Raw genomic sequence first — 64,157 nt, forward strand, 5'->3', positions numbered from 1 at the left:
TACCTTCCCTCCAAATAAAACATTATTAAGTAATGATTACATTCCTAGTTTTTAGGTAGTCAAAGATTCATCTAACACTTCTGATCAGCATGAAATAACCAGTTGCTATGCCGAAGGCAAAGAAACTTGATGCTTCATTTTCTGTAAGACCCCATGCATGATTTTAAGTTATCACAATAGCTTTAGGTCCCCCTTACAATGGAAAACACTTTAGATATCATGTCATCCAGTCCCCTCATTTTTTAGACAAGAAAACGCTCATGATACAAGGTTACACAGTGGAAGCTCTCAGGACAGCTGATGCATTGTTTTTCAGAGTTGGGGTCGGGGAGGAGCTATGAGTGGGTCAGGGTCCATCCTGCAGGGCCAGCTGAGGTCTGGGCTATGCCTGAGGCTCTCACAGACCCTTCCCCTGCCTGGCTTCCCAGGCCTGCTGTGCCCTGGCCCTAGGTCTCTGGGAACTGGGCTGCAGACCCACAGCATTGCTATCTTCTCCCATCCCAGCTTGATGACTGAATGCCGCTTTTTTCCCCAATGGGGTGGATTTTTCTCCTAAAACCCAAGGAGGTGACTTCCTTCCTTAATCTGAGTTGTTGGCATTGTGTTCTCTACTGCTGACCTGCCTTCTGGTCTCTCAGTCTGAATTTCCAATTGACCGTGGTGTCACTGATGTGGTAAAGTTACTGTACCAGGGGAGGCGGGGAGGAACCCTAACTTTCTGAAAGTGACACCTGTGTCCCAGACATGTGTATGCAGGGGTTCCCCAGTTTCTTCTAACAGGCCCTGCTTCACAGGTGACTCGGCGCTTTGGGATCCCCGGGCTGAAGAAGACCATGGACTGGTTTGGCTACTATGGAGGCCCCTGCCGAGCCCCCTTGCAGGAGCTGAGCCCCACGGATGAGGAGGAGCTGCGTATGGATTTCAGCAGTAATGGCTGGCTCTGAGGGCAAGGAGAGGACCCGAGCCCATCTCAGCTTCCTGCCTTGTACCTGCAGTCGAAGAGGCACATGGTGGTACGAGGCTTCAAAGCCTGTTTCCCTACTTCAGTCCTCCAGGTAGCCTCTCCCAGGCTCTGCCATGCATCCCCATTTCCTATTCTCACAGCCCCGTGACTGCTGGCATTTGTATCCTAAACTGCTCTCTAGAGACCTTCAGTCTGGGAAGGAGCAATTGCTTGTCCTTCTACTGTGCCTTCCTGTGCCCTGGGACGTGACCAGGAGCTAGAGGGCAAGAGCAGGGGGTACTGGGCACAAGTAAGGTCATGTATTTTACTGATGGGACGGCCGCTTAGACTTGGGAGTACACACCTGAGCCCAGCACAGTGCAGCGGGGAGCCAGAGCTATTCCTAAGAACCTGACTCCTTCCAGGGAAAGCAGTGGGTTCGGAAACCTAATCAGAAGTGTCACTGGCCTTTGAAAGGCCCCCAAGCTGCATTCCAGACACAGTGCCCTTTCCTAAATCCATTTTGATTATCTCATATTCTCATCTCTAGCCTTGATCTCAACCGTAGAGAGCACAGAGCCGATCCAGGGGCTTGCCAGAGTTGGTAAATAATGACCCCTGGTGGATAAATGTTACATTCAAGGAGACTTCTAGCCAACCTAGGTCTGAGACATTAGGGAAGGAGACTTGGTCTAAGACCTGGCCATCCTCTTGCCTTAGGCACTGTGCTTTCATTGTTAAAAATAATACTTTGTTCTTGCAATAAAGCTGAGTAAGTGAAAACAGTGTGGCCATGTACAAATTGACACCTCGCTGCCATGTCGTCTTAGGTTTCCTGCCTAGATGTCAAGAACCTTCCTAGAGGCAATTTAACCTTCAAGGTCTGCTTTCTCCCAGCTCTGAGAGAGGCCCTAAGAGTCCACAGCAAACGAGGTATTAGATCCGTGGTGGCCTAGGGGAAAGGCTTATTGAAGTTCGGACTGGGAGGTAGAGGCAAAAAGATTCAACTGAGATATCTGGAAACACCTCAGCACATTAACCAAAAGGGCTGCTTTCTCAAAAAATGTTTAACCTTACTCAGTGATACTTGACTAGTGGCAGTAAACCACTGCCACTAGTCAGGTATTTTAAAACATTCAAGATGAATGTTTTAAAAATTACCCTGGCTAAAAAGAAAGGTAAACAGATCCTTGTTTAGGACAAAGCCTAGAGGAGAGACTATAAAAGGTATCAATCTTCAACCGAAATTGGCCATCTGGATGGTACTGAAGCTTGGGGCTTAGCACCTGGGCTCTTCTCACAAGGCAACGTCCAGAAGATCTGGGCTCAGAGGAGAATCCAGCTTAGTTATGGGGCAGAATTTAGGGTTCGGGAGGCTGGTCGGTGTACTGGTAAAGCACTCAGCCTCTGGGCTTAAATTAAGCAGGCCTGGGTTTAAGTTCTTAGATCTGCCCCTTAGGGTCGATGGGACCTTGGGCAACTACTTAAGTAAGTGCCTGATCCGATCTGTAATTTGGGGATAGTAACAGTTCCTTTCTCTCAGGGCTCCATAAGATCACACATGTGAAGGGGTTAGCGTGGCAGGTGAACACTGCACATTAGCTCAGTTGGGGAAGTACTATTGCAGAAAAAGGGAAACCCAGGCAGGAGTTGACTTGCCCAAGGTTGCCTAGGAGGTGTGACAATAACTGGTCTCAGGATGTGGGCACTCTGGACGCTCAGGACAAAAGAAGTACAGTGGCAAGTGATTTGGAATCAGAAAAACCCAGATACAAATCCCACCCAGCTCTGCCACTTCCTAGTTTGGGCAACCTGAGCCTGTCTGATTTAAAAGGAAAAAAAAAAAAAAAAAAGCTCCTGCCTTGCAGAGATTTCGAGAATTAGGTACTACATAGTAAAGTGTGCAGTGTCAGTTGCAAGCCCCCATCTGTGATGAACTTTTAGAAACAGCAATCCATGATGAGGATGCAGAGCAAGAGTCAAGAAATGAAGTACAGGCAGTTCTGGTGATTTGTTTATTCCTCATAAACACTTGTTTCTACAGTACAACTCAGAGAATAAATAGAGGCACACGGCTGTAATTTCCACCACAATCTGCTGTTGAGGAGACATTCAGTGTGAGGATAAGGGGCTGGGAGTGGAGTGGGCATGTCTGGGTTCTGGGATAACTGGAGGCCTCTGTGATGAACTACGCAGGGATCCTATCCATCCAGATCTGACCCCCAGGCCTGAAGGCCAAGCTCGTGGTGGAAGAGTTAACAGGAAACCAAATGTAAGGAGCCAAACTCTCTTTTGGTTCACTTCGGTCCTAGGATGGGTCCAATTCTCCCCAAGCTCCAAGGGGTTGAGGTGGGTCTGACCTACAGGTCCGCTGGGAAGGGGCTGTGTCAGCCCAACCCACCCCTAAGAATTCAGTCACTCCATCGTAGGGCCTTAAGTGGCCCAGAGATGTTTGTCCTCTGCCCCGGAGTAAGTAACAAATACACGTTATGAGATGACTCCTTGTATCAGTTTCTTGACTAGCCCCAAAAGGGATCCTGTCCTGTGTCTAAGGAAGGAGAGAGGCACAAATGGGGCAAAAATTAGCTGCTGGACCTCGGGTAAGGAACGCAGCTTGTACAGTCAGGGGAGAGGGAAATCGCACTCTTACCATACCCTTCACAGGGGGACAAGCAGACACAAATACCAGCTTGGGGAGACAAAGTGGAAGTCCCGGAGCCATGAAGCCAACCAGCAGCCAGTGAAGGGGTGACACACGGAAACGCTCTGGCTTTGACTTTCACAGGCCTGCGGAGCTGTCTAAGCCACCCCTGTGTTTCTCCCTGTTTCTCCAGGGTAGCACAAAGCACTAGCCCTAACCTGGGGCCAGGATCATCTGCCCCCAGTACAGGCAGAATGAAGAGATCCTGCCTCCGTTGGCAGGAAATCGAGTAGAAGCAGGTCTGCACTGGGTGACCCGAGGCATTAGGGACAAAGAATACCAACCAGGGAGAGAGGCAGAGACGGAACTGGTGACCCTGCTGTGGGCCGGGGGTCAGAATCCTCACGACCTTCGTCATTGAATCCCCACCGGGCAGGTGAGGGGGCATGTCTCCAGGCCTCTGCTCCGTAGGCATTCTCATCTCCTCTCCCATCTGGTTCATGGATTCGCCTCGAGGGCGCCACGGGGCCTGTGCTTTGGCCCGTGCTTGGGAGCGGGTGCCCGACGTCCATCAGGCGGTGAGACTTCTGGCCGACTTGGAGGCGCTCTGGGCCCGCTGCACGACTGCGGAGCACTTCTCACGCCGCAGCAGCTTGTTGTTCTCAAACAGCCCTTCGTTGCGGGGTATTCCGTGAGAACCATCAGGGAAGGTCAGCAGGCCTTTGAGGGGGACCGAGGAAATACGGGATTGACAAGGGCGTGTGACTCAGAAAGCAGCTAGGTACCACGGGGCGGCAGGAAGGAAAACCTGCAGCTCTTACTCCTGAGAGCGGGAGCACTGGACGGGCAAGTTCGACAGACCGGCATCAGGGCCCGGTCGCTAGGGATTGGTAGACATCCCCGAAAGCATCCAAGCTAACAAGGTGTACTCCCCCCCCCCCCCAGTATGCTCCCCCCCGGTCGCCTGTCCTGCGGGGCTGTGACTTACCAAAACCGTCTACTCTGCCATTTTTAAATTCCCCTTCAAATGTCATGTTGTCATGTCGAATGAAGACTCCGACGCCATTAAACTTGCCCTGGGCGAACTCCCCCTCATACCTGCAGAAACATGAGATGGGAGCGGCAGGGTGGGTAGCGAGCTATGGAGGTTCACTGTGAAGCAGCTACCAGTGAGTGTTACTTATTAACGCAAAGGAGCTGAGCGCATTCTGCTTCTGTCAGAATCCCTGCCCCCACCCACCCACTCCCAACCGGCAGACGAGGGCCAGAGAGCATGTGTGATATGGGGCTCTAATCTCAAGGAGGTGACACAAGAGAATGGCAGTCGGGTGGAAGGTCACTCGGCTCCTTGCCATTTCAAATTTTAGATCTACTTATAAAGTAACTAATAAAAGAACTGCTTACTTCTTGCCTGTTTTCAGAGGGCCTGGGCCAAGCTCAGGTCTGACCAGCTATTTATCACTATCAAAGCTGAGAAAGGAATGACCCAGGACTTACCTTGAGCCATCGGAGAAGGTCAGTACCCCGAAGCCATTAAAGAGCCCATTCTCAAAATGACCCAGGTAGATGCCACCATCTGCAAACATCAGTTGACCAAAACCATGTCTGCGGCCTGAGCAAAGAGAAAGACAGTTGTCAGGATGGGATGGGGCAGCTTCAGGGACCCCCTCGCTGCCTAACATCCCTTGTCTTTCGTCACCCGACGCGCAAAGCAAAGAAGAGAAGCAGTGATGTCAGCTGGGCAGAGAACTACTACCCAGAGTCAGGCACCAGGAAAACCCGGCTCCTGGGACCTTCCCACCTGTCACAAGCATCAGCTGTGGAGCAGGTCTCTGTCGGTATGAATAAGAGAGCGCTGAAAAGTAACACTAGCTACCAGAGTGCCCTCACTATGTGTCAGGCACTCTTCTGAGCACTTTGTACTGATCATCCTATCTAATCCTCACGACGTTAAGAGGTAGGCACAGTACTATTATTATTCCCGTTTCACAGATGCAGAAAGCAAGGCTAGGAGAAGCTAAATCACTTACGACCACTGTTGAGTGGCAGAGCAAGAATGAAAAACGCAGCAGGCATCCTGGCCGGAGAGCCCTCACCACTTACTTCCGTTGCCTCTCTGCGAGAAAACAGTGCCACATGGAACTGTGCAGCTAGGGAGCAAACCTACCAGGCTGCCTGGCAACACTGATTCGGGCTTTGTTCCATCAGTAGGGCTGTGCTTACCCGTCGAACTGATCAGAAAACAGCAAGACGCGGGAGGAGCAATCATGTCTTTCTAACAGAGTATGAGGGAGTTCTTCCTGGGGATAGAGACCCCCTGGCAGAATGGCACCTCTAACTGGCCAGATTTGAGGGGACAGCAGGTGTTGGGGAGGCAGGAGAAAGGCAGGGGAGGTACCGAGCAAGGTCACATCCCATCTGCCCAGTTTCTCCTCTCAGGGCTCAAGAATTCATGAGCTGTAGGGATCTAACATGAAAAGAATGGGGTGAATGTCAAAATGGTCTAAACTTCTCTTCACTGGCACAATGGTAGGAAGTCAAGGCGCCTCGGGGCAGTTTGTGGCTTGCTAGGATTGGCCCCACGAGGCTTTTAAGTGGTCAGACTGTGTTTCTCAGGCTCTGAAGAATTTCACCAATCCTGTGACTAGATACTTCCAAATGCAATGAGCTGTCACAGGAAATTCAAGGCAATGACTGTCATTTGCTCTTGAGTATCTATCTGTCCTAATTTCCAGATCTTCCTTAACTTTTTAAATTCATTGGAACCAAGTCATTGCAATGAATTCTGTACTTTCCAGTTTGTAGGCACTCAAAATAATTCATTTTACTCTGCCTGGTACATGAGTATTTATAAAAAACAATTCCCAAATAATAACACAAAAGGATAAGAAGATGTTAAGACACTTCATATTCTGAAGCAGAAAGATTTAACTCATTGCTGGAGATTGGGCAACCAATGGCATTTTCTAATTCTATTTAATCCTAAAATCAAAGAAAAGGAAAGGCACTATTACTATTCAGATTAAATCCTAGAATTAGACATGAAGACTCATCCAGTTGAATTCTATAGCCTGATGTATTTGTCCTACAGCCAAATGATCCCCGGTTGAGGGGGGGGGGTTCTCTCACCTTCCTTCCACTCGCCTCGATATTCTTCCCCACTGGAGTAGGTGAAGGAACCTTTTGTCAGGGTCATGGTGACAGCGTACAGAAGAAAAGGATAACAACTGCAGGAAACAGGGGAGAGAACCAGAGTCACAGGATGGCTGGAGGAAAGGCCTGCAAACCAATTTTGCTGATACAGTCTATCAACTAACCAGCCCAGTAAGTATATATTACCTTGGATACATTTAACAAAGATACTCACTTCTCCAATCCCCCACCCCCACCCTCATCATCACCACCTCTGTTCAAGCAGTCTTATCCTCCTACTGGTTTTAAAAGTTCTCAGCCTGGGGCGCCTGGGTGGCACAGCCGGTTAAGCGTCCGACTCTTGGTTTTAGCTCAGGTCGTGAGCTCAGGGTCTTGGGATCGCTCAGCACAGAGTCTGCTTGGGATTCTCTCTCTCCTTCTGCCCACCCCCCCAACTCATGCTGTTTCTATCTTTCTCAAATAAATAAATAAAATCTTAAAAAAAAAAAGTTATCAGCTAGTTCCAATTCTCTATGACGTGGGATAGAAACTGAGGATTAATCTACAAATATTTGCTTGATAGCTACTATGTGTTTAGTTGATGTATAAAATATAGTCTCTTCCTTCAATGAGTTTACAGTCTAGCTGGTAAGACTAATAATGGAAAGACAGAACAATATGAGAGATAATGTCATTAAGTGCCAAACTGGATGGCAGAGATGAACAGAGACAAGGGCTGGGCACAACTGAAAACAAGCGGTCAAGAAAGCAAAAGGCAGTTACCTGTGGAGAAAACCTGGGGAATGAAAGCACAAAGAGCTATGTAAGCTGGATGTTCAGTGGGAAACTAATAAGCTGGGTTTTACTGCAGTGGAAGGTTTATTTAAGGAGTAATAGGAATTAAGTTTGTCTAGGTACTCAGCAGAAATCTGAAATCTGAAAAAAAACCTCTCAGATTTAAATCCAAATTCCGTCATTTCATAAACGGAGAAAGAGAAGTGAAGAGCTAGTCTGTGGCCGGGCTGGACTAGTGTCCCGGCCTCCTCTGACTGCTGCTAGTTCTTTCTCTCTTGTATTGTACGCTCTGCTTTTTGGGTCCAGCTACTCTAAGGAGACCTTGGAAAGCTAGGCAGAAGAGTTTACAGCTAATAAGGAGGGGGAAAGATGAAGGCTCTGGGGGCTTATGAACAGGCACATAATATGAAAGCAGTGCTTATGGAAAATGAACGTGGCAGCAGGAAACAGGATGCTTTGTAGCGGCAAAGCCCACAGCCAGAAAAGCTTGCAAGGCAGGAGATGTGATCATTCAGGAGACTGTGAAAATGAGCACAAATCGCTCTCCCTCTGCTCGTGCCCTTGTGATGACACGGCAGCACCTCCATTAACAGTCACTTTATTCCCCCACCCGCTGGGTCTGGGTGGGTAGAGGTTTGGAAAATGCTCGTCCACACGGGGCTTGCCCTCTCACTGCACTTGGAACTGTCCTGCCCCGCTGTGAACAAGCCCAGGCGAGTTGGCTGGTGACGAGGGGTCATGTGGAGCTGCTGTCCTAACTGCCCACAGATGCATGGGTGAGCTCAGGCATGACCAGCAGAGCTGCTCCTGAGCCCAGGTCCAAATTACTGAGCCACAGAATGACGGACTAAATACATGGTGGTTGTTTTAAGCCACTATGTTTTGAGGTGGTGTGTTATTACCCAGCAAAAGCTAACTGATAGACCCAGGTACAAGGTCGTGAGGCCTGAACTAAGGGGATAACAGCATAATGGGAGCAGAAGGAAGGAGTGGTGATGACAGAGATATTATAGAAAAACAAACACCCAGTAACATTTGGAGACTGGCTAGGTATGGCTTCACGTGTGCAGTAAAAGAATGCTTGTATTCAAAGATATCCTAGGGGCGCCTGGATGGCTCAGTCGTTAAGCGTCTGCCTTCAGCTCAGGTCATGATCCCAGGGTCCTGGGATCGAGCCCCGCATCGGGCTCCCTGCTCCGCGGGAAGCCTGCTTCTCCCTCTCCCACTCCCCCTGCTTGTGTTGCCTCTCTCGCTGTGTCTCTCTCTGTCAAATAAATAAAATCTTAAAAAAAAAAAAAGATATCCTGTAAGAAGGGGGTTAAGATACCTAAAATATCATTAAATACGAACAGAGACAAATAAGCATTTGACATATTTTTACAAGTGCAATCCCTACTTCTTATTTAATTTCTAGGTCTGTTTACTCACCTCTTCATCTTTTCCAGATCTAAGCAATACAACATTTTTGCAAGTGACTGTGACAACGCAGAGTCCTAGGCCCACACCCAGATCTACTGAATCAGATTCTGTAAGTTAGAGCCGGGGAATCTGCAGTTTTAACAAGCACATCGTTGGATTGCTACACACTTGAAAGCGTGGGGACTACTACTCCAATAAACAGATAAACTATGTGTGAAAGTTCTCTGATCTATAAATCACTATTGAAAGGTCCCCTGTTATTAATAATGAACCTAGAGGGGGGCGCCTGGGTGGCTCAGTGGGTTAAGCATCTGCCTTCAGCTCAGGTCGTGATCCCAGGACCCTGGAACCATGACCTGAGCTGAAGGCAGACGCTTAACGACTGAGTCACCCAGGCGCCCCAAATAACTAACATCTTAAAAAAAAATGAACCTAGAGGGGTGCCTAGGTGGCTCAGTCGATTAAGCATCTGCCTTTGACTCAGATCATGATCCCAGGGTCCTGGGATGGAACCCTGCATCTGGGCTCCCTGCTCATCCATCCGGGAGTCTGCTTCTCCCTCTCCCTCTGCCCCTCCCCGCTCCCTTGTGCACTCTCTCTCTCTCAAATAAATAAATAAAATCTTAAAAAAAAAAAATGAACCTAGAGTCTAACCCTCAAGCATCTGATTGAGTTCCAATAGGACAAGTGCACCTCTTCTTCAGAGCATGTGGGCCAGGCCTGGAGGACCAAACAGGAGTGGATTTTTAAATCCCTGCGGCCTGATGCCAACAGCCAGCTTTCTTCAAGTCCCAGAGAAGCCCAAATCACACACAATGTTAACGGTTGTATTGCTGTTTCCGTTATGGAACAACAAGATGGGCTTACAAAGAGTAGGTTCCTCAGTACAAGAGGGATCTGGCACATTTGATACTAAAATGATGCTTTAAATGTTCAACTAAAACAAGATGTACATTAGTTTGTATTCTCCAAATTGTGATGGTAGATGGGGCTGGGTTATTTATACTCCAGGTCAGCCAACACAACGCTCTGGAATCAACTGAGCTAACCCCAGAGAAGCTATTTGAAGTATCTTTACAACAGCAACTAACAGGAATTGACTCCTTACTGTGTGCTATAAGTGTTTTTTAAATACATAATCTAATTTCAGCTCACAACTTTATGAGGTGGGTAGTACTATCATTTCCACTTTACGGATGAGGGAACTGAGGAGTAGAGAGGGTAAGTAAGTTCACCAAGGAACCCTAGCTAACACGTGCAAGTTAGAAGCAGAGACTTGGGGGTTGGCCTCTGGGGCCCATGCTCCTAAACCCCGTCCTGTCTTCCTATCCCACATGCCTTCCAGTGTAATACAGTGGCATGTGGGCCCAGGAGCGCCAATACCGGGGCTCCCACCCCAGTGCACTGTGTAACTTCGGGAAGGTTACTTAAATGCCTCTAAACCTTGGTCTCCTCCCCTGTAAAGTACAGAAAATATACCTACTTCAGAGAATTGGCATGGATTAAATTAAATAAGATACACTGGGGTGCCTGGATCACTCAGTTGGTTAAGTGTCTGCCTTGGCTCTGGTCATGATCTCAGGGTCCTGGGATCGAGCCCCACTTCAGGCTCCCTGCTCAGTGGAAGCCTGCTTCTCCCTCTCCCTTTGCTGCTCCCTCTGCTTGTTCTCTCTGTCAGTTAAATAAATAAAATCTTAAAAAATAAATTAAATAAGATACATGAAAGTACCTAGAACACCACCAGGCCCTGTCTCTTAAATATTATTCTTTTCCTCCTTCCAAAATAGACACCTCAACTCACACATTCACTTACTGTAATGGAAATTTCTCTAAAGTCTCAGTATAAAAATGCTACCAATATAATTAAAATAACATTTGGAAAAAAATTCAGCAATTTTGCCTGAGGTAAATTCTAAGGTGAGAAAAAGTAAACTGCAATTGCCACTTGTCTGTTTTTTATGGCCATCCCATGGGATATTTTAATTTTGGCCTATGCCATGATGCTTTTGGATATAGATGCTGTAAGCCCAGAAATGGTCTGATGTGCAAACAGCTGGCCCTGAACAGAGCGGGGCTCAATCACATCTTCTGGGCCCTGGCCCTGTCTCAAAGCTCTCGTTTCCTCCCAGCTTTGAGGACAGATGAATCCTGAGAATCCCTGGCTCTCACCCAAACAGGGAGCAACATTCGTTTCTACCCCCATAATGAGGCCAGCTTGGGAAGCTCTTCCAGTGATGTCTGGGAGCCCCTCCCACAGCTCCACCAGGGATTTTCTCGCTGTTGCTACTCGGGAGCTCCATGCCCAGGCTCTCTCACATAGCAGAAGATGTCCCGAGGTAGGGATCATTTTCTTCTTGTCTTAAAGCCCCTAGAAAGCTCTGGGGCTATGTTCTCTGATGGGTGACGCTGGTACCTGGTGTGCCATCTCTGCTCCACCAATGTTCCACAAGGTCAGCATCCAAGTTCAGGCTCAAGCCTCTTGTTGTCAGCCCAGCATCAGTGTGCCTGGGGTAGAGGTCAGCATGACTCCACTGCAAATACAACATTAATGAGGGGAAGAGAAGCAGTTTTCCATCGAAACTGCAGAGGAAAACTCTTTCCAGTCCAGAGAAGCTTTGACAACTACAGGCCGTCTTCAGCTCTTTCCAGAACTAATGAAGTCGGCGTACTAAAAGTCAGCTTATGGAACAAATCTGAAATATTTCATTCCTTCAAAACAAGTCAGAATCTTAAAGGCGGTGTCTTATAATAAATCTTATCACTAAACAACCATTCCGAAACATAAATACAGAATCATGATTTATGCAGGGAGATGATAAGATAAGGGCATTTCCTTTTGATGTCTGGCAGCTGTAAACTTGTCTTCACTCCGAGGTCTGGAAGGAGTTACTGTGGTGCCTTGTGAGGAGTCAGTCTGACTGCCCAGGGGCTCAGAGGCAGCAGACTCCAGCATCTGTTTACTTTTTCTCAAGGCTATGTGAAACTTCCACACAGTGGTATCCCACTTGTTTCAGAGGGACCAACAGAAGGTCCCTGAAAGAAAGGGAATGGCGTTTCTCCAGTTTGAAGACTATCTTTGGACAAAGTACTAGTCAGCCCCTCAAACTGTAAACCTAGCCACTCTTTTGGTATGCTGTTACTCTGAGGGAATAGATCCTAAAGTTTTTAAAGAGGCCAATGAACCTGAAAAGATCATCCTCTAATTACCAAATGTGGCGGATTGTAATTTCCAAAGACATTTGCAGTCTTACCTCCGGTATTACGCGGTCTATAATTTGATCTTGCCATTGCCCCATCAAAAGGTGGAGTCTAACTCCTCTTCTTTGAATCGGGGCAGGCTTGTGATTGCTTCAACCGATAGAACACGATGGAAGAGATGGTGTGTTCTGAGGTCAGATCAGAAAAGGTGATGCATCTTCCCTCTTGCTCACTGGTACGCTTGCACTTGGAGACCTGAGCCACCACAGAAGAAGTCTTACTACAGTGGGGCTACCATGCTATGAGGAAGCTGAGCCACAAAGAGCCACATGTGTTGGTGCTCCAGTTGGCAATTCTCATCTTTGAATCAGCCTACCCAGGCACCAGCTGTGAGCAAAGGAGCCTGCAGATGATTCTAGCTCCCAGCCACTGAGTCAGCATCCCATCTAAGGTAGCATGGAGCAGAGCGAGGTCATCCCCATGATGCCCTTTACAAATTCCTGATTCACAGAATCTGTGAGCATCACTCGGTTGTTTTAAGCAGCTAAGGTTGGGGTATAATGTTATACAGCTATAGTAACTGGAACATCATCTCTCCACCTAACCCTGCCACCTCCTCTCTCATTTGTTTTTCCAAAAGTACATTTCCATTCCTTTCTTTATCTAGGGAGACAGAGCAAACTCCCTTCAACAGTTGCTGGTCAACATGATGTCCATTCCCAAGAACACAATCGGAAGTGCTAACTAAAGGACACACGTGGACTCTATGGGTCTCAGGCCATGGTTGAACACATTTGACTAGAAACTTGTACCTATGTCCAAATAATTGATACTGTCATCGCCTGGGACAGTGATTTTCGTTTATGACTTCTATAATTAGCCATGCTAAGTAATTGTCAGCTGTACAGCCACTGACCCAAAAAGAAATCATGGTCACTGAGACAAATCTAGTTTAATACAGGATAGCCGGCGCTGATGAAGACTGAAAACCCAACACTTTAAGAAGGATGCAAATCAGTATTTATATCAGTTACCCAAAAAATCTTCTTAAAGAGAACACGTAGCCTAGGAATTTAGGCTTCAGCATACATATGGAATCTAGTCACAAAACCAAGAAGATTCAGGCTTTTAAACAGATACCCACCCTTTCTGCTCTTTTGATAGATGGGTTGCAAATGATCAATCCAAACATTTATCTAAAAGAAAATGACTTTTGTCCCTGAACCGAATATACTATTGGTCTGCGCAACAGACTACATCCCTGCCATCTTTATTTTCTCCTCACCCAGACACTTCCAAATAGAACTTGGAGACAGGAATGTTAACTTCTGTTTCCATTTCATTTGTCTTTTTTTAGAGTTTAGAAATCAAACTTGCTACAAAATATTTATGCATTCAAGATGTCTTCTGTTCAAATTCAGATTAAAAACAACAACAAAAAAGCTAACATAAAGAGGAACAGATTTTCACTTTAAGAATATTGCTTTGAGGCAGCCAGCTTTCCCTACATATACCTTTACATTGTTCCTCCAAAGCCTCCCCAGAGTATGATCGTCTTGTCAAAGTTCTCTTAATTATAAAGAAAGCAGTCTTAGGCTTTTAGAATCCTAAAGAGAAGAAAAGGAAGACTTTGGTGAACAAAAATTAGGCTTGTAAGAAACCTAGAACAAAAAGTCACACATTCCTTTTAAAGTGTTTTAAATGAGCTTGAAATAACTGTTTTTCTTATAAGTCTACAAGTCTTTTTACTATAAGTCTTCCTTGAACTCGAAAAGTAAAAAAAAAAAAAATGTTTTGCTACCAGATAAAGGTCTTATTTAGGAAGACTGGTCTTATTTAGGAAGACTGGGAGAGATTGAAGAAATTGGGAAGAAAATCCTGACACCAGAAAGATTAAAAAAAAAAGAAAGACTTGAGGGTGATGAGGACTGCCATCCTATTTCATGAAAAAGGAAATGCCTGGACCGAGTTCTAATAAAGCCGAGCTACTCCTGCGGATACCTAAGCAGTTTGGAGATGCTACCCAGCAGGCGTGCCACCATCCACTAATTGAGGCATCCCATTCCCCAAGCCTCGTTGTGTGGGACGTCTCTCCACCAGAGTGTGAGAGGCGGGCCCAGGCCAAACAAAGCCCTAGACCCAACTAACATTTCCTAGTCGATCTCCCACCCCGTTCTTGCATCCCAGCACCGATCTTTCCCTCTACCCGAGCTCCGGTCTACCGCCTGGGCCAGGTCTCTGCTCACACTGGTCTGCCATCCCCTCCGGACGCAGCCCCCACCCACCCGCTCGCCAAGCCGGGTACCGTGGGCTCTCCCTGGCCTCGGCCCCAGCGGTAGAGACCGGAGGCCCGGGTTCGGCACCCCACCGGCCCCGCCCTCTGGTCAGCGCGTCCTGGATGGAGTCACGATCCCCAGCCAGTCATCTCGGGATGGGCTCCTCAGTCCCTTCCTCACCAACCACACTCTCCTGGCCCCCTCCCTCCTGCGCTGCCGGCCAACCTGAGCTCCGCCTTTCGGGATGACAATCACGCCCAGACGCGGGGTTCCAGCGGCCGGGACGGCGCCTCCGCCGGGCTCGCCCCTGCCACCAGCCTCTCCCAACACCTCCAGCAGCGCCTGCCCCAATTGACGCCGCCATCCCGGGCAGCCGCACTGGGCGCAATTCCCGCTGCCCATTGGCTGTAACCTAGGCAACCGGGAGCAACGCCACTTTCCATTGGCCCAGCGCGGACTCTGCGCCATCTTTGTGCGGGTGGGAGTGTCTCAAGAGCTCGGGTCAAACATCCGAGAGAGGGGTGGGGCTGAACCCACGGTCCTACCTCCGCCACCTGATGGAGAGAGACCTTAGGTCTCGTCTACCCAGAGACATTCTAGCCTAAACGTCGACAAAAACAAAACAAAACCTGGGTCAGAAACAACAGTGACCACCAATTCAAGCGGCTCGGATCCTGCGCAGACCTTCAGAGATGTAAATGGCTCCTCCCTGGAGTTTGAGGACAGAACCCAAACCTGGCTTTTGAGTTTCAGCTTTGTGAATTGTAACATGCTGGACCAGGCAGCTGCGGTTTAATGTGTGTCAGCCCCGTGCCAGCACTGTGATACCAGGACACTTCCGCATTCACTCATTGTAAGGATTTGTGTTGTTGTCGTTACTCAGATCTTTTGTGTTTAAAATACAGTGTCAAGATTGGAGCAAATTCTCCAAATATCGTGCACGCCAATCCTTTTATCCACATGTTTATTTACTGACCAATGTGAATGCAGCTAGAAAAGACGTGATCGCTGCGCTCATGGGACTTACTGCCTAGATGTGGAGAAGAAAAGATTCATGCCCATGGAAAAATTCAAGACTATATTTAATTATTAAAAGAAGGCAAGTGCATGAAGAGAGTAAAACTGCTTCTCTGATTTGGGCGTTTCCTCATCTGTGGAATAGAAAATGAAAATAATAATAATGATAAAGACTCCCCAGCACTTGTATGAGAATACAGTGTAAAATGCTCAGTACTGTGTCTGTGACATTGTAAGTGCTCCATAAACAGCAGTTTACATGGTTTTAAAAGACTTGGATTCTGTGTTCAAATCCCATGTCTGCCACCAAGTGTGTGTGACTTCAAGCAAGTTATTAAGTTCTCCAGCCTATAAAATGAGATTGGACTAGCAAACCTGTAAGATTCAACCAGCTCTAACACTCAATGGTTAAGCCTGCTAAACTATGTGGTAGTGACTATAAATATAAATACAGTTGTTGAGAGAATGGCATGTCAAGAAAACAGATCTTATTAGATTAGAGAAAGTATATTAGAAAATTTGATGAAATAAGGTTAAATAGATTGTGGTTAAGTTATGGAGAAACCTGAAAAATTAGGGGGAAGATATGGTTTGCAAAATGTAGTGTTTTGAATGGGCAAATTCATAGACACAGAAAGTTGAAGTTACCAGGAGCTAGAGAAAGAGGGAGTTATTGTTTAATGGATACAGAGTTTTTGTTGGGATGATTAAAATGTTTTGGGTATAGGCAGTGGTGATGGTTATGCAACATTGTGAATGTATTTAATGTTACTGACCTGTACACTTGGGAATGGTTAAAATGATAAATATGCGTATTTTACTGCAATAAAAAATGTAGTTTCTTAATCAGAGCAGTGACACCAGGAAACCAGTGTTTTAAGAAAATTAATCTGGTAGTGATGCTCAGAGATAACCAGAGAGATTGGAAGCAGAGAAACAAACTCACAAGCTATTTTAATAACGTAGCTAAGATATATTGAGAGTCTCAAAAGTAAATGGCATCAGTAAAAATGGAAAGAAAGGGGGTACATGCTGATTTAGGAAAGATGTTGGGGTTCAGAGGCAATGGCCAAGAAAGAATTTCTGAGATATACTCAGTGCAAAAAGGTGGTTTTATTAAAGCACGGGGACAGAGCACAGGGACAGGACCTGTGGGCAGAAAGAGCTGCACCGGGGTCATGAGGAATGGCTGGTTATATACTTTCAAGTTGGGAGGGGGCTAGGGATAGCGTAAGTCTCTAAGGAATCATGGAAGCAAAATTTCCAAGACTTCGAGGGGGTTAGCTATTGTTAGAAGGTCATTTATTACTGTCTGATAAAATCTTAGTCATGAGACCCTTCAGATGTATATTGGTAGGTCATATGCTTGGGGGATGATTGCCAACTGATATCTTGGGGGGTAGATATAAAGGAAGTTTCTAAAGGAATGTTTATATGTTAAAGTAGACTTATAGGATGGCGGGGGGCGGGAGGCGTTGTTGGGATAATGTTAAGCTAAGCCTTTTGCCCTTAGCAAAATATTAACGTCAGGACAGCTGAGTTCCTAGAGGAATGTCACTCTGCCTGTTTTAAGGACTTGTCAGTGGGCTGTAAGTAGTAAGGAAATTTAATTTTTCTTTTGCCTTTGCTTCCCACATCACATATAAAACACATCTCATAGAGATATTTAATAAGAGGCAATATAGTGTTAAAAGCATTGAGCTGGTCTCCCTGGATTTGGATCCAGCTCTTCCACTTACCAGCTGCATGACCATAGGCAAGTTACTTTACTCAGTTTCCAACATCATAAGAGCTGTAATGCCATTTACATGTAATCCAGTTATATCCATGTACTTTACATGAAACAATGTCTGGCACGTGCTTAGTTATTTGGTGAGTGCTAGCTCTTCATAGGTAATAGGGAATGTATTGACACTTTTTTTTCAGTAGAAGGAAAATCAAGTTCTAAGGGGTAGAATCAAAAATAAATTTTGAGAATTTTCCACAGAGTTCTCAAGGGAGAACTCTAAATCTTGCAGCTTTCCTTGACAAAAATTTGAAGCTTATGGGCTAAATGAGACGAATAATTCCAAGAGATCATCTCTGTGGATGTGATCCCTGGGATGCAAGAGGCAAGTATTACTGAATTATTCGATGTCTGGATAAGAAAGGGAAATACATGTCTTCTAACTGAAAGAGGAAACTGTATGGATCTTTGCCTAAGATGGTTTATGTGGCAAAAAATGTTTAAGACATTCTCACACATACAATTAAACAATAGTTGTTTCTTTTTTTTTTTTTTAAAGATTTTATTTATTTATTTGACAGAGACACAGTGAGAGAGGGAACACAAGCAGGGGGAGTGGGAGAGGAAGAAGCAGGCTTCCCACTGAGCAGGGAGCCCGATGTGGAGCTTGATCCCAGGAGCCTGGGATCATGACCTGAGCCGAAGGCAGGCGCTTAACGACTGAGCCACCCAGGCGCCCCAACAATAGTTGTTTCAGTTCAATTCAGTTCAGTTCAGTATTTCTAGTACTTCTAGTACTGTGACAATAATTTGATTCAAGAAAGAATGATTATGAAATATTGGTTACAATATGGCTGATTATCTCTTGTGAAAAGCCATAGCTCTAATCTTGGTGATTTTAAGCACAAAAACAAAAACAACATTAACGATAAAAAAAAGGTGGTACCATTTGTTGAGTATACTAACCATTGTGCTGTTTTACATACATTATCTTGATTCTTATTTAAGGGAGGGATAATTATGTACCAAGCACTATGTCAGTGTTCTACAGACATTATCTTAATTCTTATTTAATTGAGGAAGGGATGATAATTCCCATTTTACAGGTGAGAAAACAGAGGCTTAAGTGTAGAGATGGGGTTCAAACTCAAATGATTCTGATTCCCTCTTTTCTCCCTTTCCCCCCCAGTAATCTAATTACATTCTTCCTTTAAGACTTAGCTCATAACACATGCCCCCTTTAAGGCCTTTGCTGACTTTCTAGCCTACCCCCAAATTGCTGAAATTCTGAGTTTTCAGTTTTCATTGTTGGCTCCTTTTCTCCTGCCGCCTCAGAGAGCTATATGTCTTCCTCTTGAGGGCAAGGACAGTTCTTCCTTCTCTTTTCCACTAATAAAAAATATACAGAGTCCCTATCATGTCTAGACACCAAGGTTTTACAGTGGTGAATAAAACAGTCCTGTACTCTTACCTCATGGAACTTTCTAGTCTTATAAGACCATATCTTTTTTAAAGATTTTATTTATTTGACAGAGAGAGACACAGTGAGGGCAGGAACACAAGCAGGGGGAGTGGGAGAGGGAGAAGCAGGCTTCCTGCTGAGCAAGGAACCCGATGTGGGGCTCGATCCCAGGACCCTGAGATCATGACCTGAGCCAAAGGCAGACACTTAATGACTGAGCCACCCAGGTGCCCCACATAAGACCATATCTTTCTTCAATTAACAAAGAAGCATAGAGCATCCAGGCCAGACTCTGTAAATTGCACTGGGCCTGTGATTTTTTAAAAACCTTTTTATTTAGGTAGGTAGGGATTTTTGTTTCTTTGCTTCATTTTTGTCTCTCTAGCGCTTAGAACATAGTAGGTGCTCAGTAAATATTTTATGAATGAGTGCATGATTGAATGAATGTAGATACAAAGGTTAGATTTCTCAGTTTCATAGCTAGTTGGTTCATAATAGGCACTCAACAAATGACTGACTGATTAGGTAGGCTACTTTACTGAAAGCTCCCACAGACAGGTCAGCAATTGGAAGCTACTGGAGGGGCTGGGCTGGTAAGAGCAGGGAGCGTGTCTGACCCAGGTTTGGCTCTTGGAACATGCGCAGTCTTCACAGACGGTGACGGGCGAAAAATGCGGAGGGCGCGATTACATAGACGCTGGTTCTGATTGGTTATCGTTCGCGCGCGAGGGGTCGTGCCGACTCGTCGCCAAGTAAACAGGCTGGGTAGGGGCGGGGCCAGCGAGGCGCCGCGACCTGGTTGGCCAGTCGGGGGTTGGGGGTTTCGCGGATTGGTCCCGGGCCGGAGCTCAGCTGTGGAGCGTACCGGGAACCGGAGCCGGCGGCCTGAGGGATGGACGAAACGAGCCCACTGGTGTCCCCCGAACGGGCCCAACCCCCGGACTACACCTTCCCGTCCGGCTCGGGCGTTCACTTTCCGCAGGTGCCGGGGGGCGCGGTCCGAGTGGCGGCGGCGGCTGGCCCGGCCCCCTCTCCGCCGGGCTCGCCAGGCCACGACCGGGAGCGGCAGCCACTGCTAGATCGGGCTCGGGGCGCGGCGGCCCAAGGCCAGACCCAAACCGTGGCGGCGCAGGCCCAAGCCCTGGCCGCCCAGGCGGCGGCGGCGGCGCACGCCGCGCAGGCCCACCGCGAGCGGAACGAGTTCCCGGAGGACCCCGAGTTCGAGGCGGTGGTGCGGCAGGCCGAGGTGGCCATCGAGCGCTGCATCTTCCCCGAGCGCATCTACCAGGGCTCCAGCGGAAGCTACTTCGTCAAGGACCCTCAGGGGGTGAGAGCGGGGTGGGGGCCGCCGCCGCCTTTGGGGAGGGTGGGCCTGTCCGGGGGAGTTAGCAGCTTCGCACAGCCAGAGGGAGAAGGGGGGTTGAAAGGCTGCAAAAGGGAGAAACTTCACAGTGCAGAGCCGCTTGGCAAGATTTTGGAATGCCCCTGAGGACTGGAGATGGAGAAGCTCTGCGGACTGAAGAAGTAAATCAGAACCTATTTGGTGGGGGAGGAGTGAGCGGAGAATGAAAAGAGGAAATTGACCAGATACAGGCAAGGGGCCCGGCGGTGTGGTGGGGCAATCGGCCTGTCGACGGAGACGCGCGGGGAGATGCTACTTTCTAGTAGATCCCTTAGCTTTAAACTACGGAGACTGCTATTCGGCCATTGTCCTACAGATTTGAGCTTTGGGCCCATTTCCTCTTTTTGGACCGAACCAGCGTTGTCGCTGTTCACTGAGGAGGACGGGTGATCCATCAAGGGCTCTGAGGGTTCAGTTCCAGCCTTCTGTGTTGTGGGGATGTCTACCACCGTCCCAGGTCTCTTGCTGGCAGACGTCAGTGATGGAGTGGGTGGACTTAAACCAGTTTCATCTGTCCTGGTTATTGCTCACTTCTGGGAGATTGTTCAAATTCTTTTTTATGGTTCTTCAGTAAAGAATGCGGAGTTTTAGAAACACAGGACTGCCTGCTACCTTTTACTTTCATTTCTCTCCTAGGACTATCAGCAGTTTGCTTTTTAGCTCAGGCAAAGTGTTCGCTGACCTTTATTTTTTGTCCCTTGCATATGTATAAAGGGGGATGGGGATGAGATGGGTTGGGATGGGACATGGGGTGACCAGGGCAGCTGAGAGGTGACTTTATTCTTTTGATAGCTGCAGAAGAATTTAAGGCATTTATCTCAAACCAGAGGTATCATTGGAATATCAGTGGGTCAAAACATATTAACTTTTCCCTGTCAGAGTTCTCAGATGGGCCAGAATGGTTTATTGGAAAAATATACTATTGTTATACTTATTAAAATAATGGTTGTCAAATCTCCTGCAAATTTTTGCTGTGTCTCTCCTGGGTGAACTCTTTAGATGGGTGGTATGCTGTTCTTAGAGGAGTGCCGAGTGGCCAGGATCGACTCTGACTTGTAGCCCTTGGTTAGGTTCATTGAATGATCTGGTCATTCTCCCAGATGTTGTTGTCCCTGAATTATCAAGAACCAGAAAGCAATTCTGCCATCAGTGCAATTAACATAAACTGAGTTGGGGAAGTTGGGGAAAACTTTGGGAATAATAGGTCTTTCCAAGTCCCTCAAGTAAGGGAGCACTGAGTTAAATTGAAAGCTCAAAGGGGAACCATTACTTCTAGAATATAAGAACAGTGGGTGTCCTGAGGTCTAAATGTTATTAGCAAGATACTTTAATTTTTTATGTAAGTGGTTTTTATTTTATTTTACTTTTTTTTTTTTAGCTTGTTGGCTGATGTAAGAAGGGACTAATTATCTTTGATAGGTATAGGAACAGGAGGAAGGTTTTTATTTTTCTTTCATGACACTTTACAGCTTTGTTGGAAGTGTGTCAGGTCAGCTGAGAAGTGATCTGGTGCTCTGACAGGTGGGAGTAATAAGATCTTTCACTTCTACCTGGCAGGTAAATTCACTACCACCTCTGTGCATAGGCTACAGAGAATGACAGACTGCGGGTATGTTCCTTGGTGATTTGCAGGATCCCAGGGTCTAAATCCTGGCCACTGTCCTTTCTTCGAGAGGAAGTCAAAACACATATGCCCTGACAAAACTTATTAAGATAACCATCTTGCTCCCACTGAGGAAAATGTGGTTCAGAGCAGAGGACCGCTTCCTAAATGCTGTGGTGGGTTACAATGAACCACAGGCTCACTGTAGTTGGTCGTGTCATCTTTGGCCCTGCTCCAAATGTGTTTGTTTATTTTATTTAACAAATAACGTAGATAGCACTTACTATATGCTAGGTACTGTTTTAAGTGCTTCACGAATAATAATTCTAGCACTTATAACACCCTTGGAAGTAGGTACTATTATTATCCCCACAGATGATGACATCAAGGCACACAGTATAACTAATTTGCTTAGGGTCTTAACAGCTAGTAAGTAGGAGGCAGGATTCAGACCCAGGCCAACCGGCTCCAGAATTCATGCTCCTAAAAACTATGCAGTGCTGCGTCAAAGTTAGTCATCTGAATTTCTGCTTCCTCTTTTCATCTACCATATTGGTTAGGATTACATTTGGCTATGTGTGGCAGAAAATTTAAAATAATAATGACTTGAATAAAAATACATTAACTCTCACAGAGGAAATCTCTAGGCTGCCCAGGGCTGGCATGGCAATATGAACAATGTGCATCCTTCCATCCAACTGATGAGCCATCCCTAGCATGTGGCTTCCACTTCATGATCCAAGATGGCTACTCAGACTGCAGACATCTTGTCTGTTTTTTTTTTCTTTTTTTTAAAGATTTTATTTATTTATTTGAGAGAGAGAATGAGAGACAGAGAGCATGAGAGGGAGGAGGGTCAGAGGGAGAAGCAGACCCCCCGCTGAGCAGGGAGCCCGATGCGGGACTCGATCCCGGGACTCCAGGATCATGACCTGAGCCGAAGGCAGTCGCTTAACCAACTGAGCCACCCAGGCGCCCAAGATTTTATTTATTTATTTGACAGGGAGAGACACAGCGAGAGAGGGAACACAAGCAGGGGGAGTGGGAGAGGGAGAAGCAGGCTCCCCTCAGAGCAGGGAGCCCGATGCGGGACTCGATCCCAGGACGCTGGGATCATGACCTGAGCTGAAGGCAGTCGCTTAACCAACTGAGCCACCCAGGCGCCCCATCTTGTCTGTTTTTCAACCAGTTGGAAGAAGGAAAGGAGAGGGAGAGTATGCCCTCTTCCTTTAAGATATTTCATAGAAGTTGCACCAGACTCTTTCTATATTCCGTTGTTCAGAACTTAACTGCAGTAGTGGTTGGGGACTGTAGTCTTTATTTTGCCCCACACGTGGAGTCCCGTGTCCAAGGAAGAAGAGGGAACAGAGATTGGGGGAACCAGCAGTTTCTGCCAGACCTGCTTTTGGAGCTAGAGAGGCTAGAAGGTTCTTGAAGATAATAGCCCTGATTTCATTTCCCAATTTAGGATGGTTTCTCCCTCAGGGCAAGCAAGTGGAGACCTAGAGAACAGTAAGATGGAAAATGCTAGATTAGAAGGCATGGTAGAGAGTGCTCATATTACCCTCCTCACTTGCATTCTTCTGCTTTCTGGTCTTATGCTCAGTCACCTATGAAAATATTTTTTGAGCATTTTCTGTTTTGTGAGGCTAGTAATATTATATGTTCATATTGCCAAGAATCATAGAATAGCATGTGATTCATTAGTTTATTAAGAAGATTAAATGCGATATTACACATGAAAGCCTTTGGCATAGTTCCTGGTACATAGCAGGAGCTCCAAGTGTTTTGCCTTTTGTTAAGTTAATGCCCACTGACCTCTGGATTAGGGTTTCTTGGATACATGGCATTGAATAAAGCAAAAGTAGTATAATTTTGAGATGATGATTTTATGACCACTGAGAATAGTAATTTATTAGATAATGTTAATTGGTATTTGCTTCAAAATTTTATGGATACTGCTCACATGTTCTAGGAACTAGGCCTTATATCGTAATTACTTACGTAATTTACGTAAGTATCGTAAAATACTTATCCATCAGGAGCTTGTCATGAAAATGGTACAGATTTTTTTTTTCATTTTTCAAATATAAAATTATGTTATAGTCCTGAGTGTGCTTCTTCCAACTACCTGTGCCCTCCCAAGAAATTCTGATGTCCTTATACGTGGTTGAGAGCAACACTGATAGCCCAACAAAGAATAAAGATCTCAAACAGAATAATTTTTTAAATTCTTATTTATTTGAGAGCGAGAGTGAGAGAGAGAGCGTGTGCAAGCACAGAGGGAGAGGGAGAAGCAGACTCCCCACTGAGCAGAGAGCTGGACTTGGGGCTCGATACCAGGACCCTGAGATCACGACCTGAGCCGAAGGCAGATGCTTAATGGCACCCCCAGAATAACTTTTTTTTTTCCTAAAATGTTAAGAGGTAGTCAAGTTTGTATGTCATATTTAGATATAGTTCTTGAGGTTTTTAAGCATCATTACCGTCTATTGTAGGGACCTGTCCCAGGCCACCAGTTGTAACGGATGAGACAGGTTGGGTCAATGGCAGTGGATAGGAAAATAAATACAGTCTAAATCTCTTCTGTTGGCATTCTGTTTGGATCCCGTCTTCTTTCAGGGTCTCATATATTTGGAGTAGCCCATCCCTCTCTTTTCTGAGAGTTAACATGTAAATAAGGCTTCTCTGCCTAAATAGGAGTGCTGTTTCTATCCGACTCCCAATACAGGATACAGCAGTTGTCTGAGGCTGAAGGACCTGTAGGAATCCTTTTAGGAGTGCCCAGGTCAAAATTATTTTTATAACAATTTTAAGACTATTTGCCATTTTCATTCTTACTTCCTTGTGTGTGCACAGTGGAGATTCCCAGGGGCTACATGGTGTGTGATATCGAAACAGACTGAATATTAAGATGTTGAAAATACAGTTGCCTTTTATTAAGCCAGACACTAGAGAGATTGCAAAAATGTGAAACAGTGCCTGCCTTTTCACTAAAAATTGTTTTTGAAAATAGTTATTTTTCACAAAAACATAGCACCCATATTAACATGTAATAGGTTAATTTTTATTAAATGAATTAACAGTCTTAACATTTCAGTTTTAATTTGTAATACAGCAAATGTAGGGTTTACCCACATAAACAAAAGTTTTGGGGGTCTTTAATAATTAAGAGTTTAAAGGGATCTTCAGACCAAAATGTTGGAGAATCATCAGCTTCACGTTTACCAAATTAAAAAAAAAAACCCGACTTTTATAAGAAGTTATTTCTGTGTATTTCACTGTACAATATGAGTGATGTGCTTGAACTACCTTAAATTTTAGTGTCACATAATACCTCCTCCTTGGGGCTGCTGGATAGATAGAGAAAACTCTTTGCGTTCCAGGTCCCAGTATTTGGTTCGGGTTCTGTCACCAGCCAGTGAGTGGCCTCCTGATTCCTGTGCAGTTCTCTTTGGATCCCCAGTTCCATTGCTGCTGCTGCTTAAGCTCCCTGTACCTCAGCCCTTTCATTAAAGGAGGGTTAGTCAGTGGGTGGTAAGGAAAGGCATTTGAAAAATATTGGCGGGGCACCTGGGTGGCTCAGTCGTTAAGCATCTGCCTTTGGCTGAGGTCATGGTCCCAGGGTCCTGGGATCGAGCCCCGCATCAGGCTCCCTGCTCCGCGGGAAGCCTGCTACTCCCTCTCCCACTCCCCTGTTTGTGTTCCCTCTCTCGCTGTGTCTCTCTCTGTCAGATAAATAAAATCTTTAAAAAAAAAAAAAATTGGCATCAAACCGAAGCTTACTCCTAATTAAATGTAAGAAAGGAATTGAAAGTATAGTAAAGAAGAGAGAGGAGAATGAGAAAAATTAGGCAGTAGACATTTTCTTTCTCAACCAAATAGTGGTGGGTGCCTTTCTGATTTGAGTAGTTCTTGAGTATTCTTGAGTATTCAGGAATACAGCTGAAAATGTGAAGTTCACGTCAGCTTTGGAAATTAGGCCTGAGGCTGTGTCATGTATCATCCAGCAAACCTGCGGCGCTCACACACTGTCTTACACAAATGAAGGACTGAGCACATGTTAGCAGAACTGAACTGAACTGAGGCCATGCTTAGTCCTGAAGGGCACTTGTCTCCCTTCCTGCCTAATAATCTTTCTGTTCATCCATCCTTCTCACCCTACTGTCCCTCCATTTGTCCAGTCCAAACGTTATTATTTAATGAACCCTGTGTGATACTGAGGTAGTGATGGTCACTAATGCTTTCACAGTCCTCAAGATGCTTTCCGATTCTCCTGTTGGAAGGAAATGGAGAAGTTTGAGAGGTGAGTCTGTAAATGGGGCTTTGGCTGCGATCTTGGCCTTCAGTTTCTGCTTTCTTTAATGGAGGAATTTAGGCCTCAGTCCTGGTATTTTTCAGCCCTGCTAATAAGATTGTCTTGGTCTTCCTTCCGCTGGGAAGCAGCCTGCCGAACTCCACATTGTACCTCAGTTGAACTGACTGTTAAGTTGTGGGGGATGTGCCTCAAGCTGTCCTGTGGTTTTACTGTCTAGTTCCAGAGAGTTACCATGGACTCATCGGTCATTCTCTGAGTGATAGGAGTCTCTTGTTACTGCTGCTGTGTGGTTTGGAGCCCAGGGTTCTGGGGGTACAGAGCCAGGAATATTGCTAACTTAGGCCTTTTGCTAGCCATTTTGGATAAAAAGATAAATCTGAAGGCCTAGGATATGAATTTATGCATTTGACTTTCCCCAGTGAATCAGTAAGGTTGTTTGTGTTTAAGAATAAATTGATTCCTTTGGAGGGAGGAGAGTTCTGTATTTTTCTTGTCCTCTCAAATTCTTGCAAGGCTTCTTGAAAGAACTAGCCTCAAGATGGACCAATTATTGTTGGAGACATGTATCTAGCCAGTTCCTAATATGAGTACATACTTAATGCAGGCAGATGGGCGTATGTTTTCTGCTGTGACCTGCCTGTCAGGAAGTGACACTCAGAGGAAAATGTCTTATGACCCAGACTAGCTTGAGTTGGCTGTGGGGTGAGAGAGAGGGAGAGTCATATGATACAAAGATGAATCACTTGGAGAGCATATTTACTTTTCTTCCTTTGAAAGTACCAGTTTGGGGACTAGAGGGAATGAGACAAATGTGAAATAACCGTGGAGGGCTGCCTGGCCTAGGGAGGAAGACTCCAGAAGGGAGGCCCATGGTTTTGGGGTTGCAGCAGCATCCCATATTTCTAAGGACCTCTGAGGATTAAGTTCTCACCTGCAAGAGAAGATGGATTTTAATCTTTGTGGGCTCTCATGTCCTAATCTCTTGCCTATCAGAGTTACTTAAAAGAACCCTAGTGTAATCAGATGGCAGATTCTTTTTCATGCTGTCAGTTTTTCCTTCCATTGCTTTTTCTTAGTTTGTCATTCCTAAACTTTTTATTTTAAGGTTTTGTTAACACCCAGGGAGTGAGATAATAAGACTGATAGAGGAAATCAAGCACTGCTGGAGTTTTTTTAACCTCATAGCATAATACCTTATTCATTTCCTTTCAGTTGGTACTTTTTTGAGCTTTTACCTAATTGATGCAGAGCAACAGTTAGTATGAATTTACCTTGGAAGTTGGGGTTTGATGGTGTGAAAATCTGTTTTACCATGTATACTAGATGTGGCATCTTCTTTGGCCACAGCCCTTTCTGGCAGTGGGTCTCTTAGCTGCACACATGAGCTGTGTCTTCCACTTACAAGCTGGGGAGAAGCCAGTGTCTGTCTTTAGGGATTGTCTGCCTGTGCCTTCTCGTTTCTTTCTAGAGTCCTGCTGACCTGGTCTGTGACCCACTTTAATCAATTTGCCTTTAACATCCTATTTTTCTTTTCTCTGTGTAGAAGATCACTGCTGTCTTCAAACCCAAGAACGAAGAGCCATATGGGCACCTTAATCCTAAGTGGACCAAGTGGCTGCAGAAGCTATGCTGTCCCTGCTGCTTTGGTCGTGACTGCCTTGTCCTCAACCAGGGCTATCTCTCAGAGGCAGGGGCCAGTCTGGTGGACCAAAAACTGGAACTCAACATTGTACCCCGTACAAAGGTCAGTGACCTGTCTCCAGGGAGCCTTACTGCCTATCCAGAGTTTTCCTGGGCCTGCTACCTGTTAATGGAGCCATTAGGTCCAAGGAGGGCTATGTATGCCCTGAATCTAGAGCTCTCAGCCTTTTTGGGGGGAAGGTAGTAGATGTAGGCTCATGATTTGATCATCTGATGGAAGCTATCCTGAGAAGGATACACATAAAATTTTCGCATACAATTTCAGGAAATTCACTGACCCTCTGATGCACATTTATGGGTTTCCCGGGTCTTTCGATCCCAGGTAACTGCGAGCTGGTTAGAAACCTAGCTACTTTTGTAGCTCATTCTCTTAGATTTCCGAGCTATTCCATGATTTAGATATGTTCTAAAACGGACTAACTGATGTTAGCTAGTCACTCTGGCAAGGAGGAGTCTAGGATGGGCTGAGGGTTAGAGTAAAGGTCTGGCTTGAACCTGTATGGGGAACTGACATGGAATTCTCATCCATCTTTATGCTATGGGAAACTGGTACTTATCTGAACATAACAAAATTGGGTCCCAGATCCAGGCAAATCCACACTTAGAATGAATTTGCACACACCTTATATGTGTGATAGACTTAGCTTAGGTTCTGAGCCCTGCCACCCCTTCAGTATGCTGAAATACAGAATTGATTGCATACATTTTACTGATGCCAGGTGAAAAGCCCCTGTACTACAGGTGTCCAGGAAACTTTCCGAGGGTTGTGAGGGGAAGGAATGCCTGCTGGTCAGCATATGAACATTCAAGGACACATCCTCACCCATTTAGTATGTGTGGCTACCTGAGGTTTAGTAACAACTTAAGGTGGAACTCTGATATGATGCCCTAAGGCTGCAGGGGCATCTTTGTAGCTATGGGCCTTAATCCTCTGAGAATCTGATGAAAGCTAGAGATGTCGTTCCCAGAAAAAATTCATATATTTACAATTGTTGTTTTGCATATAATTTCATGGGGATGGTTCATGGACCAGTTGGGAGTCCATTCATTGACCTTGTAAGGACCATGCCAATAGACTAAAGACCCCTGCTTGAGGTTTTCTTTGCAGGTTTAGATAGTAGACTCTGTGGGCAAAGAGACTGATCAGCAGACAGGAGCTTCCCTTCAAACCTATTTTTTCTGTTTTCCCAGGGTCTTTTAGAAGAAATTGTGATTGTTGTGGTTGTTTAACTGTCTGCTCCTTTATCGCCAAACTCCAAACAATCAGCCAACTGGTTTGTAAGTTTGTAGAAGTCAGGGACCGTTTCTTGAAATTTCCTCTTACTCTCAGCACCTAGCAAAGTACTGTGGGTTTTTTTGTTTGTTTTTGTTTTTGCTTTGAGAGAGAGTGTGCACATGAGCTGGAGGGCGGGGCGTGGGGGGAGCAGAGGGAGAGGGAGAATCTCAAGCAGGCTCCACGCTCAGCGCAATCTCATGACCCTGAGGTAGTGATCTGAGCCAAAATCAGGAGTCGGACACTTAACCGACTGAACCACCCAGGTGCCCCAAGCAAAGTACTGTTTTTGGTAAGTATTCGGTAAGTGCCAGCTGAGTCAGTGAGTGAATATCAAAACATGAGGGACAATCCTAGAGATCCCCCAACTCAGATCTATGGGGATAGTGTTTGCTTATAGCTCCCACTGACATCTGATTCATTGCCTGGCCTTGTACAGCTCATTACTTCCCTTTATGCTTTAGTTCTGTCTGTACACAGAGTTAAATAGCATACTTTGAACATCTTGTATGATAATTAATGCTCCAAAGATCTCCTGCCTAACCTGAATTCCTCCTACTAGGCCCCTCCTAGACTCTAAACATTCTTTTAAATACTCCTTGCTCATCACTGTAATTCCCTTTCTTTACTAGGTAAATAGCAGTCTGCACCTGGCCCTGTGCGTGTTCTGCCTGTGTTTCTGGAGAGTAGTGCCTAAGAATCAGGGCTTGAGTCACAGTTCTGGCTCTGCAGCTCTTGATTGGGTGACCCTTAGCAAGTCACTTAAGACACCCCCACATGCTTTGCGTGCTCAGTTTCCTCACTATAAAAATAAGGATATAAGTAGTTCCTACTTTATGGGGCGGCTATTAAGATTACACAGGATAATCCATGTAAAACACGGAGCCCAGTGCCTTGGCACAATGTAAATACTCCATATGTCTTAGCCTGTGGTACTTTTATGACAATTCTAATCATAATAGAATGTCACTTGCCATGATCCTGTTCTACCCCATCTCTGGTCTTCCTCTTTCCCTGTTAGATGTTTCCCTGTTTGATGTTTTGCATCAAAAAGTCAGCAACAGCAAAATATTAGTCCTCCATGAGACTGAAATGAGACAGAACTTTGCAAGTTTAACCTACAGCTGCTGGAGAATAGTGAGAGGAGGTGTCTCCTCTCCCACCCTCCCCACCGTTGTGACAGGATTCTATCCAGTTAATGAGAGCATCTGTCACTATGGGAACAGGGCTCATGTTATGATGGAGCTTCAAATAGTAAGGCTCCAGGTCTCACTCGATAGCTTGTTTCTGCTCTCTGTTACTGTAAGGTTTCGGGTTATGATAGTTTCATTAGTCATAGAGAAAAAAGTGGGTTGTTACAGAGAGCGATCGAAAATAAATCTGAGGGGCGCCTGGGTGGCTGAGTCGTTAAGCGTCTACCTTCGGCTCAGGTCATGATCCCAGGGTCCTGGGATCGAGCCCTACATCGGGCTCCCTGCTCTGCGGGAAGCCTGCTTCTCCCTCTCCCACTCCCCCTGCTTGTGTTCCCTCTCTCGCTGTGTCTCTCTCTGTCAAATAAATAAATAAAATCTTTAAAAAAAATAAATAAAAAATAAATCTGATTGGGGGGAAAGGGTGGTTTATTGCTTGAGAGAGAGAGGGTTTTCACTGTGGAAACTGGCAAGGTATTCTTAGGAAAGCCTTTTTTCTCCTTAACTTCTGTGCTTGTGCTTCCTGGGCAGAGATTGCCAACCTACTGTACCTTGCACATCCATTGTAGATACTCCTGTTAACTTTGGATGGACAGATGAATGGCTAGGAGGGAGGGAATGATTTTGTCCCTCTCTAAGATTCATAGGCACAATAATTATTTGTAATGAATTTTGCAAGGCTTAGAAAAGAAAGAATTTTAAATTTGATTTTAGTTATTTATATGCTGAGACTCACTTGTTGCTATCTCTGAAAGAAGCTTGTAACTCATTCATGCATTCACTTAATAAATATATATTTTTTTAAGATTTTATTTATTTATTTGAGAGAGAGAGAACACATGAGAGGGGATAGGGTCAGAGGACGAAGCAGACTCCCTGCTGAGCAGGGAGCCCGATGCGGGACTTGATCCAGGGACTCCAGGATCATGACCTGAGCCGAAGGCAGTCGCTTAACCAACTGAGCCACCTAGGCGCCCCACTTAGTAAATATTTAATGAGCATGTGCCAGCCACTGTGTTAGGTGCTGAAGATGCTAATATGAATAAAATAAGATGTTCTCTTTTCCCCCCCAAATCTCGAGTCTTAAGAGAGAGGTTAGATGTATAAATGGATAATCACAAGATGGTGTGATAAGGGTGATAATTGACATACATACAGATTACAGTGATATTACCACAATTTGACAATCAAGTGTAATATTTTGGGGGGGGGGTGGGACAGAGGGAGAGGAAGAGAGAGAATCTTAAGCAGGCTCCACGCCCAGTGCGGAGACTGACGTGGGACTCGATCATGACCTGAGCCGAAATCAAGAGTTGGACGCTTAACCAACTGAGCCACTCAGGTGCCCCAATGAAGTGTAATATTGATGGCCCATTAAAACATGTTTTTTTGAAGGGTTCATGGGTGGCTCAGTCGGTTAAACATCTGCCTTTAGCTCAGGTCATGATCCTGGGGTCCTGGGCAGAGAGCTGGGAGCCTGTTTCCTGCTTCTGCTTCTCCCTCTGCCCCTCCACCCCTCTCATGCCCTCTCTCTCTTTCTCTCTCTCTCTCTCAAAGAAATAAATACAGTCTTTAAAAAAATGTTTTTTTTGAATAGGCAATGCGGGCATCTAGTGTAGAAATCAGAAGGCACAGTAGGGTAAACAGAGAAGAGCAGTCTAGCCTCTCTCCCACTTTTGCCTTCCAGCCACTCCATTTCCTTTCTCAGGGGCAGCTTCTGGTACTAGTTTCTTGTGTAATATTCCAGATATAGTCTACATAGATATGCATGTTATATAGCAATTCACTAAAGATTAAAACCCATTTTAATGTTTATTTTTTAATTTTTTTTAAGGTTTTATTTATTTGACAGAGCACAAGTAGGCAGAGCAGTAGATGGAGGGAGAGGGAGAAGCAGACTCCCCGCTGAGCAGAGAGCCTGATGCGGGGCCCAGTCCCAGGACCCTGGGATCGTGACCTGAGCTGAAGGCAGATGCTTAACCGACTGAGCCACCCAGGCTCCCCTAATGTTTATTTTTAAAATGTGAATAAATTGCACATAGTACAGAATTCAAAAGAAATAAAAGGGTATAGAGTGAATCGCAATTTGTTTTTATCTGGAGAGAAAAATAGGCCCTGGGCCCTCTTCTAACCCAGGAGATGGCTGTCTTAGGGGAATTCTTGCTAGCTGCTATAACAATTCCTGAATCTCAGTGGTTGAATGGATCTTGCTCACATCGTAGACTCATGCCAGTTAGGCAGCTCTCCCAGATCCCTTGTCATCCGTGTAGTGACCAGAGATCTAAGATCCTTCCATGATGTGGTTTTGCCATCTCCAAGCCCTTCATTTCCAGCTGCACAGGTTGGGGAGTGTGAACTAAGGATCATGGGAGATTTAAGGGGCCAGGCCCGGAAGTGATATACAGACATCACTTTGTCAACATTCCGTTGGCCTGAACTGCTCATATTAGAAAGGCTGAGAAGTGCATTCTTTCTGCATCCCCTGGAAGAGGAACAGTATTGGTGAGCATCCAGGTATTCCCTGCCATAGTGATATATTTCCTTATACTCGACTGTAACCTAGGTATCTGTTCTCTTTCCACTGTAGGTAGTATACCTGGCCAGTGATACCTTCAACTATAGTGCCATTGACCGAGTGAAGTCCAGGGGCAAGCGGCTTGCGCTAGAGAAAGTGCCAAAAGTTGGGCAGCGGTTTAATCGCATCGGGCTACCACCAAAGGTATACACTGCACCTGTGTGGCTTAGTAAAGGTGATGATGTGTGGTGGCATGACCATCCAAGTGCTGAAACAAGGCACCTGGAGACTTGCATATAGACACGTGAATAGCCTGCCCTGAGGCGCCCGTCTTCCTCATTTCTGAGGGTCTAAGGTTTGCGGAATAATTCTCCAGAGAACAGAGCCCCTAACTTTTTCACTTTACTCCTCTGGCCCATTTAGATGCGCTTCTTGAATTTGGACGGGCAGTCACTCTCATGACCTTTTTCTGACATAAACGCCGTAGGGCATTATGGGCCACCCGGCTCACTCCTGGGCTCTCTGGACTTGAGCCGGAGGGAAATACCTTTATTCCTGCTCTTTGGCTGCAGGTTGGTTCATTCCAGCTCTTTGTTGAAGGCTACAAAGATGCAGACTACTGGCTACGGCGTTTTGAAGCAGAACCTCTCCCGGAGAACACTAACCGGCAGCTACTGCTGCAGTTTGAGCGGCTGGTGGTGCTGGACTACATCATCCGCAACACTGGTGAGCAGCTGTGGGCAGCCTGGGGCCTGTGCTAGACCACTGTGAGGTACTCCATACCAGAGTGCCTTCTTGAGACGAAGGTTTCCTAAGTCAGAAGGGCCTTGAAAATAATTTTCCAAGACAAGCTTTGTTCAGGCACATCATGTGTGGTTATCAGAGGTAGTGAATCCTGGAGCCAGTAGTTACTAATGTTTTATCTTAACCTCTTTCCCGGTCCCAGACGGAAGACACACTGGCTCTTCCAAAGCAACATCAGGGATACTTTTGCCCTTGATCCCTATTTACTCATAGTAGCAAGAGCTATCACAGGACAGTTTTGTCTTTAAGTACCTCGTATTAGTGGACTCATACAGTATTTGTCACTTTGTGACTGGCTTATTTCACTTAGTATATGCCGCTAAGCTTTATTCATGTTCAGCATATATCAGAATTTCCTATTTAAGGCTGGATATACATTGTATGTATGTACTGTATTTTGCTTATCTATCCGTCAGTGGACACTTGGGTTGCTTCCATGTTTTAGCTCTTGTGAATAATGTTGCTATGAACATGGGTGTAAAATAGCTTTGAGACACTACTTTCATTTCTTTTGAGTATATACCCAGAAGTGGAATTGCTGGGTAATATGGCGGTTCTGTTTAATTTTTTTTAATTGAAGTCTGGTTGACCTATGTTTAATTTTTTGAGGAGCTGCCGTTTTGTTTTCCACAGTGGCTGCACCATTTTTACATTCCCACCAATGGTGCACAGGGGTTCCAGTTTCTCCACCTTTTCGTCACCACTTGTTATTTTCTGGGTTTTGTTTTGTTTTGTTTTTCATTTGTAGCCATCCTGGTAGGTATAATGTGGTCTCTCCTTGTAGTTTTGCATTTCCCTAATTAGTGATGTTGTGAACATCTTTTCATGTACTTTTTGGCCATTTGCATATCTTTGGAGGAATGTCTGTTCAACTCCTTTTCCCATCTTTGAATCACGTTTTTTTGTTGTTGAGTTGTAGGAGTTTTTTAATATATTCGATATTAATTCCTTTTCAAATACATGATTTGCAAATATTTCCTACCATTCCATGGGGTGCCTTTTTATTCTGTTGATAGTATCTTTTGATGCAATTAATTTTTAAATTTTCACGAAGTCCAGTTTGTCTATTTTTTTGTTTATTGTCTGTGCCTTTGGGGTCATATGCAAGAAATTCTTGCCAAATCTAATGCCATGAAGCTTTTGCCCTATGTTTTTGTCTTAAGAGTTTTATAATTTTTGGTCTTAGATTTAGGTCATGGATCCACTTTGAGTTAATTTTTGTATATGGTCTGAGGTAAGGGTCTAACTTCATTTTCTGTATGTGGATATCCAGTTTTCCCAGCACCATCTGTTGAAAAGACTATCTTTTCATCATTGAATGGTCTTGTCACCCTCGTAGAAAACCATTTGATCATACATGCAAAGGTTTATGTCTAGACTGTGTGGTATTTCATTTGTCTATGTGTCCGTTTTTATGCCAATACCACACTATTTTGATTTATATAGCTTTGTATTAAGTTTTGTAATAAGCATAGTTTTGTTTTGTTTGTTTGAGAGAGTACGCGCACACGTGCGCACAAGTGGGGGAGGAGGGGCAGAGGTAGAGAGAGAATCCTAAGCAGGCTCCGTGCCCAGCGCAGAGCCTGACACAGGGCTTGATCTTACAACCCCCAAGATTACAACCTGAGCTGAAACTAAGAGTTGGACACCCAACAGACTGAGCCACTCAGGCGCCCCTATAGTAAGTATAGTTTTATAGTAAGTTTGGAAATTCGGAGGAAGTATGAGTCCCCCAGCTTTGTTCTTTTCTTTCTGGATTGTTTTGTCTATTTGGTATCCCTTGAGATTGCATATAAATTTTAGGATGGGTTTTTCTATTTCTGCAAAAAACATCATTGGGATTTTGATAGGAATTGCATTAAATCTCTAAATAGCTTCAAAGTAGTATTGACGTCTTAACCATATTGAGCCTTCCAATCTGTGAGTGTGGAGTGTCTTTCCATTTATTTATGTCTTCTTTAATTTCTTTCAGCCATGTTTTATAGTTTTTATTATACAAATCTTTCACCTCCTTGGTTAAATTAATTCCTGAGTATTTTATGCTTTTTGATGCTAAATGGAATTGTTTTCTTAATTTGCTTTTTGGATTGTTTGTTGTTAGTAAGTAGAAACACAAGTGATTTTTATGTGTTGACTTTGTACTCTGATACTTTGCTGAGTTTATTTATTCTGATTTTTTTTGTGTGGCATCTTTAGGGTTTTCTACATATAAAATCATATCATCTATAAACAGATAATTTTACCTCTTTCTTTCAAATTTAGATGCCTTTTATTTCTTTCTCATGCGTAATTGCTCTGTTCTTCCAGTACCAAGTTGAATAGAAATGTTGAAAGCGGGCACCTTTGCCTTGTTCTAGATCTTAGAGAAAAGCTTTTGGTCTTTCACCATTGAGGATGATGTTTGTTGTGGTTTTTCATGTATGACTTTTATTATGTTGACATGGGGCTTGATCTCATGACCCTGAGATCATGACTTGAGCTGAAATCAAGAGTTGGATGCTTAACCAACTGAGCCACCCAGGCGCCCCTGCATGGTCTAGTCTTTAGATTTTGTGTTTCTAGGAATTTGGCCATTTCATCTAGGCTATCCAGTTTCTGGGTATACAATTGCCTGTAGTACTCTCTTATAATCCTTTTTATTTTTATTTTGGTAAAATTGGTAGTAATGTCCCTACTTTCATTTCTGATTTTTGCAATTTCAATCTTCTCTTTTTTTTCTTTTTTTTTTTTATTCTTATGTTAATCCCCATACATTACATCATTAGTTTTAGATGTAGTGTTCCATGATTCATTGTTTGTGCATAACACCCAGTGCTCCGTGCAGAACGTGCCCTCTTTAATACCCATCACCGGGCTAACCCATCCTCCCACCACCCCCCCCCAGAACCCTCAGTTTGTTTTTCAGAGTCCATCGTCTCTCATGGTTCGTCTACCCTCCGATTTCCCCCCTTCATTTTTTCTTAAACTAAATATTTAAATGGTTATCTTTTTTTTTTTTTTAAAGATTTTATTTATTTGACAGAGAGAGACACAGCGAGAGAGGGAACACAAGCATGGGGAGTGGGAGAGGGAGAAGCAGGCTTCCACCAAGCAGGGAGCCCGATGCGGGGCTCGATTCCAGGACCCTGGGATCATGACCTGAGCCGAAGGCAGACGCTTAACAACTGAGCCACCCAGGCGCCCCTTAAATGGTTATCAATTTTATTCATCCAGTGAGACAACTGTTATATTTTAGTTTTAGAGCATTTAGTTTATTTATCTATAATGTACATACAGATATATTTGGATTTTCATCCACCATCTTATTTCCTTTCTATTTTGTGTGCTTGTCTTTTTTTTTTCCTACACTTCTTCCTATGATCTCTTTTCTTTCTTGCTTTCTTTTAAAATTATTTTGTAATTAGGGGCACCTGGGTGGCTCATTCGGTTAAGCGTCTGACTCTTGATTTCGGCTCAGGTCATGATCTCAGGGTCATGAGATTGAGCCCAACGTCAGACTCCGTGCTCAGCACAGAGTATGCTTGAGATTCTTTCTCCCTCTCCCTCTGCCCCTCCCTCTGCTCACACGTGCTCTCTCTCTCTCTCTAAATAAGATCTTAAATTATTTTGTAAGTATTTCATTTCTCCCCTCTTTTAGCTCAGAAGTTTATACGCTTTGTCTTTTCCCTTGATGGTTACTCTAAAGATTACCATGTGAATCTTTGATTTCCTATCTCTAGACTTTTATACTATTAGTGTCATACATTTTAATTATATATGCATGTATATATGTATATGTGTATGTGCATATGTAAAACCACTTTTATGTAAAACCACTTTTCTGTAAAACCATAAGATGATATTGTTATTATTATTACTGTTATTAATAATAATTATGGAGACGTTTGAGCATATATAAATAAGCAGAATAGTGAACCTCCATGCACTGGTCATTCCAGCCTTAACAACCATCAGTCCATGACTAATCCTATCCCATTCACACTTCCGTTTACTTATCTTCTTTTATTATTTTAAAGCAAATTACAGATGTAATTTTATTCATAATTGTTTCAGTATGTGTCTCTAAAAGATAACTCTTTAAAAAAAAACACTATCATACTGCAAAAAGCTAATATTTATCTAGATTTACTAATATATTTACCCATTTTATTGCTCTTTCAATTTTCCTGTATCTCCAAGCTTCTGTTTGGGATAATTTTCCTTTGACTTAGAGAATATAGATACACTTTTTTTTTAAGATTTTATTTATTTATTTGAGAGAGAGAAAGAGAGCACAAGCAGGGGAAAGGGCAGAGGGAGAGGGACAAGCCGACTCCTCACTGAGTGGGGAGCCTGAGGCAGGGCCTGATCCGAGGATCCTGGGATCATGACCTGAGTCAAAGTCAGACGCTTAATCTACTGAACCACTCAGGCACCCTGACTTAGAGAATATTTTTTAAAGATTTTTTTTTTTTTTTTTTATTTGAGAGAGAGAATGAGAGACAGAGAGAGCACGAGAGGGGAGAGGATCAGAGGGAGAAGCAGACCCCCCGCTGAGCAGGGAGCCCGATGTGGGACTCGATCCCGGGACTCCAGGATCATGACCTGAGCCGAAGGCAGTCGCTTAACCAGCTGAGCCACCCAGGCGCCCGAGAATATTTTAATACTAGTCTGCTGATGATGAATTTTGGTTTTGTTGGTTTGAAAATGTCTTTATTTCACCTTCATTTTTGTTTTTTGTTTTTTTTTTAAAGATTTTATTTATTTATTTGACAGAGAGAGACACAGCGAGAGAGGGAACACAAGCACGGGGAGTGGGAGAGGGAGAAGCAGGCTTCCCGCCGAGCAGGGAGCCAGATGCGGGGCTTGATGCCAGGACCCTGGGATCATGACCTGAGCCGAAGGCAGACGCTTAACAACTGAGCCACCCAGGCGCCCCTCACCTTCATTTTTTTTTTTTTTTTAAGATTTTATTTATTTATTTGACAGAGAGATAGAGAACACAAGTAGGCAGAGGGAGAGGGAGAAGCAGGCTCCTTGCAGAGCGGGGAGCCCGATATGGGACTCGATCCCAGGACCCTGGGATCATGACCCGAGCCGAAGGCAGCCGCTTAACTGACCGAGCCACCCAGGCAACCCCCTCACCTTCATTTTTGAAGGCTATGTTTGCTGGGCGTAGAATTTGGGATTGGTAGTTATTTTCTTTCAGTAGTTAAAAAAACCCCATTCCATTGTCTTCTGTTCCCATGATTTCTGTGAAGTCAGTTGTTCCTGTATTATTGTTGTTTCTTTGAAGGTAATCTCTCTTTTTCTCTGGCTCCTTTGAGATTTTCCCTGTAGTTGGTTTTCAGAACTTTACTGCAATATGCTTGGTATAGTTTTCTTTGTATTATCCTGTTAGGGATTCACAGTTTCCCTTGAATCAATAGTTTGATAACTTTTGTCAGTTTTGGAAGATTCTCAGCTATTCTCTCTTTATTTTATTTATTTATTTATTTTTAAGTTTAAAAAAACTTACACCCAGCTCTATAACCAGCAGGTGCTCTAGGAGAAAATAAGCCACAAATGATGGACTCCCTGTCTGAATTTCCTTTCTCTCCCAGGTCTCAACACTTTAACTCTTAATGGTCTTGTTAAAATCTCCAGTATCTTCAAGAGATCTGAAAATATTTTATCAATTTTTTATAGGTGTTCTCAGTAGAATGATTGGACCAAGTGCCCAAAATATGTAGTCCATCATGACTGAAAGTGAAAGTCACCCCAGTTTTTTCTAACTTCATGTTTCTGTTCACAGATCGAGGCAATGACAACTGGCTGATTAAATATGACTGTCCAATGGATAGTTCTAGCTCCCGGGTAAGAGACTGATCTGTGTATTAAAGAAGAAGATGAGGTAGTGTGTATGCATAATATAGAAACACATAATAATCAGAGATTAGGTCACATAGGTTCAGAAGAATCAGGATTCACATGTGTTTAAAATTGATAGGTTAATATTTGATAGAGTTTTTCTCAATCTGATTTTTAAGTGGTATCTTATTGAATGATGTTCATAGAGATAGAATGAAGAAAGGTTCAAATATGTTTGGAACATATTACATGCTTTATGCCTTTCTTGGAGATTCACATTGCATAGTAGCACAGTAAAGGTTTGAGAAGTAGTCCATTAAATGAACCTATTTAATTTTGTTTGGCCCAGTGATTTCTAAACTTTTTTAGAATACTTTCCTCATAATAGACCATTCCATAGAACATCAGTTTAGAAAAAGCTGCTTCCTGCAACTTTCCTTACTTTCTCATTGCTTTCATCCTCTACCATGCTTTTCTATTCCTGCTCAGTCTGCACATTTAAAAAAATTAGTAGGAATGCTACCTAGAATAGGAGAGTAAGGTTGACTTTTATTCCTTATAATAAGTTTTTCTTTGTCCAGCTTTATTTAAATAGAATTGACGTATAACATTGTGCAGATTTAAGATGTGCAACGTGGTGATTTAATGCGTGTATATTTTGCCATATGTTTACCACAATAAGGTTAGTTAACACATTCTCATAGTGTTTTTACTTCCTTCTCTAATTGTGGTTCTCATATTTGGTACATGAAGAGCTTATTAAAAATAGATTCTTCAGGCCTTTCCTCCACTAGGTCTGGGGTAAAACTCAGGATTCCATACTTTTTTTTTTAAAGGTTTTATTTTTATTTATTTGACAGAGAGAGCGCATAAGCACAAGCAGGGGGAGGGGCAGAGGGAGATGGAGAAGCAGGCTTCCCGCTGAGCAGGGAGGCTGATGCAGGACTCGATCCCAGGACCCGGGGATCATGACTTGAGCTGAAGGCAGCGCTTAACTGACTGAGCCACCCAGGCGCCCCAGGATCCCATACTTTTAATAAGACCTCCTAGGGGGCGCCTGGGTGGCTCAGTTGGTTAAGCGACTGCCTTCGGCTCAGGTCATGATCCTGGAGTCCCGGGATCGAGTCCCGCGTCGGGCTCCCTGCTCAGCGGGGAGTCTGCTTCTCCCTCTCCCGCTCCTCCCTCTTGTGCTCTCTCTCTCTCTCTCAAATAAATAAAATCTTAAAAAAAAAAAAAAAATAAGACCTCCTAGGGGATTCCGATGCAGGTATCCTCAACCTACATACCCTGTTTCTGTGATGGCACCTGTGAACCTGAAGTATGGAGCCAAACAGACAGTCATGAGAGTGTCTGACAGGCTATCACAGGTAGCCTGCCCCACTCTTTGCAGTCGGCCTTGTCCTTTTCCCTTATCACTGCAATGACAAGAGACTCTTGTGCAAGAGCAGCCAGCCAGCTGGTACCTCCATGGTTCTGTTGTGTCACGGGAAAATGTGGTCACCAGTGAAGTAGCACCTGGTCAAGGTCTACACAGAAGAACCTTGGCTGGCTGATACTTGCTTTTCCTTTTTCCTTTTCATACTCTCAGGACTCTCACTGCCTTTCCCTAGGAGGAAAGGCTTGGAGTTACCTTTGTTATTGTCGGTTTCCTTCTTACCAAGGGCTGTGGCAACTCCTGGGGAAGTGCACCTTTTCTAAGATAAGGGACTCTGAGAACTTTGAAGAGGCCAAGTCAGAGGTGCCGTAAATGTACTAAGTTTAGGAACTGTGGAAACCAGTTCAGAGTTTGACTAAGGATTGGTGCCTGAGGGGGTTGAGGTGGGGTGCTTTGCTACTACTTTGAAGGGCATGAGACGATTGGGACCCTAAGTATTGAGTCTTTCCTTGCTCTTCAGGACACAGACTGGGTGGTGGTGAAGGAGCCTGTTATCAAGGTGGCTGCCATAGACAATGGGCTGGCTTTCCCCCTGAAACATCCTGACTCCTGGAGGGCATGTAAGTCTAAGACCACTGTGGTCTGGCTCTTTTCTTGCTCAGTCTCAGTTTCTCATCTATGCAATGAAGATAATAATGCCTCTACGACAGGATTATTCTAAGACTTCATGGAATAATGCAGCTCATGCATTTAGCACAGTAGTGGGCACATGGCAAGTATGCAGAACACAAGCTGTTATCATCATTTTTACCTTTACATTATTCCTATTAAAAGCACACAGTTGAGTTTTCTCATCTGTGTTTGCATTTTTTCTCGTTCTTTCTGAGGACTATCTGATTTATTCCATTTGTGTTTCTAAATATAAGCTATTGTCAGTGTTCTGTCTTCCTTGTTGACATCCTGGAAGTCAGCTCCTGTTCTGAGAAACTCTTGGAAAGAGAGAGAGATACAAGGAGGGGGTCACTAGCCCCTGTGCAGTACCAGTCTGTCTTCTCAGAAGGAGCATCTGAATATCTCAGTGGCAAGTCACTGGAAGGTCATGTGATGTCTGGGAAAGAGCACCAGCTCTGGGATTCTGCAGTCCTGGGTTTGAATCCTAATTCCTCCACTTACTCTGTAGCCTTTAGGATTAACATCCCTTGTAATTTTCTTTCCTGTTGTATATCATGTGAGAGGGGCGTTCTGCCTTTTGCTGTGCTCTGATAGGTGGAGGACATGGATGGGCAGCTTTGCTTTGTGCTTTTCTTCTTTTCAGATCCCTTTTACTGGGCCTGGTTGCCTCAGGCAAAAGTCCCGTTCTCTCAGGAGATCAAAGATCTGATTCTTCCAAAGATATCGGACCCTAACTTCGTCAAGGACTTGGAGGAGGACCTATATGAACTCTTCAAGGTTAGCCCTGGGAGCCTCAACCTTATAACTGTATAGAAGAAGGAATTTCTAATGGCTTTCAAATGGCTTCTGATACAAGCCAAGAGAGAATGGCTAACACTCTTCTGCCTTGTGTTAGCCAATGAAGAGCGAGCAAGATTCCCACATGTGGACAGCAAGACCTAGTTTGGGGCAGTTTGGAAAAAAACATTGACAGCTGTGATGAATCAGCGTGGGTTAATCCTGCATGTCATGGGGCTGCAGTGTGTCTACAGAGCCCTCCTTTGCAAATGGAGCACTAGGGCCTGGAGTTCTTTAGAGTTAATAATGAGACTCAGGACAAGATATTTACTTGTTCTCTCTTTCCCCATCTGTGAAACAGAGTTCTTAGGGTGGTAGTTAGCTTCACTAAGCCTCATAAGCCTCATGTAAGTTTTCTTTATTAGAAAGTTTCTATTTGGGGGAAGAAAATGGGTTCTTCTGAGGGATTCACGCAGGTTCCATCTCCTGCCCTTTTGCAGAAAGATCCTGGTTTCGACAGGGGCCAGTTCCATAAGCAGATTGCTGTCATGCGGGGACAGGTAAGCCTGGGACTTCCTCCTGGTGTCATCCCTGGGATCTCTCTGGGCGGGTCATATGCTCATATTGAGTAAATGCATAAAGCTTGTGTTTTACACCCTTTGAGTCTATGCCATACTTATTTATGACTCTGTCTTAGCACATGGGAGAAGAAAGGGAGCCCTTTCAAATCTCCCACCTCTTCCATGGTATCCAGTGCTCGGTGAGGCACTATGTGCTCAGTTCTGTGCCAGTTGCTGGGTAGTTCATTGGTAAATTTACCCAGGGGCCCCTGTCCTCAAGTTGCTCAAGGCAGGCCATATGCTTTGGTGCTTATGAGCTAGCCTCTGGAGTCAGACTGCAAGCTCTGAGGCCTTAGGCAAGAGCCTCTGCTTCCTTGTTTATAAAATGTGACAATAATAACACCTTGCACAGTTTGCCAAAGGATTACATAAGATAATGCATATCAAATATTTAGTAAAGACAATTACCTAGCACATGGTTAGTACTCATAAATTGGCTATGGTTATAATTTTTGTTATTATGGTTACAAGTCGTATTATTTCTTCTCTCTCCACTTCATCTTCAAAGAGAGCTAAGGAAACCCCTAGGGAATTGTTGATCTTCCAAAGTATAGTAAAGACTAACCTGAAAAATTGTAGTAAAACTCTGTAGGGCACTGACATTTCTTATCACTTTAAAGAGATCTGGGATGGCATAGTGGTTAAGGGGCACACGCTGGTCATGGTGCCTATGTTTGAATCCTGGTTCTGTCATTTATTGGCTGTGAGTTCTTGGAGAAGTTGCTTAATCTCTCCTTCCTTTAGTTTCTCCATTTGTAACATGGGATTAATAACAGCACCTACTCATAGGGTTATTATGAAATAAATGATTTGGAGTAGTGCTTGATGGATTGAAGTGCTCAATATGCATTAGCTGTTTTATGATTTTGTATATAGAAAAAGCAGCTTTTCACATCTTTATTTATTTATTTTTTAAAGATTTTGTTTATTTATTTGACAGAGAGAGTGAGAGTGCACAAGCAGGGGGAGTGGCAGAGGGAGAGGGAGAAGCAGGCTTCCCGCTGAGCAGGGAGCCCGATGTGGGGCTCGATCCTAGGACCCTGGGATCATGACCTGAGCCGAAGGCAGACACTTAATGACTGAGCCACCCAGGCACCCCAGCTTTTCACATCTTTAAAGGCTAGGAAGGTCTTTCTAGCTGTAATTAGGCATTTACCTCTTCCTACCGTTTTGGTAAAGGCTTCTGGTGAGAGCAACTCTTGGGCTTACCGAGTCCATGTTTCCTTGGAAATGGGACGTACAGAGGTTTTAAGAGCTGCGGTAGTTATAGCTGCCTGCATACCAGTAACGCGGTCTTCCTACATTTCTCAAGTCGTGTAAGGGCCCTGTCAAGCTGGCAGAATTTTTGGAAGCCTTAAAAACCATGTGATGTACTGTGGTATTACGGCACTCAGCATAAAGGAATGAACAACTTCTCAAGTTTATGTAGGCTGCGCCTCGGTCCCTGTTGTCCTGTCTGCCCTGATCCCTTCCCAGCTCAGTCCCTTGCCAAAACCATAGCAACCCTCCTCTCATATCCAGTTAGGGATGTTATCTAGAGTGGCAAAAAGGGGGGGGAGGGAGAGCGTAATTTTATCTTTCTCTCCGTTTTGTGCCCTTAATGTCTTTTTGAGGGCCTTTTGGCCTCTTACAACCTAGAGTGCCTACCTTTGAAACACTGTAAGGTTTCATGAGCATCCGGCTCCTTTCAGCAGGTAGGTGGCCAATACCAGTTACATCCTTATTAGCTTACCAGTCAGGGCAAAATGAGCCTTTGCCTTCCAGAAGTCTGACCTACCACAGGGAAAGGAGGTCACAACCCCTTACCTACCTGAGCCTAGTCACAGAGTGCCTGTATGAGGGCCCTAAGCCAGGAGAAAGAGTCAAGAACTCCCAGAGAGACGGAGTTGGGTGACAGAAGTTGTCACTCACTGTAAAGACGTCACACCAGGTGTTAGAGTGCAGGGTCGGAGGTAAAGCCTCTTTAAATGGCATATTCAAAGACAATGTTCATTCTTTAGCATTATGTGCCTGCTATCACTTTTTCGTCAACTTTTTAATTTGAAAAATTTCAAACCTCAGTAAAGAGGATCTTTTCCTAGATTCACCAATTATTACACTTAGCCACACTTGCTTTATCTCTATATCTATTTGCTTGTATCTCTGTAGATTATCTATCGGAATAATATCTATCTCTATATATCCATGTAATTTCTCTCTTTAATGTACCTGTGAAATTTGTCTCTCCCTCGGTAGATAGATTGATATATTTTCTTTTTGGCCAAATCTTTTGAAAGTAAGTTGTAGATAATTTGACATTTTACTCCAGATACTTCAGCATGCATGAGAGGCAGCTTCTAGCCCAAAGAACCAAAGGAAGCACAGGAAGAACCAGCCAGGGCAGGTTTAAAATCCTTTCTCTTAAGTTGGGTAGTCTCCTGTACAATTCACTCCAATTCCATTTGAAACTCCTTTTCATTCTCTACCCTGGGTTTTGTGTTCAAGGGTCTTTGAAGCAGTGGAGGATGCTGACAGATACCAAAACAATTAAGTAAAAAATATAATTACTGGCAGGATCCACTTCTGACTTCCCCCTCTGTTTCAGGTGTTTCTCTGCCTCTTTATGGGCAGCATTTGCAGACCCAAGATATTTGTGGCTTGAGGACTATGTGTCTGTGTGATTTGAGGGTGCAGCCCTGCTTATCCTCCCCTGTGTCTGTGGCCTGGCCATAAAAATCTTCAGTATCAGGCGATTTAAAGAAGGTGCCTGGCTGGCTCAGTTGGTAGAGCATGTGACTCTTGATCTTGGGGTTGTGAGTTTGAGCCTCACATTGGGTGTAGAGATTACTTAAAAATAAAATCTTTTTTTTTTTTTAAAGATTTTATTTTTTATTTATTTATTTGACAGAGATAGACACAGCGAGGAGGAAACACAAGCAGGGGGAGTGGGGGAGGGAGAAGCAGGCTTCTGCTGAGTAGGGAGCCTGATGCGGGGCTCGATCCTAGGACCCTGGAACCATGACCTGAGCTGAAGGCAGATACTTAACGACTGAGCCATCCAGGTGCCCCTAAAAATAAAATCTTAAAAAAAAAAAAGAAACTTTTAAAAAGCAAGCAAGCAGGCTATCATAGGACAACTTCCATTTTTGTACTGTCCTATCAGAGAAGATAAATGGTGGTGATTCTAATTTTGACAAACATGTTCCCATGAACACGTTTCTCTTTTTTTTTTTAAGATTTTATTTACTTATTTATTTGAGAGAGAGAGTATGAGAGAGCACAAGTGGGGGAGAGGGAGAAGCAGACACCCTGCTGAGCAGGGAGCCCAATGTGGGACTCGATCCCAGGATCCTGGGATCATGACCTGAGCCGAAGGCAGATGCTTAACTGACTGAACTACCCAGGCGCCCCTCCCATGAACACATTTCTGAAATATCTGTAAAATATGGACAAAAGTTGATAAAGAGCTAAATGCAATGTGGTATCCCTAATGGGATCCTGAAAGAGAAAAAGAACAGTACTGGAAAATCTCATGAAATCCGAATTAAGTCTGGAGTTTGGTTTATAGTAATGTTGCAGCGTTAATTTCTTAGTTTTGGTAAATGTACTGTAGTTATGTAAGAATTTAAGATTAGGAGAAACTGAGTAACTTTCTGCACGATCTTTGTAACTTTTCCATAAGTCTAAAAAACAATGATAGCATTTGAGAGAGAAGCCAAGTGAAATGTTGGCTTTTTTCAAAATACATGGTCTTTGTAGGAAAATCAGAAAATAAGGGTAAACAACAATGAACAAATAAAAATCCCCTATAATTTCTTTCTTTTTTTTTTTAAAGATTTTATTTATTTATTTGACAGAGAGAGACACAGCGAGAGCAGGAACACAAGCCGGGGGAGTGGGAGAGGGAGAAGCAGGCTTCCCGCCAAGCAGGGAGCCCGATGTGGGGCTCGATCCCAGGACCCTGGGATCGTGACCTGAGCCGAAGGCAGACGCTTAACGACTGAGCCACCCAGGCGCCCCAATCCCCTATAATTTCTTGACCCAGAGATAATTACTGCCAACTTCCAGATTTTTTTTTCTCTGCAGATAGGTAGATAAGAAGATAGAATTTCAGAAAATAAAGGTGAAGTCACATTATAATACTGGCTCCTGTCTCTGTCCTTTTCTGTCTGTTGACATCAGGATTAGCTTTCCATGCCAATAAAATAGATCTTTTAACTGCTATTTCTTATCCCTTAGATTATTAACTGATCCCATGCTCTTGGGCATTTATACCATTTTCACTGTTATAAACAATATTGCAGTGTATTAGTTGAAACTAAGTGTTTCGTGCATATCCATGGTTGTTTCTTTAGTTCCTACAAATGGAATTGCTCAGTCAGAGGGCCTGTTCACTTTTAAGCCTTTCTGAAAAACTGGCCCGGGATCCAGCCCCATAGCCTGGCTCTGAACTTTCCTCAAATCTGAGGCATCTTCTTCTTCTGTATCCTTACTAACGGGAAGGGCAAAAAATGGGAGGTTTTGGTTTTAATTTGCATTTTTTAAATGACCAGAGAGATTTCCATTTTCTGTATTTTGCCCCCTTACATTCCTACTTTTGGAAATACCCTATTTGTATAATTTTCCATTAATGTGTTATTTATTTTTGTATTGATTTATGGGAGTACTATATCAGCAGGTCTCCCTTCAGAGGCAGACCAGGATGCCTTGGTCTTTCCCTCACTGATCTTATTTTTCCTGCCGCAGATCCTAAATCTGACCCAGGCTCTGAAAGACAACAAGAGTCCCCTGCACCTTGTCCAGATGCCACCCGTGATTGTCGAGACGGCCCGTTCCCACCAGCGGTCTTCTAGCGAGTCCTACACACAGAGCTTTCAGAGTCGGAAGCCCTTCTTTTCGTGGTGGTAGCCCAAGAGGCAGACAAAGACATGTTGTTTGAGACTTGGGCTGGGAGGAAGCCTGGGGAGTGGGTTGCAGGAAAAGCCAGAGAAGCCGGTGGAGAGCAGTGCCCTTAAGAGCCCTTCTTCTCTGCTTGCCACCCCCTCAGTGCTTTCCCAAGCACAGGGAGAAGCACAATCGGAGGGACAGTATGTGCTGTTGGGCACTTCAAAGTGCTAGGGAGGGCTGGAGCCTCCATGCGAGTGAGTAGTCCAGAAGCCCCGGAAGGAGCATCTCCCAGCATCCCGTGGGGCAGCCTGGGAAATCCCCTTCCCTCCCTGACACCCTGCTCTGTGGCAATTCCTCATTATATTCTGCATCAGAAAACGAACATACAAATATGAATTTAAATATTAGTAGCAAAACCCAGGCAGAATCCCAGATCCTCTCAGGTCAGAAACCTCTGATCCAGACCTAAATTTGCATGGACCCAGACACTCAGGTGCCTCACAGTTCCTTACTCCCGTGGACCAATGCGGCTGGGTGATTCAGAGAGCCACTGGGTGACTCACCAGTTGGGACAGACAGAAGCCACACCTTTCCTTTGGGTTTTTGCCAAGTTTTCTTCCACTTCTCTCACCAGTACAATAGGCTGACTAAAAGCCTCCCAACCCAGTTCTCATGGTCGGGACACTTTTGCTCCGGAACTCTCAGTGGTTCTGCATATGATCATAGAGATTGGCTCTGCTCTCTGCCCTGCTAAGGATGCAGGCTCCCTAGTCCAGGCTTGCAGTTTACCTGCCATTCAGGCAAAAGCAAGAGGGAGGAAGTGGCCTCCCCAGCATGCAGAAGCAATCCATCTGGCCGAAGTGCATGCTGGGAGCTGTACTTGGTTTGTGGGTAAACTTATCCCAGCCTTGCTTCCTGAGTCCTGGTGATAAACTCCCCCTGGTCCTCTGATTTGTTCTGTTGTTAGCTATTTTTTTTCTCAACACTTTTGACTTAGGGGTTCAGTTCTGGGTTCTGGAGTGGGTCTCAGTGAGGTGCATCTCAGCTCATGAGAGGACAGGATGTTAGGTCCCTGGACTTCTCTGTGTGCCACCACCTGCTGCTTGGTGGAGGTAACGGGACTCGTGTTCTCTTCCTAGTTGGCAGCTTCCCTTTGCTCCCTGACCTCTTGTTCCAGGCCAGTTTTTCCCTGGCTTCTTGGGAAGGGCAGGGCCCAGAGGAGAAAGGCCTTTAAACTGTCCCCCAGTGCCTGCCCAGCTCAGTGTGCATCTTCCTGCTTCCATGTGTCTTTCCCCTCAGCTGTCCCCCTTGCCAGGTGTCCGAGCCCTTTCTACACCAAAGCAAAGAATGGCCTCAGGAGGGAGGGAAGAGGGTGCCATCTGTGGCTAAGGGCAGTTCTGCGCTACTGGACACTTCAAGATTCTGGCACCCTGCGATTGGTCAATCAGCCTTGGAAAGAAACTATCTTGAAGGTTTGAAAAACAACCAAAGAAAGGGAGCGAGGACTATGGCTGCGTGCCCTCCGCTTGCCCAGCTCCCGCTGCCCAGGAGGAAGAGCAGAGCTGTGCAGTCCTCTTGTCAGCTGGGCCAAGCTGGTCCCTTTGCATTCCAGCCCCCAGGAGCCAGTATGTGCTGGGGTTCCCTCCAGCTGACAGGAAGAGTCTCTGGGAGCTGGATATGCATGCCCTGTGGACAAAGACACAGCTCTTAGCCCTGACAATCTCATTCGGCCACCCTGGAATCTGCCCTGGGGGACCATGTTTTCGACAGTGCCTGCACCCAGACTGCAGGAGCAACAGGGCTCCCAGAGGCCAGAGGGGACCCAGGTGTGTCTAGCTCTCCAAAGACCTCTCTACACAGACCTGTTGGTAGAGCTTCCCACCTGGGTGTTGAGAGAGCCCAAGCAGTCTTAGAGGAAGCTGCTTGCTTCCCCCAGCCAACTAGATCTGCACATTGCCCTCATCCAGACCAGCTCTCTGATGAGAAGGAAATTGGGTCCAGCGTACAAGGGGGCTGGTCCCAGTCCTGGCAGGCAAGAATGTGGGGCATCCTTTCTTGGCATGTCTCCATTCTCCTTGAAGTCTGTACTCAGGTTGCCTTGAATGTGGACTTGGGGAGAGCTGGGGGCCCAAATTGCCAAGGCAGGCTTCTGGGCAGCACTCACGGGACAGCCCAGCCCTCTGCCAGCCCCAGGCCCTGTCCCCGTGTCAGGGAGGTGAGGCCCGGCTGGGAGAGTGCTGCTACCTGTGTTGTTCTTCCAACGCACTGTAGAACTTGTATGTAATGTATTTAAATCAATGCAAATGTATGAATAACAAGTCCAATTCTGATCTTTTTTGTCTAGTGATCTTGGGTGAAAGGAAGACAAGGTAGAATGCAATTTTAAGGACAGAGGACTATGTGTTTCCATGGAGTTGCTGAGATAGGGCTCCTGAGTTATACAGGTCCTCACTTCCAAAGTCCCAGTGCTTAATATTTTCATTAACTCAGTTGACACCAAAACGTGAATATTTTCATTAACTCAGTTGACACCAAAACGTGACCTGAACCTACACTGTTATGAATTGAAGCTATTTGTAACCATCATGTTTTCCTCTTAGTGTGTATATTTGTTGCAGAAATATTAATGTTTTGTTATGAGATACTTCCCCAGTAGGGATTATGCAGTATTTGCACTGACTACTTCCTAAAAGCTGAAAAAATTCTGAATAACAAAGTCATCTAGCCCAAAGGGTTTGGGATGAGGAATGTGGACTCAGCGTCTCTTCTTGGCTACAAGAGGGCAACCCTTTATGTGTGCACATGGTAGCCTGCCTGAAGCACTTTGAACCCTGGGTCCTTTAAGTGGGGGGTGATCGAGCAGATAGGATTCCTGGGGAGTGGAGCTGAATGCTAATGAGCACATAATATGCTATTGAGGTGAAGCCAGCAGAGTAATCAAAAATCCTCACCTTAAAGGTTTTTAGGCTAGGAAACCTCAGGTCATGCCGGAGGCTTAAGAATGATTGGTCCAACTGTTGACCCACCTCAGGATGGTTGGCCCATGGGGATAAAGAAACCAGCTGCAGGGCTGGCAGCCAGTACGTTGACTGCAGGCTCACTGCTCACTGTGCAAGGCCGACTGGAAGAGCCTTTCCCCTTCTAGAACTGGCCAGAGTCCAGGAGCCCTCTCCTGTGGATCAGGACTGCCCTAAAGAGATGCTTCCATCTCCTAATCGGACAGTCTCTGGAAAAGGAGGCTTGGGCCCAGGGAACTAGGGGACTGGGGGCGCTCACAGGGAAAAGGAGGCCTGTCCTCTTTTCTCCTTCCTGGAGTAAGCGCAACCCTTCATCCCCTGGCTCCAGAGTGTCCATTTGGGGACCCTCCCTTTCTGCGACAGACACACTGTTGTTGATGTGAATGTTTTTATTTTGCCCCTTAAACCACGGTTTCCTTGTGCTAGCCTGACAGGGGCAGGGGTGTGGGCAGGCCGCCGGGCCACGGGTTACAGGAGCAGCAGGAGGGTTAGGAGCAGGAGTGGTGAGATGCTCAATCTGAGTGCCCATCACTTGACTCTCGGGGGCATATCATGCAGCCCAGGTGTACTGTTAGATGGGAAGAGCTGAGGCGCTGTTTCTCCACATTCTGGTGAGGAATGGGTCCCACATAACCTAGAGCTCAGGGGACGTTTCCAGTCCTGTTCTGAATGGAGCAGGCCAGTGGCAGTGGTCTTTCATTTACCCCTGTGGGGCTGTCTGCCTCAAGTCTCTCTTCCTTCTTCACCTCCTGGGCCCTTTGGCAAAAGTCCCTATGATTCCTGGGGAAGATACTGCCCCTTCCCTGGATCAGTGTCTGATCTGATGCAGGTAGCTTGTGGGGCCTGGCTTCTTCCAGTTCCGGCGGATCCTGGCACTTGTCCTCCTGGAGTTCAGATACTGATCGCCAGAAGCCGTCTCCGTGGCACCACTCTGTGGGTCGGCCAGTGGAGCGCAGGGCTCGGGGATTCTGCAGAGAACAAGTGTGTGGTAGGCCCACGTCAATAGGAAGAGCAGAATGGGGGCTAAAGAGATTGTGGTCATGATGAAGTATTAAAACACACTGTTCGGGGTAAAACGAGACCAGGGCTCAGGTCTCGTCTGCCCTTTCAGAGCTAAAGACTAGGCAAAGCTTTCAGATTTCTTCTCTGTAAAGAGAGCTGGACTAGATCAGGGTGTGTGATACTCTGCATTTCTCCAGCTTCCTCATGCTGTCCTCATGGCAGTCATCATTAGTCCGCTGTGATACGAGACTCGAGGAACGGAGTATCCTCCTTAGCAAGGTGCTTTAAACAGGGACCGCAAGTCAACTGGAGTTAATCTGAGCAAGGGCCTGATTTGCTTCCCCTGGACCTGATGACTCGGGAGACCTGTTCAGGTCTAATGCTCTGACTGGGGGCCTCGAGAAGGCAGTGGGAAGAATAGAGCCCAGAGCATAACCCACAGTGATTGGCTAGGCCATGTGGTTCAGCTTGACGTCACGGGGCTCGCTGTTCTCAGGCTGTCAGTGACCTAGGCACAGGGGGATGACTAGGGAAAGTTTCAAGTTCCTCAACAATTTCTAAACCTCCATACCTCTACCGAACCTTCCTACGCTATAGTCTCTATAATCCCACAGGCGAGATTTTAACCAGGCTTACTTGTGATTCTTACCTGTTCTACGATAGGGAAACAAATTTTCTTCCTCCCAAACAACAGTCCCTCCCACCTGGCTGAGAATCACTGCAAAATTAGGACCCAGCACTCCTTCCCACGGGAGTTCACAGGGTCCAGTATGACTCCAGTAGTAACAGCAATCGTAGGCACTGCACAGACCTGACCACCCTCGTCGCACGTTCTTTACAGTGGCGCCAGGTCCCCGCGCCGGGAAATGGTGGCGGGGGCACCGTTAGTGCTCACCTGCCCTCAGCCCTCCGGTTCCAGGGACCCACCTGAGCCGGCTGCAGTGGTGCAGTGAGTGGCCCAGGGCTTGCGGCCGGGGGGGCCTCTTCCTGCGCAGCCTCCTCAAGGCCTCTGCCACACGGTGGTCTCCTGCACACTCCCAGATGATCTGTGCCCGCTCCTCGGCCAGTTGGTCCCCACTGCGCTGAAACAGGCCCTGGATCTGCAGCAGCTCGGCGTCCTGGAAGATGTTGGCCGAGGCCTGCTTGCGGCTCCGGGCCTCAGCCGGGGCCTGCCAAGGGGGCGGCTCACTCACCACAGAGGCTGGGGTGCCCATCCTGGGTGCTCTGGGGAAGGAAAGCATGGAGAGACATCAGCTTAGCAGGCCCTTCCCAAACCTGGGGTCCCGACCAATGCAAGGCTTCCGATGTTTCTATTCTCCAGGAGCCAATGTGCAGTTAAGTCTTGACTTAAAGTCACTCTAACTTCCAGGGCACCTGGGGGAAATAATATGAATAATGACAGTCAAACTTGATTATAAAGTGCTTATGTATGCAACACATGTAGTATCTCCCTGGAGAGTCACAGCAACCTGTGACGTAAGCATGGTTTATCCGCACCATACAGGTGAAGTGCAACTCCGTGAAATGACCGTTGGCAGTCACAAAGCCTTGCGTAAGTGCAGAGGCGGGAGTAGAAGCCAGGTCCATCCGGCTGTAGAGCCCAGGCAGACCCCAGGATACCTAGGTCCCAAGGACAGTGCTGGCAGCACCCACCGCACTGTGTGGTGCATTTAAACGTATCAGGCATGGCTCTAAGACTTGCAGTCACGTAACTGCGAGGCAGCCCTGTGGGGGGGGTCGTGAATCCTCATTTCACAGGTGAAGACACTGAAGAACAGAATCCAGATCTCTCTGATGCTAAGGCCCAGGCCCTGTAGCACAGAAGTGAGGGGAGGTTATAGGGCGGCTACCTAGGCTGGAATCCCACTTCTAGCCACCTCCACCACTGCCTAGCTCAGCTGCCTCCTGTACCAATTCCTACTTCACAGAGTCGCAATGAGCTCGATGTTCTATTCTGCTTTCCCACCTGTAACACTGAGAACAGTCATCCCACCTATTTTCAAGACCCTGGAGACAGACCAAGTCCACATAGTTTAGCAAACACAGTATGAAATAGATCTAACTGCAGTCCAAAAGGCCATGGAGAGCAACACAGGCGAAGCTACAGGGTTAGAATATACGACCATGGGCAGAGGCTGAAATCTATAAGAAAGTTCAATAAAAGGAAGGCTCATGTCAATGCTCCCCCCCAATAGGAAATGAAAATTAAACGATCTTCCTCAGTTCTAGAGAGTTCAATTTGAATAATAAAGAATAATAAAAGGAGGCTCACTCACCCTATCCTTGTCTCCAGTATAGCCTGAAAACGCTATGACATTGGAAAGCAGAGTAGAGACAAGGAAGACCAAAGACCTTGGCATTACACAGAACTGGACTCAAGTCCCAGCCCTGCCACCTTCCTAGTGGTGACCCTAGGCAAGTTCCTCAACCTCTCTGAGCCTCTCTGCCTAGCTGTGAAGTGGGGCTCATAACCACTTCTCAGGATTGCTGTAAGGATTGAGTGAGTCTAGGGTGGTATGGTATCAGGTACCAGGTAAGAGCCAAATAAATGTAAATTTGCACCCTCCCCACCCCCACCCCTTTTGGCCTCCTTGACTTTTTTTTTTCCCAAAGATTTTATTTATTTGACAGAGACACAGCGAAAGAGGGAACACAAGCAGAGGGAGTGGGAGAGGGAGAAACAGGCCTCCCACAGAGCAGGGAGCCCGATGCGGGGCTCGATCCCAGGTCCCTGGGATCATGACCTGAGCTGAAGGCAGATGCTTAACGACTGAGCCACCCAGGCGCCCCGGCCTCCTTGACTTTTGTACTTGGATCAGGGGTGTGATAGGATCTCTGTTCCTCTGTTCTGGCCTGAGCCAGCTGGAGGACTTGCCTGTGCTCCTTCCGCCCCTCAGCCCCAGGCCTGATGGCAAAGGCCAGGCTGCTACACCAGACCTCACCTCATTCCAGTGAGCTACGGAGATACTGGTCACCCAGAAACTAGCTTAAAAAGGGAATAAAAATTAAAATACATTTCAATACAAAATGTCCATGATCATTGTAACCAACAAAATGGAAATCACATAAAGCATTCCCAGTTTTGCGGCCCTTACTCTCACCTGCCTTTGTTCTGAGAGTTTGAGACCTCTCTCCATCCCATTTAGACTCTGCAAATGTAACTGGCCCTCCCTCCTCCTCAACTCAATAGCCACCCTCCTTATTCCAGTAATTTATTTTATTTTTATTTTTTTAAGGTTTTATTTATTTGCGAGAGAGAGAATGAGAGACAGAGAGCATGAGGGAGGAGGGTCAGAGGGAGAAGCAGACTCCCTGCTGAGCAGGGAGCCCGATGTGGGACTCGAGTCCCGGGATCCCGGGACTCCAGGATCATGACCTGAGCCAAAGGCAGTCGCTTAACCAACTGAGCCACCCAGGCGCCCTCCAGTAATTTCCACACTCACCCTGTCCCAGTGTCTAGGCCTCCTCTCATAAGAACCCCACTCTCTTCAAAAGGTTTAATAAATAAACCTGTAGAAGACTTTCAGATAAACTAACTCCATAAAAATTGTGCTTTTTATCTGGAAATGGGAATTTAAAATCTCTCTCTCCTTAGGCACTATTACGGAATCCAGTTAAAAACCTAGTATGTGTGGTAATTAACTCCCCTGAGCTGGATGATAAAAACATACTGTGACCAGAAAACAATAGTCAGCAGGGAACACTTTGCAGGCTGATACAAAAGCTGACTCTGGGTCATTTACTCTGCATCAGGTGATAAGACAGTATGCATGCTATTTCATCAACACAATTCTAGGAATCAGGCGCGGTTACCCTCCCAGCTCAGAGGAGCAAAGGAAGCTGAGACAGATTCAATGCCAGGGGCTCAGCCAAGGCCAGGACCTGGTGTGAGGGGCTGCAGCTGTGTCTGAAAACCTCGGCTGCCTTTACAGCCGAGCAGCTCAAATGCTGCTGCCCGTCATTTCGGTGGGGGTATTTCACTATTCTCACCTAAGTCACCAAGGGGGAAACCTGCCGGTGCAAAAGGAAGAACCGTGACTAGCCCACACACAAGGCAGGGGCGGGGTTGTAGAATTTATTTTAATTTTTTCATTAGCGTCAAAGCTGTTTACTGCGTGACCCGCTGTTCTAGCCTTGAACCTGCGGCACTCTGAAGAGGAAGATCCCCCAGCTTCCACAAAACAAATCTGGAACTGCAGCCCAACCCAGGGCACACAGTACTGGCTTATGAGTCAGAGCCCTAGGCATGCCACTCACTGGCTGAGGGGCCTCCAGCACTTCACATCCGTGGGCCTCTGTTTCCCCCTTCTATCTGTAAGAAGAACAGGTTGATGCTTATGGTCTCTGAGGGCGTGTGCAGAGTCAGTGATTCTCTGAAGAGGCTAGGTCTGTACGGAAGCGGTGACTGGGTTTGCTGGGCTGCTGAGGCCTAGATGCAACATGTGTGGACAGGTCTGGCTAATTAGGTGCCAGGAAATTCCCCAACCAGTAGTTCTTCTCCGCCCTCCTCAATCTTCCCTGGAGACAAGGCACTGTTTTGCTGGTGGGATGTGGGGCTTAAGGTCTGGGAGAAGACAGAGAACTCACTGCTCTAAAGCACTCCAGTGACCTGGGCTGGCTACGGCCAAGCCTGGGGCACACTCCTAGGCTGGTCTGGGTGGTGGGAGAAGAGGTGGTATCGTTTCTCTCAGATTCAGGCAATCTTACCCTCCCTTCAGAGAGAACGGCAACTGGATTAAGTAGCGGCAGCTGTCTAAGGGATGGCTTGGAGCCCGACTTCCCAGATCCTCCCAGGCACTTCTGTGTGGCTACAAGGCCCCACCTCCAGCCTCTAGCGTCTGCGTTAAAACACACCAACAAACCATCTGGGGGAGTCTAAGCCTCCAGTTTCAAACATACCCTGCGTGCACCTTGGGGCGGGGGGCCTTGGCACCTCCAGATTTTGAGGATCCTCACTCTTGGCTCTGCTTGCCACCCTGGGATTCAGCCAGCACTAAGACTGGGAATAAAAATCAGTGGATTTCACAGAGGATTACATGTAAACTTTGAGAAAATGAATCAGAACACTTTAATTATCAGAAGAAACTTTTTTTTTAAGATTTTATTTTTAAGTAATCTCTACACCCAATAAGGAGCTTGAACTTACAACCAGAGATCAAGAGTAGCATGCTCCACCGACTGAGCCAGCCAGGCTCCCCAGAAGAAACGTCTCTTATCTTTTTCAATGTGTTATTTTCCCCCTAATTTCTTGAACAAGACCTGAATCCAAGAAAGTCGGTGTATACTTGAACACTGGTACTTTTTTAAACCAGAAAATGACACCACAGGGATATTAAAAGATTACAAATGGATCTTTCATTCCAGAGCTGACATGAAAGAATATAAACATGGGTCTGTGAGCAAATGAGTAAAAACTCATTGCAAAAAACTTCAGTTTGACACAAACTAGCTTAAAATGAACCCCCAAAGTAAATACCAAATGTGGAAAATGACAAAGTTCAACTTGTTTTGAAATAGGCAATAAATGAACTAGAGAACTCTAACAAAGAAGTATATTTAAAAAGTGACTCACCATGCAATGAACTTGTAATACATAAATACAGTGCACAACTGCGCATCCTTTGTAGTGTATGAAGCTCTGTTTAGACACAGCTATTCCGACTGTGGTCTCAGGGAGGCACACGTAACCACGAGAGGCAGAACACATCTGCGTGAGCTGGGCCACTTTCACACTCAGCTCCCCTACTTCAGATAACCCTGCTGATGGCAATAATCTATAATCGGAGGCAAAGGGCCTCTTGGATAAAGAACTGGAGGCTCTGGCCCAAGGCCCAAATCAACACTTGTGGCCCTGGCCTGCTTCCCTGCCCCTGGACAGCAGCCCAAATCTGTGGCTCCTCCACTGGGAGGCCCAGTCCACTTGGCCGTGTGAGCCCCCCCCCCCAGGCCTTCAGGGCCTAGCCTCCACCAGGAGTGCCTGAGAGAACTGCATACACGTTAGTCTCCAAAGCTAATGTGGAAGCGGAGAAAGAACTGGGCCCTACCCCCAGACCAATTCTCAACTCTTTTCAAGAGTTCAAGAACCCTGAATTCTGGCTGTGCCTCTGAAAACTGGGTGACGTTCCTGTTTTCCCCTGCCTCATTTTGCTCATCATCAAAATAGTGAGAATAGTGAGAGTAAATAACCCTTAAGGGGATAAGGGAGATAAAAGTATATTAAAGCATCCATCCCAGTACATTGCAGCATGAATGAGTGATGTAAGGAAAAGGCTGTTTAACAACTAGGCAGTATAGAATCATTGTCATTTGCATGAAACTCCCTCAGAAGGGGCTTTCACTCTTGGGAAAAGAGGTTTAAAGGGAAATGGGTTCATCTGCGGATTTTTAAGCCACAGCTGCCACCAAGGCAGCTTGCTCCATGTCAAGCACAGAACGTCACTTTCAAATAGGTGATCTTTTTAATCCTCACCCCATGAAGAGGCACTACAGTTACAGGTTATACCCATTTTACAGATGAGAAAGCTGAGCTCAAAAAGGTTAAGTAACTTGCCCAAAGTCAAACAGGAGGTAGGTGGTGAGGCTGGATACACCCGGGTAGTGTGACCCCAGCGCCCAGCCTCTCAGCCACTGTTATTTTTGTTCTGCCAGATGGCTGACGAGGTCTTCAGGGGAAGGAACGACCCAGGAGGCTCTGAAACCTCTCGGAGCCTGCTACCCGCTTCTGCGGGTTTCGGAAGGCGCAGGGATTGAAAGTCAGGTCTCCCAAGCCAGCCTCGGCGCGCTCAGCACTCCACGGCCCCGCGGGGAGTTAGAGCAATTACTCACCACGCTGACGGGCAGCGCCCACAGACCTCAAATCGGGATGGGGCAGGCTAAGATGTGCCCACCCTAACCCCTTCACGGCCTTTCGAAAGGGCGGGCGTAGCTCTGCGCTTCCTGCTGCGAAGGTGCTCACCAGGACCAGGCGGTGTTCACCCACAGGACGAGAGCTTGCGAGGGGATATCCTGGCCCAGGTCGCAGGGCGACATCCCCAGCACAGGTCAGCCCCCGGGGCTCAGACGTGGCCGAAGCTTCGCACAACGCCAGGCCCTAAGTGGACCTGCGGGCTCGGGTCCCAGCGGCACCCTGGCTCTGACGGCTCGCCCACCCGCCCGCTCCCACCGCAGCGCGAACCCGGCCTCCGATCTACGTACCTGGCTGCTCAAGGCGGGCCACCTAGGTCACTGCCGCGTCTCCCGGGAGAATGCGCTCCCCAGCCGGGAAAGAGCCAATCCACCGCCGAGCCTCGGTGAGAGCTCCGGCGAGAGCCTTCCAAAATCGAACGCGGAGACTCTGTGAGCCAATCATCAGCAACAGAGGGGCGAGGGGCGTGTCGAGGCTCCGCCCCCTTCCCTCCGCCGGCTTCGAAACCCGAGTGCGAAGATTCCTCGGGTCCAATCAGCAGCGGAGCAGCGGCGAGGGGCGTGTCCGCCGGGGCCCCTTCCCTCCGCCCTGGGCCACCCTAGCACGGCGCCCGGAGGCGCCCCCTTCATTGACGTCAGTGCCCTGGGAGAGCGCGGTTTTGCTGGCGCGGGAGCGGGGCGGGGCCGCATTCCAGCCTCGGGGTGCGGCGGCGGCAGGCGGATACACGTGACGCGTGCCCCCTCTCCTGCGCCCTAGGCCGGCGCGCATCGCGCCGCGCACCTTGCAACGTGTGGCCCTCTGCAAATCAGCAGTTCCCTTAACTTCACTTCCCAGACGGACCACTTGTCTTCTGGCTCCAGCTCTGAGGGAAAGGAAGGGATGGTGAGATCTTGGGCTTTAAAGCTAGAGTGCCGTGGGTTCAAATCTTAAACCGTCTGTGCAACCTTGGGCCAGTTACCTAAATGAGCAGTATTAGGAAGGTTTTATACATTCATTGGACAATGGTCCATTAGGGACCCACCCTGTCCAGGTTCCTTAACAGGCAATGAACTGGAGACTTCTATAAGCCTGTGCCCTGGGGGAATTTACAGCCTAGTAAGGAAGGCAGACGTTAAAGAGCTGAAAACATTCAGTAGTGATTACAATTGTGATAAGCATTATAAAAGGGTCAAACAGGAGGAAACAACTCCCTGTAGGAGGTCCTGGGAGGTAGAAGAAGAAACATTTAAGCTAAGAAAGAAAGAAGTTGAAGTTGGTCAAATGAAGAGGAGTGGGTCTGGGAAGAGTGTTTAAGGAAGAGAGAATGGCATGTGCGGAGTCAAAGAGGTAGCTTAACTCAGGAGGACTTGATATGAGACCTGGAGCAAGGCTAGCAAGGGGTAGAGTGGTGAGAAAGCAGAAGGCAGAGGCGGACAGTGAAAATTTCCATTTGACTCTCTGAGGGGCATAGCATTATATATATTGTTTAACAGATATTTTATAGCACTTACCATGTGCCCGTAATGCCAGTCAGCACTTTACAAATATTAGCTCATTCCATCCTCATGAAAAATTTGTGTTTTTAGAAGGTCACGTTGGTCGCAGCTTGGAACTTGTATTAGAGGGTTTGGGAGTGGATGCAGTGGCCAACGGGTTCTTCTTCTTCTTCTTCTTTTTTTTAGGTTTATTTATTAATGAGGGGGGGGGAGTGGGCAGAAGGAGAGGGAGAGAGAGAATCTCAAGCAGACTCCCCGCTGAGTGCAGAGCCAACGCTGGGCTCCATCCCATGACCCTGAGATCACGACCTGAGCCAAAATCAGTAGTCGGATGCTTAACCGACTGAGCTACCCAGGTGCCCCCAATAGGTTCTTGATAAATGCTTGGTTAGTTTTTTGGAAGATGAGGAGTTGTTTGCACACTGGTTCAAAAATGGTCAGGAAGGTGCCTGGGAATAGGCAGCTAGGTCTCCCTGACTTCTATTTCACTTCAGAGCCGACCTTCACGGTCATTTAAGTGGGATCTCTCCTCTGTAAAAGTTCCGAGGGGAAAGAGTAAAAGCCAGCATATAAGGATTTGTGGGTCCCTTTCTGCAAGGTGGAAGGAATGTTTGGGAGCTGTTCTTCCTCATCCTGTGGTCTCTAGTTCCTCTTTCCGTCCAGCACAAAAACATCATCAGCAAGTGCTTTGCTGTTTTAAAGGGTTTTAACAATGGTTTCTCTTTGCTTTTCCTGAAGACCTAGGGAAATAGCAAAAAGAATAAAGAAGTCAGCAGTGTGCGTCTCCAATAGAAGGCACTCATTGCTGCAAAGCCTTTCAGCCAACTGCTTGGCTCAAAAGAGGAGTGTGTGGAGTCCTAAACAGGGAGGCTGGGCTTGAACCAGGGATGCCCTGTTCCCTGGTCTCACAAATAGGAAGGCCAAACTCTTGGCATATCAGTGCTTGGAGAGCCTAGGACTTCTGATGCCAGGAGCTCAGATGAGCATACCAGGGTGGGAATTGGGAACCTGTGGTTTCTGGGTCAGATGTGACTAAGGCTGGGTGGAGAACATCTGGTGTCTTCCCACATTTTTGCAGGTGTGTGACCATGTGCTTACCACACAATGGAAACGTTTCTGTTGTTACAGCTTTATGATTCCGTATGTCTGATGAGAAGAGAGGGCACTTCCATCATGCAGGAGTGGAGGATTTGGGATCAACCCCCCAACAGGAAGGACCCTGTTTGGAAGAGAAGGTCAACTCTGAGGAATGGAGCCCTGCTGTAATTCAGGCCAAGACTTGGTTTTACCAGGGATCAGATTATGGTGAGGTGAGTGAGGAATACTCCTTGGGTGCAGTACTTAAAGGGACACCAAAACAAAAGCAAAAACAAAAACCCAGTAATCAAGATAAATATTTTAATGTAATATTTTTTAAAAACCAAAATTAATGTAAAACATCCACGGTGAACAAAATATCAACACTTAAAATAAAGACAGCTTGTTGTTTGTTTTATGACCTCGTGTCATTTTGCAACAGGAATAGTCATTTCCTATCAGCCCCTGGTTCCCACATAGGTCGCCATTATGCTCCCTGCCAATTAGCTTTATGACGACTGAAAATAGTGTGTGAATCGATTGGGCAACACAAGGCTTTATGTATGGTCATGTTTTTTGATTGTGGGCCTTTCGTCTACTTTTTCCATTTAATTCAGAGAATATTTTGATAGGTGTGTAGAGGAGTGCACCTATTTCCTTTTGCCTTGGGCGCCAGGATGGCTCAGCAGAGTGCTAATTTCTAGGGGAGTAGAGTCTAGGAAAGGGGTTCCAGCTGTTCAACCTTAGGCAAATAATCTAACCTCTCGCTTTCCTAGTTTCTCATCTATAAAGTGGAAATAATCATACCCACCTCTCTGTTGCTGTGAGGTGCAATAGGCATAGTGCTCAATAGAAACCTTGCTGTAGACACCAAATCAGCATTTGACTCCTTCGCTCTCTGTCCTGCAGGAATTGCTCAAGCAGCTCTTGTAAATGGTTCCCCGGTGGACTTGAGGTTTGTTCCAGTGGGTTTGTTGTTGCTCTCTGTCCTGTTCTGGGGAGAGCAGAGAGAACTTTCACACTCAGCTGACAAGCAATAGTGTGACTCTTGAGTCAGCTCTGTTTTTCTTGATAAATGCTCTTGGTAATTCTAAACTTTTTAAAAAGCACCCTTCTGCTTAGGACATTACACAAGACAACTTACTACAGCCCTCTTCTCTGGACTTAGCAACTGAGAAGAGAGCAAAGCCCTACAGGCAAACGGTACATTATAGAAACACTACAAAACAAAACAATGCAAAACAAAAAACCCACACCTAATCTGACTTGTGTACATTAGAATTAAAGGTCAATTTTGTATTAATCTGCTCGGGTTGCCATAACAAAATAGCACAGGCTGGGTGGCTTAACAAGAGAAATTTGTGCTCTCACAGCTGTGCAGGCGAGAAGTCCAAGATCAAGGTGCCAGCGCATCTGGTTTCTGGTGAGAGCTCTCTTCCCTGGTTGCGGACGGCCACCTGCTCACCGTGTCCTTATATGGTGAAGAAAGAGAGGGAGCTTTCTGGTGTCTCTTCTTATAAGGGCACTAATCCTATCAGATCGGTGCTGCACTCTTATGGACCTCTCACTTAACCTTAATGACTTCCTTACTCCAAATACAGTTATATTGGAGGGTAGAGCTTCAACATGTGAATTTTGGGGGACACAATTCAGTCCATAGCAAGTATGAACTCATGGTTTTTAACATACAGATAAGTAGATATAGAAATAGATAAGTTGTGAATGTATGCATATGTTTAAATGTGTATGTGTACGTATATACATGTGTATGTATCCACACAAACACATGCAAACACACACGTTCTCCAGCTGTGTCTTCTGAGAGGGCCTAGAAGTGATGATACCCCAATAGGAATAAGCACATTTACAATCCACATACCGAGTTCTCAATATCATTCTCCACAAAAGGAACCATGGCTTCTTGGAGAAATGGTTGAGAAAGTTCAGGATGATTCTAGAACATCTTGTCCTGGAAAGTAAGGAAGTACTCAAAGAATGATGGAAACACATCAAAAGGACTAGGAGTCCATTTATAAGGGCTCCCATTAGCAAGTGCAGAGCATCAAAATAAATCATAACAGTAACAGATTATAACCCAGTGGGTGAAATAATACCTAAGTCCATAACAATATAAATAAGTGAATAAATAGGTAAACAGAGGAGAAGAAAAAGGCCTTTCTTATAGTAGCATACCAACCAATAAGTGTAGAAGGAATGAAGCAGCTAGAAAATCATTAATGGCTACTAAAACAGCCCTGTGGCCAATTATAAAAACAAGGCTTGTAGTAGCTTTGCTTATTTTTTCTGTTTGTTATATATACAGGGTGTTTTTGTACATACTAACCTTTTTCTTTTTCTCTCTCTTCATGTTTTCATTTCATATGTAAGTTTATTTGTAAGTTGTTGGAAGTTAATGTCACAAGTTTAGTGTTTAGTTAACAGTGTATTCCGAGGGACTCTGAAAAAAATCTGAGAAGTTTTTTGTGTTTTTTTGTTTGTTTGTTTTTCTTTCTGAGCAGTATTTAATGCAGACCGTTGGGACTGTGTATCTCCTTATTTTGGAGAGAGGGAATGAGAATGTCATGTCCCAGAAGGAGAGCTGTAGCTCATTAGGTGGTAATATTGAGTTGTTTCATTGTCGTATGGAAGTCCAAATGTATATAGAGGGTTGCATATGGAAGTTGAGTCTCCAAAGAAGTAGACTGTACCAGTTATCTCTGTGATCACGGAGCCGAGTCCTGCAAATATTTCTCCTTTTCCAGCAGGCACAATGCTCAGCCTTGTCAGTGGAGGGAGCCGGCAAGCCGCCGTGGGAGGAAGGGTTTCTCTCCTTGGTTCTGGTGTGTCCTCTCACCAGGCTCCCGCAGCTTGCCAGGCTTCTCCAGGGCCTGCTCCTGGAGCTCAGGTGACTTCTCAGGCACCAGGTCCACCGCGCACCGCCCCCCCCCCCCCCCCCCCCCCCCCCCCCCCCCCCCCATTCCAGCCAGGATTGGATTGCTTCCTGAGGAATTCAATTTTGGCCTCTGAAGGTATCACCCAGCCTCGATTTGAAGAAATGTGTCTGTAGGAAGTTCTACAAGGTGCAGCTCTGGGGGACCCATAGAATGACAATGATGTCCACAGATCTG

At 45.8% G+C, this 64,157-nt stretch overlaps 4 protein-coding genes across 8 annotated transcripts in view; 2 read left to right on the forward strand and 2 right to left on the reverse strand.

Annotated features, from left to right (window-relative positions):
• HOGA1 (4-hydroxy-2-oxoglutarate aldolase 1) overlaps window positions 1–1,722 on the forward strand; it is a 21,744-nt gene extending 20,022 nt beyond the window's left edge. For all 3 annotated transcript variants that reach the window (XM_021699484.1, XM_021699485.1, XM_044916574.1), the window contains one exon: window positions 795–1,722. In XM_021699484.1, coding sequence (XP_021555159.1) covers window positions 795–944 — 150 coding nt within the window. In that variant the 3' untranslated portion in view covers window positions 945–1,722. The remainder of the gene's footprint in view (window positions 1–794) is intronic.
• Window positions 1,723–2,948: 1,226 nt separating this feature from the next.
• Window positions 2,949–11,430, reverse strand: MORN4 (MORN repeat containing 4). The gene is made up of 5 exons (XM_021699698.1): window positions 11,344–11,430; window positions 6,714–6,811; window positions 5,082–5,196; window positions 4,573–4,682; window positions 2,949–4,304 (listed from the first exon to the last, which is right to left on the reverse strand). Exons 2-5 carry the CDS (start codon window positions 6,778–6,780, stop codon window positions 4,156–4,158), a joined length of 441 nt encoding a protein of 146 aa, XP_021555373.1. The 5' UTR covers window positions 6,781–6,811; window positions 11,344–11,430; the 3' UTR covers window positions 2,949–4,155.
• An 8,022-nt stretch (window positions 11,431–19,452) lies between these two features.
• Window positions 19,453–49,884, forward strand: PI4K2A (phosphatidylinositol 4-kinase type 2 alpha). Its single transcript, XM_021699552.1, has 9 exons — window positions 19,453–19,936; window positions 27,476–27,676; window positions 32,684–32,815; window positions 33,184–33,337; window positions 39,189–39,250; window positions 41,140–41,239; window positions 41,935–42,068; window positions 42,569–42,628; window positions 47,414–49,884. Exons 1-9 carry the CDS (start codon window positions 19,502–19,504, stop codon window positions 47,573–47,575), a joined length of 1,440 nt encoding a protein of 479 aa, XP_021555227.1. The 5' UTR covers window positions 19,453–19,501; the 3' UTR covers window positions 47,576–49,884.
• A 1,031-nt stretch (window positions 49,885–50,915) lies between these two features.
• On the reverse strand, window positions 50,916–58,901 carry AVPI1 (arginine vasopressin induced 1). Of its 3 annotated transcripts, none has more exons than XM_021699553.1 (3): window positions 58,768–58,901; window positions 52,501–52,797; window positions 50,916–51,539 (listed from the first exon to the last, which is right to left on the reverse strand). In XM_021699553.1, the coding sequence occupies exons 2-3, from the start codon at window positions 52,785–52,787 to the stop codon at window positions 51,380–51,382; spliced, it is 447 nt and encodes a 148-aa protein (XP_021555228.1). In that variant the 5' UTR covers window positions 52,788–52,797; window positions 58,768–58,901; the 3' UTR covers window positions 50,916–51,379. The 3 variants fall into 3 exon arrangements, with proteins under 3 accessions (XP_021555228.1, XP_021555229.1, XP_044772051.1); XM_021699554.1 differs by lacking the exon at window positions 58,768–58,901 and adding an exon at window positions 57,146–57,633; XM_044916116.1 differs by lacking the exon at window positions 58,768–58,901 and having other exon boundaries at window positions 52,501–53,616.
• Window positions 58,902–64,157: the final 5,256 nt, after the last annotated feature.

The sequence above is a fragment of the Neomonachus schauinslandi genome, chromosome 6, assembly GCF_002201575.2.
Source record: "Neomonachus schauinslandi chromosome 6, ASM220157v2, whole genome shotgun sequence".
NCBI classification, from domain to species: Eukaryota; Metazoa; Chordata; class Mammalia; order Carnivora; family Phocidae; genus Neomonachus; species Neomonachus schauinslandi.

What these genes read in the sequence shown, in the direction of transcription:
- MORN4 (XM_021699698.1), bottom strand. Translation starts at nt 6,780, where the DNA reads ATGACCCTGACAAAAGGTTCCTTCACCTACTCCAGTGGGGAAGAATAT. An exon ending in ACCTTCTCCGATGGCTCAAG is followed by an intron (nt 4,683 to 5,081) that starts GTAAGTCCTGGG and finishes ATGTTTCTGCAG; the next exon opens with GTATGAGGGGGAGTTCGCCC. An exon ending in TGGCAGAGTAGACGGTTTTG is followed by an intron (nt 4,305 to 4,572) that starts GTAAGTCACAGC and finishes TCCCCCTCAAAG; the next exon opens with GCCTGCTGACCTTCCCTGAT.
- PI4K2A (XM_021699552.1), top strand. Translation starts at nt 19,502, where the DNA reads ATGGACGAAACGAGCCCACTGGTGTCCCCCGAACGGGCCCAACCCCCG. An exon ending in TCGTCAAGGACCCTCAGGGG is followed by an intron (nt 19,937 to 27,475) that starts GTGAGAGCGGGG and finishes TTCTCTGTGTAG; the next exon opens with AAGATCACTGCTGTCTTCAA. An exon ending in TCCTGACTCCTGGAGGGCAT is followed by an intron (nt 41,240 to 41,934) that starts GTAAGTCTAAGA and finishes TCTTCTTTTCAG; the next exon opens with ATCCCTTTTACTGGGCCTGG.
- AVPI1 (XM_044916116.1), bottom strand. Translation starts at nt 52,814, where the DNA reads ATGCTTTCCTTCCCCAGAGCACCCAGGATGGGCACCCCAGCCTCTGTG. An exon ending in CACCACTGCAGCCGGCTCAG is followed by an intron (nt 51,540 to 52,500) that starts GTGGGTCCCTGG and finishes TGTTCTCTGCAG; the next exon opens with AATCCCCGAGCCCTGCGCTC.